Genomic DNA, 71,843 nt, shown 5'->3' with positions numbered 1-71,843 from the left:
GCCGTGACATTTGTTGCCACTGAAAAAACTTTCGGCAATGACAAGAATGTCGCCACTGAAAGACACTTTTGGCAGCAACATTCTTGTCGCTGCTAAAAGACTTTTTAGTGGCGACAATTTGTCACCGCCAAAAGGGATGTTCAGCGGCGACTTTTTTGTCGCCGCTGAAAGTAATGCCTAAGAAGAATTGGCTTTACCAACGCCACATCATCACCGCCGGCCGCCACGTCATTGCCACATCACTCCTCCTCGCCACATCATCGTCCAAATATTTTCACCTTAAATGTGTCTTCGTCAAGGTTCGAACTCGTGACCACCTCCTTTCGTGTCCAATCTTCTTGCTGCTGAGCCAGATTGAATTTGTTTATTAATATTGTAAAATAAAATATATATTATTATATTACACTTTCAGCAACGACATTATAAAGTCACCGCTGAACTCAGACCTTCAGCAGCGACACTGATAGTCATCGCTGAAAGTCTACTTTCAGTGGCGACCATAGAATGTCGCTGCTGAAAGTGAACCCAATGATTCTCAAAGGTATACTTTCAACGGCGACAAAAAAAGTAAACTTTTAGCGGTGACAGAAAAAGTCACCGCTGAAAGTCTTAGTTTTAGCAGCGAACTTCCAGCGACAACAAAAAAAGTCGCCACCTGAAGTTGTCGCCTAAAGTCTTTTTTTTGTGTGTAGTGAACAAAGACGATAAGCTAACTTTCCTGCGCAGTGGCTCTGTTATGGTTGAGAGAGAGGACGAGGGGAAAGAAGGAAGGAGCCATTGATGATAAAGTATCTTCCTTATTGCCATTAGTGAACTCCAAAGAGCTTCCGTTTGAATCTCCACAAATCTTCAGGTCTGAAACTTTCTTTTCTCTCCTTTCTTACTTTTCTTGACAGATTGATTGTGTTTGGGAATAGAAAATCAAAAAATCATTTTTGCCTTTGTACTACAAAGCTTTTGTTTTTGGTCTAGGATTCACAAGTTAATTAATGGAAAAGCTGTGTTTTTTGTTGTTGTGTGTTAGTGATTTAAGTTGGGTTTGTAAGATAATCATGAGTGCTCTATTTTTGGGTATATTGTGGGTGGTTTTGCTCTATTTTGACATTAGTTTAGTGGCAGAGAAAGAAAAAGATGAAGGTTAGTGTGGGTAGAAACCCTTAGCACGAAATAGGATATTGTATTGTCAATCAGGTTGCGATAGTTGTCAATGTGTGCTGCGACAGTTGTCAATATAACTGCTTGACTTGTCAATAACAATTGCGTGATTCTTGATGCAGTTTTATATTACCAATGACGAGTACACCTGAAAAGCATCTATTTTTCTTTGTTCATATAGGGGGAAAGTTTATAAATAATGAAGAAGATGATATGAGATATGTGGGAGGTAGTGTAAGAACAACAAATATAAAGGAGGGAACAAGTTATGAAGAATTGAAGAAAATTATATCATCAATTGTTTGGGAAAAAAAGTAACTCATTTATTTTGAAATTCTTAAATGTGTTTGATAAAAAAACATTTATGGAGTTGGTAGATGATGATGAGGTAGAGCATTTGATGAAGTTTAATGAAAAAAGTGGTCATGTGTATGTAGAAGAGAATGGAAATAAGGACCATATAGAATCAACAAGGGATAATGCAATAGAGGACCAAGATGTGTAAGTTTAGTTTAACAAAATTGTTATTGTCATTTTTTAGTATGTCAGTTGTTACTGTCTTGCTACTAATTTGTCAATACATACACCCTGACTTGTCATTTCCTACAAGATTGATCAATTATTTGGAGGTGTCAAGGGATTATCTTTGTCTCCACCTATCTTATTTGATGAGATTGGAGAGCTACCATCAATTCCTTGTGCTATTGAAATGATCCCAACACCTATACCACAAGTGAATTTCACAAAATGGAAGGATTTGATTATTGGAGAAGGACAAATATTTCCAAATGCCACTGTCCTCCGAAAAATATTATACAAGTACAGCTTATCCCAGAAATTTTCATACCTTTTTATTAAGAATAATTAGCAAAAAATCACTATGAAGTGTAAGGTTGATGGTTGTCCATGGTATATGGGTGCATATTCAATGGAAGCACATCAAGATACTGAGTTTTTAACTATCAAAACATACAAAAGTGAACATATTCATCATGCAAAGAGTCCAAATCCCAGCAAAGAATATATTGAAGTCACTGTGGAAGATGCAAAGAGTCTGGACACACTGCCAAGACATGCAAGAACCCAAGTCCTAGTTGAGAACATATTGAAATATATTAAAGTCAGCTATTTTTTGTATATGGATGTGAAGGGAATATTTTGTAAATGGGTGTGAAGGGAATTTTTTGTAAATGGATACACACCAATAGTTAGTTTCGTAATTACATGCAACCCCTATGTTTTTTTTTTTGGATGGGTTGTAAAATAGGTATAGTTTCATGTATATGAAGGTGTCAATGAAAGTTGGTTATGAATTGGCATGTTAGATTCTACTGTCATTTTAGTTTTCATTACTTACACCCTGCATTGTCATTAAACCTGTTATGACTTGTCAATCATTGCAGTAGACTTGTTAATTAATTTTCTGATGTAAGTTGTCAACAATATGAATTCAAGTTACATAACTTGTTTTAGTATTATATAATATTTTCAATCACTCTGTCATATTATATTTTGATTATATTGTCATATATAATTATTATTAATGAAGTGTCAAAAATCACATTGTCCCTTATCAATGGTGGCACTATGACTTGTCAATTGTTGTACTGTCTCTTGTCAATTGTGACATTGTGACTTGTTAATAGTAGCACTGTGACTTGTCAATAATAGCACTGTCCCTTATTAGTAGTGGCACTATAACTTGTCAATGGTCACACTGTCCCTTATTAATGGTGGCACTGTCCCCTTATCAATGGCTGTACTATGACTTGTCAATGGTCGCACTATGACTTGTTAATGGAACATTGTGACTTGTTAATGAAGGCACTATCCCTTGTCAATTTAACATAAATTTGAGTAACACCTTCTTCTTAATAATTATATTTTAATGTAAATATTACTTAACATTATAAATAAATGACACCTTCAGTTGTAAAAATTTTGAATATCAATTATTAATATCCACACATCATTTGTTATGAAATTATTATATCACTTGTCATTAACTCTTGTTATATTACTTGTTATTTTGGATAACTCAGGTTGTTAATTTCTATGCTAGGTGTTGTTGATCTATACACACCTACTTGGCAATATCTCTGCACAGAGTAATATTGGTAACATAATCCTTATAATATTAATATTACATAAATTTGTCAATATCAATAAAGACATGAAACATATATTATTAAAAATGTTATAAAATCCTAAGAAATTGGTATTACAACATGTGATCACAAAGGTAATAATATTATAAACATAATTTAATTAGTTTGTTACAAAATGACCTGTTGACCATTAAGCTATTACGACTCATTGCTAACACCATTAGTTGCCAATCATCTTACAACACATATATCATGGTTTGACAAAACAAAAAATTAATTAACCACTCTGTCTCCTTTTCATTTCATTGAAGTTGCATTACAACATATTTAATCACAACATGCAAAACTAATATAATCATAAATGGCTCAAAATTAAATTTCAAAGAATTTTCATTCTTTTCTCCAAGCCTCATATTATATTCTCTTGTCCTTCTATGGTCTTTTGTCATGTTCTATAGCTTTTAGTTTCCCTTCAAACTGCAAGAATCACTGTAAAAAAAATTTAATATGTAAGTATCAAGTAATTCTTATTGTAAACCACACAAAAAAAGTAAGCAATAATAACTATGACAGCAGGCAATGACAACCAAAACAATAAGAAATAACAACTATGGTAGTAGGGAATGACAACTACAACAGCAGAAAATGACAATCATAACAGTAAAAATAACAACTATGGCAGTAGGGAATGACAACTAAGATAGGAGGCAATGGCAACCACGACAATAAGAAATAACAACTATGGTAGACAATGATAACCACGACAATAAGAAATAACAACTATGACAGTAGGGAATGCCAACAAAGATAGCAGGCAATGACAACCACGATAGTAAGAAATAACAACTATGACAGCAGGGAATGACAATAATGCTAGCAAGCAATGACAACCACGACAATAAGAAATAACAACTATGGCAGTAGGGAATGACAACTACGATAGTAGGCAATGACAACTATGACAATAAGAAATAACAACTATGACAGCAAGCAATGACAACTACGATAGTAGGCAATGAGAATCATGACAACAAGCAATGACAATTATAACAGCAGGCAATTACTATATACACAAACTTATTATTTAGCATAAATTTGTGGTTAATTAAAAGAAAGACTAAATCATAACATGAATATAATAGCAATCATTATATTAACCTAGCATTTTAGCTCAAAAAAGCTAATTCACAATAGTATTATCGATAGTAAATCCATATGTTTAGCCCATTATTTGTGCAAAAAATAAAGCTAAAAAAACAGTTAGGAATCATGTTAAACTCATGCAACATATCAACATGATAGCTATAGAATATTTGGACAAATTACTACTCAAAATTTGAGTCAAAAACCAAAACAAATTGTGATGTCTACCCAAGTGAATAGCTAGCTCCTTTGCAGACCCAAATAGCTTCCTTGTTACTTCACATGTACCCATTAGCATCAACGAATCTTTCACCAGAACAAAAGATCATTTCGACAACATTAAATTAATAGAGTAGAAAATTAAAACATGGGCAGGCAATTTTGTGTGTATTCAATATTCTAGACCAAAATCTACCATTTTTTAAAAGCAAAAAAGTGAAGATATTTCAAACATATATAGCTCTCCATATTTTGATACATACATACATACAGCTCTGGCAAAATCCGCATCCAACTTAGCTTACTAAAAATAGTGCAGTTGAAAGTGAAACAAACACAAAACAAATTCGATTATGATTATGATTGCATGGCACATAGTCCTATCATCTATCTTAGCTTATATCAAAATAAGAAAATAATTATCAAATTAATGTAGCCCACTGTTAAGAATACTGTCAAATAAAAGTGTAACATATCTAATCCAACTAAATTGCATGGTACATAATCTCTTGATCTATTGCCATTTATTTATTGTCCTGCAAAGTTGAAGAAATTTCTAGAGCATAATATCCATCATATTGAATATATTTAACTATTTCTTTTTAATCAAGATTTTCCTTTCTATATTTTAACAAACAACTTGAGTGCAAGAACATTTAGACAATAGCATTAAGCTTCAAAATCTTCATTCTCTTACCCCGATCCCTCCAATTCCTCTTCAAAACATTTTATCAAACACTTTATATGCATTCTAAAAAAAATAATATTCTAACTCCCCTAGCTTCACGCCCCCCTGATAAACCATGTCGTCGTTGAGAAAGAGGAACGGTGAAAATAAACTAGGAGCAGTGATAGAAGAGAAGAATGGAGGCTAACCACTGGAGGAGTCAGTTGAAGCTTAAAATATTTCCTTGCCTCTTTGCTATTGTGTTGGTCTAAGGAAGAAGAAACTGAGGGGGACATTAATCGAGAGAGAAGAGAAGATAGCGAACAATCATTGACATACTCACACCCGCAATAAGAAGAAGAATGAAATAGGAGTTGGATTGAGCATATAAATTTTTTTCTAGAAACTTTCTTCCTCTCATTGCTCTGCACATAGATAGAAAAGGGGAGAATGGTAGGGAAGGGGAAAACCTGATAAGATTTAGTGTTTCTATTAGCCAAGGGCAATAGAGTATTTTCATCTTTTCTGTAAATGCAATCAAGTCCCATTGGGACTTTTAATGCATTACTAAATTTGGTGGGACTTTTTTGTTATATTTTGTATTGTATGAGATCTCAGTGCAATTGTCCCAAAAAGTTATTTTTACACCTTACAAAATAATATTTTTACATATTTATCTTGTAAAATATAAAATTACTTAAACTAAGTTAAACAAAACAACCAACATGAGATTGGATTTGGTAGAAGGGATTAGTTCCTTATAACGTAACAAATTAAGTTTTGAATTTTTGCTAAAAGATTATGTGCCCATATTTAATATTTAATCATGCTTCGAATAGTATTATGTCTAATAAAAAAGATACTTGGCAAAAAAATTTAAAAAAAAAATCTATTTAAAGACTTTTGAAGAATATTGAAGACTGTTGAAAATAAATGAAGACTTTTCAAAATTTATATCAAATTGTTTATAATATTTATTAGATCAAATTTATATCAGTTTTTGTCCGTGCAATTAAATCTTTAAACATACTGAAACATATATTCAAATGGGATTCTTTTTAGACGTTTAACTGGAGCAAGTTTGGCCTGATATAATTGATTTTGATGGAGATGAAAATGAAAATAGGAATAAATTGGGGTTTAAAAACATGTTTAGTGCGAGTATAGAAATCTAATTTAATTTTTAATCAAAAATTTTTTTAAATGTGTAGGTACTAAAGTGCCCTCCAAAATTTAAATTTTTTTTAAAGAAAAAAACTCACCCGCTGCCGCCAAAATGGGGCGTTGGCTTCTCTCCAATAGGCTATTCTTTCCCGTCCGCTTCCTCTCTGCGACCCCATATACGACGCGGTTTTCACCGGTGGGAATTATATCAACTCGGCGGAGTAACAGACAATAACAGTGAACATTTCCTGAACAGGATTCACATTTTTATAAAATTAAAAAGAAAGGCAATTAAATGAATAAAAAAACCACACTAATAACGGTTTTTTTTCCGCCTCCAAGTAATAGCGAACTCATTTACTTTTATATTCTATAGTAACAATAATTAATCAAATATAATGAATGAATTTTTTAATAAATAATATATAACTATTGTTAATTATTTATATTTGTATTAATAGACTCAGCATTTCAGGTGTATCCTAAAATATTTTTTTGAGTAACATTCAATATCAACACTTGATATCCCAAAATAATTTTAGATATATTTTGGAGCTTAAAGTATTTTTTTAGAGCAATAATAAACAATCTTAAAAATATTGAGGGCGAATGAAAATACTTCTCGATGCATCCACGAGTTTTTATAAATAAGATTTTATTTTAAAATATTTTTCTAGTAGTACTCAATATTTTAGACCTAATAATTTTTCGTGCATCTAATATTTTTAATAGGTGTAGAAATGGATTAGATTTTAGTTAAATAGGTCCGAGCCTGAAACAAAAATATAAAACCTAAGTTTAGGCCTGAGCTTGTATGTTAAAGATCGTAGGTAGTACTGATTATCTTTCGTTGGTGAAGTCTGTATATCAAAGTATACTCTCTATCTATCTAACCTCTATACTTAGGATTGGAGGGAGTAAAACATTAGTGCCTCCAAGCATTTGATTCCGGATAGAGCTTTTTAATGTCAAAATAGACATTGCAATGGCTCATTTGAGCGCAGGAATGCGTGGCACATCCGATTAAATTACGATGAAGCCATTCTTAAATATTTTAGGATATTTTAATTAGGAAAAACCACTCAAAAAATACTTATTGAATTTCAAAATCTCAAATAAATAATTATTATAAAATCTCAATTTTTCAGGTCGGGAGGAGGCCAGAAAACACACAAAAACTCTTAAATCAAAGTAATACTATTCCAGTCTTAAATATAAGACCCCCTTACACATATTATAAAAAAAATTTATATTTAAGACCGGACCAGTAAATAGATGCAACTCCAGTTTTTGGGAATAGTAAGATCTGTTAAATAATTTAATATTTTTCTTAATGTTAATAAAATATATTGAAAATCATTTATAAATCGAAACATCTACCTCAACAGAAAGAGAGAGAAAGTGAGAAGGTGCAGAAGTTTCTCGAAGGGATCAAGAGAATTTTCAGAGAGAAAAGGAGTATCTTAACAAACTCTACCCTAACACTTAGAAGGGATTTCTCCACTCTTCTTTTTTTTCACTTTCTATTTTAATTATGAGATTGTAATTCAAAGGGTTCAAATTTATATTTTATAAACTTATAAATAAAATATTATTTTTTAGAAATAAATAAATAAAATTAGACTACTAAATTTTAGCCATAATAATTTAAAATAATAATAATAAATATTTTATAAAATTATTTTATACAATATGAAGTTCGTTAAAATTGTAATTTTAAAAATTTAGATGAGAAGTAAAAGGAAATGAAGAGAGAAAAAAGTGGAGAGACTCTTTTGCCAACACATCTACAGCCCAATGGTTATTTATTCTAATCTAGCTCTCCCAATTTCCATGTCTTCTTTCTCGTACGCGAGCTTTTCTTGACTCCCCTTTATTTTTTTTATGAGAAGAATTAAAGCCCATCACTACACACACATTTTCCTTTTTGGAAATGCACCTAATAACCCCCGCGCTGTTTGCCACTATTATTATTTTTTAAAAAAAAAATTTTTTTGTCGTGTATGATAAGCTGAGTCTTCGTCAACATGGTTTGAATGAGATAAAAAATCTAAAGCATCCTCATCACCTTGTCCAATATAAAGTTCACTAGTTTTTATTTTTATTTATTTTGCGTTTTTTTCTCACATTTCTTCAAAAGAGACTCCTGTATTTTCTTATCCCCGTGATCCACATTTCTCTTCTTGTTGGTTGCTTTTTCTTGACTGATGCTGTACATTTAATTAGCACCTACAAGAAATTTTTGTTTCTACAGGAAATTGTGAACATTAATTGCAATATAGAGAGTTGAAAAAGAATTAATTCAAAAAAAATGGAAATTTGTTCTCACTTTCAATCCCCTCCATGAATGGAGAATGATAGAGATACAGTGACAACGTACTTGACAAGTGTAAGCTGCTCCGTCTTTAACTTTTATTTCTCATTTTCATGAAACTTTCAATCCCCTTAATTAATTATTTATGATGTAATAGGTCGTCGCAAAATAAATTTGCGATGGATTATTTTTGTTAATTTTCCTTCTTCTTTTTTTTGGTTGTAGTTCCCTTCTATGCCCTTTCTCTACCCTTACCATTGCCGAATCCTCCTAGAAATATTTCGTGATACTTCTAGTTGGGAGGCTGAATAATAATTGTTCTTAAAATGTTAATCAATTATGATTGTCAAAATATGTAATTTAGATTTTAATTTTAGGTTAAAGTGCAAAGGCACAAATTTTTTTTGAACATATTTTTTTTGCTAGTTAAGAGTATATATCTTTTTATTAAAAGTAATCATATTTGAAACATCGTTCGGCACTAAGCACTAAATGTGAATACTTATCTAAATAGCTATTTAAACCTAAACACACATGCCTCATTTGGTACGAAGCATTAAAAATTAGGGATTGAGATTGTGATTGAGATTCAAAAGATATATTAAAAGAGTATTTAGTATAAAAAATTACTTATTACATGGGATTAGCCAAACCCATGTATGTAGAAATGAGAAATATCATGGGAGGCAATTGTATTCTCCAAGCCCACTCTATGGGTTTACCTAATCCTATATAACAAATAATTACTCATACTTATATCTCATTTTTAATACTTTGTAACAAATGGAACAACAGTGTAATGCTGCTCAAATTTAATAATTACAAGCAGTATCCAATTATATCTGGATATTATGCGCATGTGACATCTACCTCACTTTTCTTCCCACTGGATTGCCTAACGGGTTCAAATCTCTTCCCCCGTCACAACAACCAGAACGCCCGACAATCTTAATTACAGTGGGCGATCACACACACACACACACACATTTCATGATTGACGTACTGAGCACCTAAAATTATTCTAATCAAGCAATGCAGAAGGTTTCATTTTAGAAATCCCATTCTCATTGACTAGTGAGAAGGATCAAACTCATTTGGCAGAGCAACAACAAAAGAGTTTATTTGGTGGCAGGTGGTTACAACTTACAAGCTTACATAAAGAGTTAGTCCACCAATACGTGCCACAAGAGGCTGTGTAGATTGTGGGAACATTTGGTCTTTGCATGTGCGACATAGAAGTCAATGATTCATGTGGAAAGTTCTTAAATTAAAACTACTCAACCCCTAACTAAAACACTACTGTAGGATTATCACCTGCAGCTAAATATAGGGTTTAGATTTTGCAGTGATCCATGCAAATCCAGAGGCCTTTTTTTTTTTCTTTTGCCCCCGGCAGTTTCAATAATAAATGCCATTGTCGAACCCAAGCTCTTGTGGTTTCAGATATATCATAAAGCCACTAAGGCATGCCTCAGTTGGTGACATGACATTTTTTTCATCGTAAACATTTATTTCATCATAAACGATTCGTCTCGTTGAATAATTTACAAAAATCTCCAAGCATATATACTTACCTAGCGGAAAAACCAACTTTATTTTTGCAGGACGGATGACAAATCTGGTGTCGTTTAATTCTCCTACGATACCTGAAAGGGGAAAATTTACTAAAAATGATGACGAAAACCATGAAGGGAAAGCTAGTAGGAAGTAGAAGCTCACCTTATCCCCTTCTTTGTTATTGAGTTTTCTTTTATCAGCAACCTTGAACATTCCCAATGACTTCTTGGGTGGTTCATTAGGAGGAGAAGTAACCGCTCTTTGCTTCAGTGAAGTCCTTGGAGCATTCAAGGAAGGCATAGTAGAACTGAACCGGACGTTCTCCATGTTTGTTTGTCGTTTGTACGCATAAACTCCACAGCTAACTACAGGCATCTCTGGTGTTAACTTTATCACTTTTTTTCTCTTGCGGGGGATTAGACACAGGACTTCTATTTCCACATCATTCCAATCCAGTTCCAGAAAACTATCAAGCCTCTCCCACTCTTCTGGTTCAATAGCCATTTGTAGATCAAATAAAAAAGATGGCCTTGCCTAGTTCCATAATTTGCAGCATCTTGTCTCCTTTGTGTTTTATGACCATTGACGCTCACAGAAACATGGAGCAAGTGCTTTGAACTGGTGTTTGCTTTCCCCAACTCAAATGCAAAGGCAGCATGAGGGAAATTCCTACGAGCCTCAAAAGACAGTGTCCCTCCTTTACAGCATTCGTTGAACCAATCAGGAAATGTTGTTAATGGCATAGTGATGTTCAAGTGAGAAAACTCCTTTCTCTCCTGATGTACCAGAACAACAGAGGCCAAAGGTATTTTCAGATTCGAAAACAACATATAAAAGAATAAAAGGAGAATTCTCATTTTCATTCCTAACAGTAGGAGCATTTATAATTTAATCACTTACAAATATTTTCAAATAACTTAACCTTTTCAAAACTTCAATTTTATACCTAACAGAATGCTAACATGTTCTTAACGCTCACTGATAATGAGCTTCAGTGATGACTTGGGTTCATGAAATAGTTCATAACTGGCGACATCGAAGCAGAAAGGTTCAACTCAGCAATCTGTGGACCATTGCATTATTTTGTGGATAGATAAATGAGAAAAAGGGAAAAGGAAGGATTCTATGCGAAAAAGTTTTGTAATGTGAAATAATTGATCTGACTAGATAGTAGAAGGATTTCATGCAGAAAGGTTGCGGTCAATGGACAAGAAATGAATTAATGGTTTCTTTGACAAAGCAGAGAAATCCTTATCCCAAATGAAAAATACCTGCATCTGTCTGATAATTACACTAGCATTTGATTTGACTATTCTTCAAAATAGCAACAGAAAACAAGTATACAAAAGGGATGACAAAAAACTGAGACCATAGATGGATGGCCTAATGACTCTGTAGTTAATGATGTGCAATCCTCTGCCTCTATATTTGCCAATTTCCATGGCAACTCTGGTATGTCTCTAAGCCTCTTGCAGTTATACAGTACTAGTGTCTGCAGATTAGCACACTCTTTGATGCACTCAGGAAGGGAAACAAAATCACTCCCTGAAAGAATTAACTTTTACACATTCCAAAAACAATTTAAAGCCAGGTGAAGATCTTCATGAGTTAAACCACAATTTTCGAGATTTAATGTCTCCGGGTTTGCACAGCCAACAACAGGTTGGCTCTCTCGCATTAATTTCATTAAAGATTTTCTGCTCGAGGAGGTTGAATACCGCTTAGGTTAAACCAACCAAGGTTTTGCAATGTGAATAAGCCGCTTGGAAGCTCCCTAATACTTTTGTGGGAGCTTATAGCTAAAGATTCAAGTCTTGGAAGATTTCCAATGGAAAGTGGGAGCTCTTTAATAGCAGTGCCTTCAGCATAAATTGCCCTCAGTGCATTCATCTTTCCCACTATACATGGGAAGTAATCAAGACTCCTGCAATAACTGGGATGAAGCTTTCGAAGAGAAGCCATCTTGATTTCACGTGAAAAGCTTGTAAGATTGCTGCATTCACTAAGATCTAATTCAACAAGCTTAGACAAAGATCCCACCGAATCGTGAACTCTGATGAGACTGCGACACCTTGTAAGCATCAATCTTCTTAAATTTTGAAATTGAGATATAGCAGGCACTTGAGTTATGAATTTACAGCGTGAGAAATTCATATATGTCACACATTCAAACCTCTGCTAAAAATAAATAAATAAATAAATTATTTAATCGACAGTAAAGTTTCTGACGAAGAAAAATGACGTTAAAGTTTTGCAGATCCATGAAATAGATTCGAGATTTATATATGATATACAATAAATATATATAGAAGCAAAGTTGAAGTAGTTTATTCTTGAAGTAGTTATAAAGGGGGAAAAAATACCTTGAATGGCTCTTCCAGTCTAAAAAGACTACCAGATAATTTGATGTAAAGTAGTTTCTTAGGAGAAAAATCTGGTGGTAAAGTAGCGGAAGGATATGCTGCCCAATCAAGAAATCTTAAACTACTTGGAAAATACTTTGGGCTGGTTGAAAATTGTGAATTCCGAACCAAAGAATCCTAAGATTACTCATCGTCTGGCCATACTACTCCACTCCACTTCTTGTTGAGATGGATCAAGCATTATTCCTTCATTATTACTACCCTATAATGGAAGCCCAAGGTAAAACAGTTAGATATTGCAAAATAGCACAATAAATTTAATGCATATGACCATATGAAGAAACAAACAAGAATTAAATCCTTACGACATTTTCACGCAATACTTTAAGTACATCTTCATAATGCCATAATCTACTGCGTTTACAAGGATTTGATGGTGCCTTCTGCCTAACAATCTCTCTACCCATTTGTTGTCTTAGATTATGCATGCCCCAGTTACCATTATCAGCAACAGTTATCAGAGACTTGTCAACAAGAACTTCAACATAAAACCTTGCACCAAAATCGTAAGCTGCTAATTTTTCTTCAACAGATTCCAAATCCTCCTCTTTAAAGAAACGAGCAATATCTAGAAAAGAACCCTTAGCACCATCTTGTAAGCAACCGTAGCTTATCTCTAGTATGTCTAGAAGTGTTCTTTCCGGGATCCTCTCATATAGTCCTAATATAGACCTCCATTCCCTAAAGTTTAATGTGCCAAATTGGCGCCTATTAATCTTAAAGCCCGAGGAAGGCCCTTTGCATAACTTACCACAGATCTGGACATTTTTTCATAATCTTTTGGAGGCTGGCTCAAATGGAATGAATGCCAATAAAGAGTTCAAGAGAGTCGTGATCATCTAGCCTCTTCATTTCATATGTTTTCTCAACATTACACACAACTAGCAACTGCTTATTTCTTCTTGTTATAATGACCTTGCTTCCACAACCAAACCAATGACGCCCACTTGCTATTTTTTCCAACTGTTCAACCTCATCAACATCATCAAGAACCAATAGGACTCTTGTGAGAGAGTCTGTGTTTTATTCTAGATATTCCTTTATCAACACTGCCAAATCTTGTGTTCCTTTCCTCAAGAATCTCTGTTAGCAGCGTTTGCCGAAGATGAACGATGTCCTGGTATTTCTTTGACGCTTCTTTAACATTAAACAAAAAACATGCGCCTTCAAATTGGTAGAAGATTGAATTACACAAAGCCGATCTGCAAGGGTTGTTTTTTCAATTCCACCAGTTCCATAAATCCCCAGCATACAAATGCCATTATTAGAATGATCCAAAAGTGACTTCATCATTTCTATGCGAGGCTCAAGTCCAACCATGTACTCACGGCAATGCAAGCATTTAGGAGGTAACATGGCATATACGTCTTCAACAATCTTTTCAATAACCCCACATCCATATCTACAAAAGTATAGATTCCCTGGTTATTGTGGATATGATTGTTGCAAAATGCCATTTTCTACTTTTTTTTCCTCATTTATCATAACTCTTTCAAGTAAAATCTTATTTAATTCTTCAAAGATAACCTCAATCTCAATTAGCTCTCAATTTCATATCCCTTCACTATATAAAAGGATTTATATTTGAAATTAAAAGATTATGAGATACATGCGACCATAATAATAGTACCTTTTAAGTACAAAAAAAAAACCATCATGAAGGCCAAATATATAGTATATAAAAAACTACATTGTTCACTAGCAAAAAATAGAATATTTCATTCTTCTTGTACATAAGCCAATAAAAACAAAAAAACAAAAGAGTACTCGTTATGTCGTCAGATATGAATGTCCAATATACTTGAAAATTACAAAAATAAAAATATTTGTGAGCAACTGACGGTAAGAAAAGATAGTTTCCTCCCTCTTTGGCTTGACAATAGATAGTTAGATACTGTTTGTCTCCAGCACTTCACCCATTTAGTGATAATTATCTTAGCAAATTACTAAATAATAGGGAAAATTGCAAATAAAGACTGTGGAATATATAAAATCGCAATTTGGGTCCTTGAATTTATATAATTGCTGTCAGGGACCCGGTCCCAAATAAGAATTATGAAATGTTAGGTAAAAGACAAAAACGCCCTTCTGCTTTTTTGCAGTCCCTTGTCTACATGCCCTAACTTTATCTTTCTTCACTTTCCAAGTCGTCTCCCTCTTTCTTCACTCTCCGACTTGTCTCCCTCTTCTTGATGATGAACCATACAAATCTCTTGAAGAAATTGAGGCTAACACCATTAGAAATCTCCTTCCTGATGAAGATGGTCCATCTTCTGGTGTTTTTGATGACTCAAGTTTCAATAATTTATCAAAACTGGTGATAACCTGGAAGATTTTGATTTGTTTGGCAGTGGTGGAGGTATGGAGCTGGAAGGCGATGAACATCTAACTATAGGAAAAGGGGGCCAATGGTCCAGATAAAGATCCTAGTTGCTTCGGACGTTTTAAAGGGAAACTTTTTTTTGTTGAACATTCTTCTAGAACAATTTTTGTTAGAAACATTAACAACAATGTTGAAGATTCTGAGCTAAAGACTCTCTTTGAGGTGCTTTTTTATTGTTTTACGTTGATAGATGCTATGCTAGAATTCTTAGAAAGTATTTTAGACTTTGAATCTTATAAAAAGTCAATGCAATTTCTTGTTTGTTTTGACAGTAATATGGTGATGTCTGAACCAAGTTTGATAAGTTGTTGAAAATAACAAATTGACAAGTTCTGATACCCACTTCACGACAAGTTCAATAATGTGAATAACAAGTTTAGGAAGGTAAATAACAACTTCTGATAAGCAATTCATAGAAATTCGAGTTTCTGTGTTAAGATGATAGCATTTTTATATTTCTTTAGCAGATGACAAGTTCTGATACACAATTCATGACAAGTTCAGTAAGGCGAATGACAAGTTTAGTAAAGCGAATGACAACTTCTGATAAGCAATTCATAGAAATTTGAGTTTCTGTGTTAAAATGACAGGTTCTCATTAGGTTTTCATACTTTTCTGTTAAAATGATTGGATTTTCACATTATTTATCAAATGACAGGTTTACAATAGAAAATGACAAGTTTCCATAAGATTTTCATACATTTTCATACTGTTTTTGGCTGGAATTGCAATTTGCAAATTTCTGACAGCAACAACTTCTGATAAATATGAAATGACAAGTTTATAATGAAAAATGACAAGTTAAGTATGGCAAATGACAAGTTCCCATAATGTTTTCATACATTTTCATACTTTTTCTGTTGGAATTATAATTTGCACATTTCTAATAGCACCCACTTTTGATAAACACGAAATAACAAGTTCATAATGGAAAATAACAAGTTAAGTATGGCAAATGACAAGTTTTCATAATGTTTTCATACTTTTTCTGCTAGGATCACAATTTGCACATTGCTGATAGCAACCACTTTTGATAAACAGTAAATGACAAGTCTACAATAGCGAATGACAAGTTAAGTATGTAAAATGACAAGTTCTCATAACGTTTCCATACAATTGTAAATTTTTCTGTTAAAATAACAATGTGCAGATTTCTGACAACAAACACTTCTGATAAACAGTAAATTACTAGCCCATAATAGCGAATGATAAGTTAAGTATGTAAAATGATAAGTTCCCATCACGTTTTCATACAATTGTAAATTTTTTTGCTGAAATAACAATGTGTAGATTTCTGACAGTAACCACTTCTGATTAACATCTTTTATCATCAATTTCACCTCTCATTTCCTCCTAATGTATAAAACTATAGCACCAGAACTCTCATAAGCCCCTCAAGAAGCATGCTCATATCAACACCAGCGGCAAATGCACTATGATGATCATATCCACTCACAAGTGCATCCTCAACCATGAAATCCCAAATGTAAATTGTCATATCATATGAACAAGAAACCATCAAATTCTACATATAAGGTGAGAACTTTATTCATTTAGCACTGTATTTAAGGCTCGTTTGTTTCTCACATCCCACACCTTGATCGATTTATCCACCGAAATATAATCATCATACTTGATTTCCACAATTTAGAGCTTTTTTGCAATTATCAGAAGTTGGTGCTGTCAGAAATGTACAAATTGTAATTCCAGCAGAAAAAGTATGAAAATGTATGAAAACGTTATGGGAACTTGTCATTTGTCATACTTAACTTGTCATTTTTCATTGTGAACTTGTCATTTCGTGTTTATCAGAAGTGGTTGTTGTCAGAAATGTACAAACTGTATTTCTAGGAAAAAAAAGTATGAAAATCTTGTGGAAACTTGTCATTTTCTATTGTGAACCTGTCATTTTCATAAATCAATGTGGAAATTCAGTCATTTTAACAGAAAAAGTATGAAAACCTAATGGGAACCTGTCATTTTAACAGAGAAACTCAAATTTCTATGATTTGCTTATCAGAAGTTGTATTCGCCTTACTAAACTTGTCATTCGCCTTACTGAACTTGTCATGAATTGTGTATCAGAACTTGTCATCTGCTAAAGAAATCTAAAAATGCTATCATTTTAACACAGAAACTCGAATTTCTATGAATTGCTTATCAGAAGTTGTTATTTTCCTTCCTAAACTTGTTATTCGTATTACTGAACTTGTCGTGAATTGGGTATCAGAACTTGTCAACTTGTTATTTTCAACAACTTATCAAACTTGTTATTTTCAATTATGAACAGAAGCTGAAAATTAAAATAGAAATGAAGAATAAAAATCCAGATTTGTTGGGCGTTGTCTGAGCACCAAGCAATCATCGCACACTTGCCGTCGTCGCTGCAACCATCTTCGACTTCAACGCAAGAACCGGTGACAAACTGGAACCCAATTCCCTGCTGAAGCTAGGCTTCAACAATATCCAACGGGAGTCTTGTTGAGCTTAATTATTATTTCCCTTGGCATCCTTCTTCTAAGTCCTGTTATTCACTTGCTTTGGGAGAAGGAACAAAGAAGATGACAGAGGGAAAAGAGAGAATGAGAAGTTGGGAGAGATGGGGTTAAGGACAAGGAAGTGGGACTGGAGAAGAGGGAGAAGGAAGGGGAATGAGATGAGGAGGAGGAAAAAGAAGCACAGAGAGAAGGATCGAGGGGAAGAAAAGGAAAGAGAAGGAGATGATAAGATGAAAAAAAGACAAGGAGAAGCAGAAGGGTATTTTTGACTTTTAATCAACATTTCATAATTCCTATTTGGGACCAGGTCTCTGACAGCAATTATATAAATTCAAGGACCCAAATTGTGATTTTATATATTCCACGGTTTTTATTTGCAATTTTCCCAAAATAGAACATAAGTAAAAAAAAAATCAATAAAAATTTGCAGTTAAGATTTCAATTAAAAATCTTTATGTCAAAATATCTGAAACTTGAGCATTATTAAAACCAAAATGTTGAAGCCCCAAGTTTACAGAGATCCAAGAATAATAGTCGCCGATCAAAATTTCATAAATCTTCAAAAGCGTGTCATATCATCCGCAACCACTAGTTATTAAGCAAGAATTTGGATATTTCATTGGCAGAAGGCAATTAGAAACAACTATAAAGGAGCCTACCCATCTCACAAAAGCCATGCTGATGGCAAACTAGCAGCTTCAGACAAAGCAGATCTCCATTTTCGCACTTTCTTTAAGTCATCTCTGAACCTATCTTCCAGAGCAGCCATGGCATCTCCAAAGCTGTTACTCTGATATTGAACATCCATCGGATTCACATTGTAAAATACGGGCATAACCAGTTGGTTCTTCTCCTTCTTACACCGAATGATGTGGGCGAGTTCATCGAGGCACCATGTGGAAGTTGCATAATTCCTAGAGAACACAATAATCGCGATTCTGGATTTCTCAATGGCCATAAGAAGCGTAGGTGAGATCCGCTCCCCTTTCCCAAGCTTCTTGTCGTCAATGAAGGCGTTGATTCCCTTCCGACGCAGAGCATCGTAGAGATGAACAGTGAAGGAGTGGCGAGTATCTTCGCCTCTGACACTGAGGAAAACGTCATATCTGTACTTGGATTTGCCGGCGAAGACAGCCGATGATGGTGCTGCCATTCGAATGGCCGTGGCTGCAACAATCACAGAATGCTAGCGAGTTATTGGGATTTGAATACTCAAACCTGGAAGAGAAATTTACACAAAAACGATGAATCAGCAAAGGCAGAGCAAGCCTTTGATGGTTTCCGTTTTTTGCTCAGGCAGGTGGGGAGAGCGTGATTTTTTTTTTTGGGACGCCCATGAGTGGAGGGATTGCAGCGTTGGATTTTCAGTTTGGAAAAAACTTGCCAACCTTGCAATTGCATCTTTGGAATTTTGCGTGATCTATTTAATTATCTGGGAAGTATTTAAAGTCATACCTACCGTTGGAATTCGAGTTTCCAGCGCGCCAGTAGGCGAGTTCATGAAATTGAAAAGAATCTTTCATGAAGCTTTCTACTCGGGTACCAAAGAAAATAATTTAATTCATGTTATTTCTCTAATTTATTAATTAATTTTTTCTAATTAATTTATTAATTGACATACTATCTCTTGTTCTTAATATAAGAGTTAAATAAATAATTTAGATAAATTAAAAAAAATTGGTTAAGCAAGTTAATTATAACAAATATGTGTTGATTTCCTTAAACTATGCTATTTTCTATCTTTAATGGAAAACCTTTACAATCAATACAATAAGAATATTTTAGAGAAAAAGTTATAAATTTTAGAAGACAAAATGAATTAAGATCTTATATTTAAAATTAAATACAATCTTTCAATTAGCTTTTATATTAATAAGCGGAAGTAGTATAATCTTATGCTATAGTATAAAAATATTTCAAATAAATCATGTCAATTTTGTTAGAATTGATTAATTTAGTTACCTTTGTTAATTAAGCAAGCATTATGTGATTGGAGGAATATTCATGATTGGATACTATTTTCTCTAAAAAATTATTTTTGCAGGTAGCGAAGGAAACTTGATTTTAGAATGAAAGGCAAGGAAAATTAGTTTTGGGCATGACAACCCCGGTTCACGCTCATTTTACTGCTAAGAAATGAGAACTAAGTTATTAAATATGTCTTAAATTGATAAAATATTTTAAATTTATTCTTATTAAAAAAATTTCTCTTTATATTTACAAAGTATTCTCACATTTATTCTTTTCTCTTATTCCAACAAAAATTAAGAATAAAATTAAAAAATTGTCCCTTCAAATGACTTATATTTACTACTCCCTCCGTTCCTTATTATAAGAGACATTTGATGCTTATGGCATGTTCCTATATATAAGAGATACTTAAAAGTTGTCTCTACTTTTTTGTGTTGATTTTCTATTTTATCCATATTTATTGTCTCCAACTCACACTCTCTCTCCCTTCCACTTCTCTTTCTTTTAATAATTTAATTGCTCTCTCTCATGCTCTCTCTCCTTATTAATGAATTTTTGGGAAGAAATTATACTTTTTATATATTGATTGTTCTTAACTAATTTTAACTGTTTTTTTTATCAATGTAAGTCGGTTATTCGTCTCTTATAATAAGGAACGGAGGGAGTACCAAATAATAAATAAAGGAGCGTTAAACACCAACAAGTGTTGGGGGAAGGAGTAATTGGCTGACATTCGATTTCCAAAGAATTAAAGTGCAATTATGCCTCTAATCTTTTCAATGATGCAATTTTGACTCTTTTTTTTTTGGGGAAATCACAAATAAAGACCCTCGAATTAGCAAAATCACTCTATAGTCACCTGAATATGCCAAATTACCATGAGGGACCTGGTCTCAAATTGTAATTATGAAATCAGGCTAAAAAGACAAAAGTGCCCTTATTCTCTTTCTTCCATCACCCCATCTCTTTCTCTTTCCTTCTTTTCTTTCCCTCTGTCTTCGTCATTCTCTCCCTCTTCATCTCCCTCCCTCTCTTCTTCCTTCTATTCCTCTCCCTCTCAAAAACATTCATCTCCTACCTATGCATTCATCAATATGATTAAGGTTGTAGCCATTCCCACCAATCTTTATTACAAAAAAAATGGTGACCCATCATTAATGCTAGTTGATGACTTTCGACTTTCATTTCCAGAGATGTTTTTGATATAGTGTTGTTCGATTGTCAAGAATACTGTCTTCTTTTTGTTTACTTGTACGTCAGGGAATCGATAATTTCCTCATTTGATTAGAGTTGCTGGTTGCTGTCAAAACACCTCTGGTTTTTTGTTATTTGACTTACTATTGTTGTAATTTTACTTAGTAGTGTTGTAACCACAGATTGGTTAGTTTGATCACAATAACATGGCATGACAATCTAAAAATGTTGGTATTTTGTTTATGGGCAGAGCAATATTAACATTTAGTATTTATAGTTGTAAATGGTATTAATATAGATCCATTTAATGTTCTGAAATTCATGACAAACCTCCTCACTAACTTATAATTTCACTTACCACAGTTGTTATTTGGCTTTCCACTCTTGTCAATTGATTTTCACAACTTGTCATCCGCCTTACTTAACTTGTCATAAATTACATATCAGAACTTGTTATCTGCTAAAGAAATATGAAAATTCTGTCATTTGAAAAGAGAAAATTAAATTTTTATGAATTGCTTATCATAAGTTGTCATTTTTCTTACTAAATTTGTCATTCGTCTTACTGAACTTGTCATTTGCCAAGGATGTTTAGTAAGGTATATGACAACTTCTGATAAGCAACTCATAGGAATTTAAGATTCTACGTTAAAATGACAATTTGTACAATTCCTTTGCAAATGACAAGTTTAATAAGACGAATGACAACTTCTGATAAGCATTTCATATGAATTTAATTTTCTCTTTTCAAGTGACAATTTCTAGATTTATTTAGCAGATGACAAGTTCTGATAAGCAATTTATGACAAGTTTAGTTAGGCAAATAACAATTTTAGTAAGGTAAATGACAACTTCTAATAAGCATTTTATACAAATTTAATTTTTTTGTTCAAATGATAGAATTTTTAGATTTTTTTAGTAGATGACAAGTTCAATAAGGCAAATGATAGAATTTTTGTGTTTTTGTCGTTGTATTTCTGTCACCACGTTTCTAATTAAGTGGACAACATTAAATAGCTCTATATTGTTACAATATAGAAATGATTAACAAAAAATGTTAACATTCCTCTGTACAATATAAAAAGACTCTAATTATCAGATTGTCATATGTTTCTATCATTGCATTGTTGTCATAATAGTTAAAAGTCTGCATTAACAACACTAGCATGCAAAATTACAACAATAGTGATTATTACATTCCCTCCAATATATTTAACTTCTCCTTCATCACTTGCTTCAAAATGTCCGCCAATGTGGATGTAATGTAACAAATTCTGTTTCTGTTACTGCATTTCTATCATCACAACAATGGTGATCGTTACATTCCCTTCAACACGTTTACTTCCAGATTTCTTTGGCGAGTGACAAGTTGAGTAAGACGAATGACAAGTATAGTAAGACGAATGACAACTTCTGATAAGCAATTCATAAAAATTAATTTTCTCTTTTCCAATGACAACATTTTCAGATTTCTTTAGCAGTGACAAGTTCTGATATGTAATTTATGACAAGTTGAGTAAGACGAATGACAAGTTATGAAAATTAATTGACAAGAGTAGAAAGCCAAATAATAACTGTGGTAAGTGAAATTATAAGTCAATGAGGAGGTCTGTCATGAATTTCAGAACATTAAATGGATCTACATTGATACCATTTACAACTATAAATACTAAATGTTAACATTGCTCTGCCCATAAACAAAATACCGACATTTTTAGATTGTCACGCCATGTTATTGTGATCAAACTAACCAATCTGTAGTTACAACACTACTAAGTAAAATTACAACAATAGTAAGTCAAATAACAAAAAACCAGAGGTGTTTTGACAGCAACCAGCAACTCTAAATCAAATGAGAAGATTATCGATTCCCTGATACAAGTAAACAAAAAGAAGACAGTATTCAACTAGATCATCTTCAAAATCTTTAAAATATTCAAACCAGCGAACCCTGTAGCTTCTATCAACAGCTTAAAGAACTCAGCCTTCTTCTTCTTTGCTAACAGAGAAAACGATCCATAAGGTTGATCGCCATTGTTCAACAAAAAGTTCGTAATCACTCCTTGTTTCAGAATTGCAGAAAATCGTCCCAAATCTTCCATTCCTCCGTCACCGACCACCTTCCTCTCTTCTCCCTGCTGATATCCTACGCAAGGAGTTCGAAAGCCCTCTTTGCCCCTCATGAGACCATTCGCCATGGAGGAGACCCAACGCAGATGCTGCTTCGACCCAAGGAAGAAAGAGAAAGAAGAAGAGAGGGAGAGGAAGTCCGAGGAGAAGGAAAGAAGAGGTCTCTCACTAATGTCTGCCTTCGTTATTGAATCTGAGTAATTGAAGGGTATTTTAGTCTTTTAGGTGTGATTTGCTAATTGCAATTTGAGACCGGGTCCCTCATGGTAATTTGACTTATTCAGGTGACCATAGAGTGATTTTGCTAATTCGAGGGTCTTTATTTGTGATTTCCTCTTTTTTTGTTGTACAATCTTACTCCGAAGATCAAGATTAAAATTGCATCTTAACCCATTCCCAAAAAACACACTTGCAGGTGGAAGAACCAACCTATGTGACGAGCTCTGTCTGGTGAAGAGTCACCCTATCTCAGAATGTCTAGGAAGAGAAGAGGCGTGCAGAGGGAAGCTGAAGTTTTAGAAATTCAAGAAAGAGTATTTACAAAAATTATAGAGAGCTAATAGTAAAGAAATCTCCAAAAATGCTTGCCCCTTGGATAGAGCGTCTTGTACCACGAACGAAAAACTTGGTGTCGTTTTCTTCTCCTACGATACATACAAGGCAGACAAAATTAATAATAAGCCAAAACCTCGAAATAAATAAACGACAACTTGCAGAAGAAAATAGAGGCTCACTTGGTCCCTTTCTTGGTGTTATCGAGTTTTCCTTTATCTGTAGCCTTAAAATGTCTCAAGAGCTTCTTCGCTGGTTCATTAAGAGGGGAACTTATGACTTTTCGTTTCAGTGAAGTTCTTGAAGCATTATTCATGAAAGCCCTGGGAGACACAAAACGAATATTCTCCATGCTTGTTTGCTGCTTATCAACATAAACTCCACTCTTAATTATGGAGATATTTGGCGAGTCACACATCACTTGTATATCCACATAATTCCAACCCAATTCTAGAAACTTACTAAGCTCCTCCAACTCTTCTTCATCAAAATAATTCTGGAGTAAATCAAATGAAATCACTTGACCTTGCTTACCAAAGAAAACCAACGCATCACATTCTCTACTTTGACCAAGAGCATAAGGAACATCGTGATTTGTCCATGACATTTTACGGTCATTAATTCTGATAAAAACTTGGAAGGTGAGACGACTCCTTTTTGCCTTAGCTTTGCCCGATTCAATTGCAATGACAAGAGCAGGGAAATTTTTCCCACGAACACCAAGAGACAATGTGTCTCCTTCACAGCAATAGTCGAACCAATCAGGAAATGTTGTTGCTGGCATAGTAAAGAAGGTTTTTGCCTGATTTATCGAAATACCAAACAGGACAGGCTTTTTCAGATTCGAGAATATCATATAAAATAATGCTTGAAATTTATGTTATTCATAGATAAGACATAACAAGGGGTATCCGGCAAAAAAAAAAATCAAGGGATAAAGTAACATTTGGCACCCTAATGTTGTTTTTGTGGTGCATCCTACACGTTTGATGTTATTTTCTAGTTGCATCCGATATCCTAATTTTATTTATGAATTAGGGTGTTAGATGCACCCAAAAAAAACAGGGATTAGTGTGCTGGAAACACACAAAAAAAAAAAAATAATAACATCAAGGTGCTAGATGCATCATAAATATGAGTTAGGTGTTAAATGCAACTTGAAAATAATATTAGGGTGTTGGATGCCGAAATATTATTAACCCACACTAATAAGAAGCTCTAATTATGACATGATTTCTAGTCGTTCATACCTGCAAAAGCTTTAAAATCCAACATGACAAATGAATATTATCAAAATAAAGGAAAATCAGAAAAACCTGAAACCATAAACGGCTTATTGACTCGGTTGTTAATGCTGTGCAATTCTCTGCCTTTATGTGGCGCAACCCCGATGGCAACTCTGGTATGTCTCTTAGTCTCTTACAATTATTTATTTCAAGCATCATTAGATCATCGCACTCTTTAATGCACTCAGGAAGTGATGCAAAATGATTTCCTGATAGATCCAAGTCTTGCAGATTCTGAAAACATTTCAGAGTATGGTAAACATCTTCATCCAATAGGCCGCAGTTTCCGAGATCCAAGCACTCTAGGTTAGTGCAACTGACAAATGGTTGGCTCTCTTGCAGTAGTTTCTTCAAAGATTTTCTACCATGAGATCGAAGGCCTCCCAGCATAAGTAAGCTAAGATTTTGTAGCGTGAATAAGCTATTTGGAAGCTCTTTCATAGCGCTACCATCTGCAAAAATACTTCCAAGTGCATCCGTATTTCCAACTATATTTGGGAAGTAGTCAAGACTCTTGCAATCAGTAAGAACGAGCATCTCAAGAGATGGCATGTTGATTTCACTTGGAAAGCTTTTAAGTTGGGTACATTTACCAACGTCTAATTTGATTAGCTTGCAAAGAAATCCCACTGAATCATGAACTTTGATCAAATTGCGACATTCGCGAAAGCTTAATGTTTTTAAGTTTTGAAAATGAGACATATCAGGTACTTCTGTTATAAATTCACACCGCGAGAAATTCATATGTGTCACATATTCAAACTTCTGCAAAAGAAAACCAACATTATTTAATTAATAACAGTTGTCAAGAAATATATTATCTTTTGAACAGAATATTCTAGCCTCCCTTTGATTTGTCTAATCTTATTCGTACTGAATCTTTAACAAATCTCCTTTGGATCGTGAAATAGTTGATGATTCTATAGAAGATAATAAAAAATTCAATGAGAGTTAAAAGTAATTTATTCTCGAATTCTTAGAAGAACATTATGGCTCAAGAAATTTGATCATCGAAAAAAGAGTGAATAAAGTACCTGGAATGGCGCTTCAAATCTGAAAAGACTTCTACATAACTTGAAGCAAACTAGTTTTGGAGGAGAAAAATCCGGCGGTAAAGTCATAGAAGGATATCCCTCCCAATCAAGCAATATCAAACTATTGGGAAGATACTTGGGACTTGTTAAGAATTGGGTATTTCGAACAATGAGAATACGAAGATTATCCATCTTCTCAAAGGCTAAACCATTCCACTTCACTTCTTCTTGTTCAGGTGGATCAAGTATTATTCCTTCAATATCATTTTCTCCCTACAAGTTCCAAAAAGTAATATAGTTAGATATTTGCCAAATTTGCACAGTTTATTGTATATAAGGAAATGGATAAATTTTCAATGCTTACTAAATCTTTACGCAGCACATTAAGAACATCTTTGTAATACCATAACCTGCTACGTCTACCAGGATTTGAGGGTGCCTCTTGCTCAACAATCTTTTTACCCATTTGTTGTATTAGATCATGCATCAGCAAGAGACCATTATCAGCAATAGTTATCAAAGATTTATCAACAAGAACCTCAATATAAAACCTTGTCCCATAGTAACAAGCTCCTAGTATTTCTTCAACCAATTCCAATGTCTCCGTTTTAAAGAAACAAGCAATGTCCAAGAAAACACGCTTAGCATCATCTTGTAAGCAATCATAGCTTACTTTCAATATCTCATATATTGTTGTTCTTGAGATTTTATAATATTGTGTCAATGTATATCTCCATTCCTCTAAGTCTTTGTGTGCCAAATTGGAGCCTATCAACTTTAAAGCCAAAGGAAGGCCACGTACATAATGTGTAATACCAATGGACATACTTTTGTATACTTTTGGAGGTTGGCTCTTTCGAAATGCATGACAACAAAAAAGCTCAAGAGAGTAACGCTCATTTAACTCCTTCATTTCATATGTCTTTGTAATATTGCATGCAATTAGTAATTGCTTGTTTCTTGTTGTTATAATGATCTTGCTTCCACCACCAAACCAATCACATCCTCCTGCAAGTTGTTCTAACTGTTCAACTTCTTCAACGTCATCAAGAACCAATAGAATCTTTTTGCGAGAGAGCCTATGTTTTATTTTTGATATTCCTTCGTCAACACTACAAAACTTAATCTTGTTTTCATCTAGAATTTCTGATAGTAGTGTTCGTTGAAGGCTAACAACACCTTGATATTTCTTTGATATTTCTCGAACATCAAACAAAAAACAAGCACCTTCAAAATTGTAGAAGACTGAATTATAGACAGCTTTTGCTAGGGTTGTTTTGCCAATCCCACCAATTCCATAAATTCCCAACATACAAACTCTATTTTCATCACTTTCATCCAAAAGTGACATCACTTCTTCTATACAAGGCTCAAGTCCGACGATGTAATCAACGTTATGGTAGCGCTTAGGAGGTAGCCTAGCATATGCATCTTCAACGATACTTTCAATAAATCCATCTTGGTATCTACAAAAGGAAAAGTTAATTTGTTTACTATGAAGATAATTATCCCACATATTATTCTGTTTATATTTCTATGATCTTTTAGCTCTCTATGATTTTAATCCCTTCACTCTATATGTCTAATTTTTTTTTATATTATAAGTATTTTTTATTTGAATTATATCATTTAAGTAAATCTAAGAGTAATAATGCAAAAACAAAAAAGCCAAATTATAGAACTATTTAAACTTCTAAATTGAAAATAAAAATTTTGAATATTAAACACAATTCATAATTATCATAGAACCTTTGAACTGCAAAAGCAAAAGCCACATATCAAAATTTCAAACGTTTTCAATAGCGTGCTAAGAGAGTGAGCCTTTAAGCAACAGTAAGATTGCTATCATGTGACTTGAAAGTCAAGGGTTTAAATCCTGAAAATAACCTCTCCCCTTGTGAGGGTAAGACTATGTACATCTATCCCTCCCCAGACCCCCAACCACTAATTAATTGTTTCAAAATTTGCTCAGTAGATGGCTTTCAGAAAAAAGTATAAGAAAACAAACCCATCTTTCAAAAGCCATGCTGATGACAAGCTAGCAGCTTCAAACAAAGCAGATCTCCATTTTCTAACTTTCTCCGTGTCATCTCTGAATCTTTCTCCAAGAACAGCCATGGCTTCCTCAAAGCTGTTTCTCTGATACTGAACATCCATCGGATCTACCTTGTAAAAGATGGGCATAACCAGCTGGTTCTTTTCCTCCTTACACCAAACGATGTGAGCAAGTTCCTCCAGGCACCAAGTGGAAGTAGCATAGTTCTTAGAGAACACAATAATGGAAATCCTGGATCTCTCAATGGCCTTAAGAAGCGAAGGTGAGATCTTTTCCCCTTTCCCAAGCTTCTTGTCATCAATGAAGGCGTTGATTCCCTTACGGTGCAAAGCATCGTAGAGAGGTACAGTGAAGATGTGGCGAGTATCTTCACCTCTGAAACTCAGGAAAACATCATATCGATACTTAGCTTCGCTGGTGAAGCTATGGGATGATGGTGAAGCCACTTGAATCGCCATGGCTGCAATAATCGCAGACTTGAAGTTAGGTGTTGAGATTTGAAAACTCAAACGAGAGAGAAACTTACATAGTTAACGTGGATTGTGCTTTCATATAAATATATATATTTATTAAATGGATCCAAATGGGAAGACGTTGGTACCTTGTTTTTGTTTGACTTTTGTATTTCTTGAAGCAACTGTTGACCCAAAAAAATAATGATGGTGCAGATGATGGATACTTTTTTTCCGGTCTTCTTCCAGTTTGTTTTTGTTTTATTTTCATTCATCTTGAGGACTCAGTAATCCGCGGCGGACCAAGTTGCATAGTGTGTGAGGCCGTATTCCTGGAAAAAAAGAAATATATTATGTGTGTGTTACAATAAGTGCTTGTAATATTTATCATAAATAATTTTCTAAACAAAAATTCAATAATTATCTCACCCGTTAATCGTGAAAATGGATTGGTCGGACAATATTAAAACAAAAATTCAAATTCAATATTTAATTCTCATTTTTCATTTTCATTGTTTATCAAGTTTTGTTTTACGAAGATCTGGTCCCGCAAGCTCTAGTGATCACTGCGAAATAAATGGACCCACAGCTCTCCCTGGCATCTTGATTAATGGTGTTCTTGTATTATTAAACTTAAACAGTGAAGATAAATAGCTACGCTATGGTATTATGCAATATAGGTCCATATAAATATCTGAAGAATAATTCATGAGATCAAAAGCAGCGGATGATAGATTGACTTGATGAATTTATCATAATTTTGTGAGAATATATTGAAAAGAAATGAATAAGTTTGAACCACAAAGGAAAAAATAAAGATGTGGGTACCGGATGGAGTAATCCAAAAAAAAAATAAAGATGGAAAGAAAATAATAAGCCAGCACTATTAACTGCCTTTTCTTTTTCTTTTTCTTACCGGAACAATATTAACTGCTTAACAGCTTCATACTGCTATAGGTATCATTATGACGTGGATTTCCATATATAAAAGGATATTTAGAATTTTACCCACGAAATCACAGTCTCTAAAATCGACTTTTTCTTGGGAGTCTTTTATTATATGTATTATGAAAATATGTAAGTTAATTTTCTTCATCTTATTGTCAAACTCAATTTGTTTGAAAGGTTATAAAAGACTATATATATATTTTATATACTTGTATATGAATGAGACCCCACCGTCTTTTTTTAGATCTCTTTTTTTGCTCTTATCATCATGTTGCTCATTTTTTTCCCTTTAGCTTTTATAATAATACATACTACTATATCTTGTTCTTAATATAAGAGCTAATTAACTAATTTGGATAGATTAACGAAATTAGTTAAGTTAGTTATTTGCAATAAATAGGTGTTATCTTTCCTAAAATATCCTTATTAATAAAGTGTTATTTGATTAAATATTTAATATATACAAATACTACAAGAACTACCTTAAAAAAATAGATAAATATGAGAGACAAAATGAATTGGGATCTTATATTTAGTACCCAATAAAAAGTTAAATTAGCTTTTATATTAAAGACCAAAGGTAGTATAAATTAAGATAACGTTTAAAAATACATAATGTTGCTCAATTTTTTTAATAAAATATGTTTATAAATAATTTTTAAAAAATTTGTTGCTAAAATTTCAATTGCAAATTGAAACTTACATATAGCTTAAATTGATATTTTGAGACCTAATTATATTTTTTTCTAATTAATTTTAGTTTTTGCGTCTATTCCCAGGTTATTTGTCTTTTTGGAACCGATACTTTCAATTATTGAACATATCAAAGTGAAATTCGTAGAACATAAAATATGCTTTACCGCAGGTGTTTTTTTCTTTTTTTGTTTTTCCTGAAAACACAAGGAAAAAGCCACATTGCTTTATTTGGTTATGTCGCAAGGACCTATCAATGGGATCAGGTCTAGCAAAAAAATCTAATCCCTGGTAACATGGTAAACTAAAGTTTGAATTCTTATTGGGATAAGTACCTATATTTAGTGCCTGATAATATCTTAAATAAAGTTACATTCGATAAGAGGATACCTGTGTCTTGAAAAAAGAGGCAAAAAGAAACGACAGCACGATGAGCAGCTCCAAGATAATTACCATTAATTAAATTCTTTACGAATAATAAAAGCAAGAGGCAAGATCGATATTAAAACAGTATGAGTATCTCTTAAAGTAATTTTATCCATATAAAATATGTTTTGTGTAGCATAAAAAAATTGAAAAATAAATCAGCCATATTATTTAGGGAAAACTATCTTGAGAATACACATACTTTTTCTCAATTTTTAATTTGGCACTTATATGGTTTTTTTAATTAAATCTTTAACTTGATTAAAAAAAAGTTTGGGTACATGTAAAATAAGTTTCCCTATTATTTATAGTTCGTGAAGTAGTTTTTAATTTATATTCGGTAAAATTTGTTATAAAATTTGTATACTTTACTAACATGTAATCCCTATAATAAAACACACTTTCGATTCTTTGTTATAAGGCACACTTTGAAACGAATAGATGACTCCTAGTATTATTAATCATCTTGTAAAATATTATTTACATTTTATCCCTATTTTTGCATACAAAAAATTTCCCTATTTAATATTCAATTCAAATTTTCTATAGCTTCTCAATACATGATTTCTAATTTTAAATAAGGATAAATGTGAAATTTTTAGTCATTGTCAAACAAAATTAATAATTTAACTACTTCTTTTTTTTTTTAAATTTCGGTGTGATGTTTAAAATGTTTTATAACGATGATGGGATGGAATATTTAATTTTAATTTTCCCACATCAGTGTGGAGGATGGGACAAAATTAAATCGATGCATATATTATTCCTTTTGCATGTCTCAGTTACGTCAATCCAGTCAGCTAGAGAATCATATTCCAATTATTACAATGCTTTTCCAAATTTTGGAAGCGAAACAATGATCAACGTATGAAGACGGAGAAGAGAATATTTTTGAAGTACCTGTGAAGAGGTAATTGCTTGAAAGGCTACGTATAATCTGAAATTGCATTGCCAATGTGCTTGAGCTAGCATGAGGGAAAATTATATCTTCCCCTCCCTGGATAAGTAGAAAAAAGTGAGAGGGAAAGAAAATTGGAGAGAAAATAATACGCGCGAGTCACATATTTTTCTCTTCAACTGTTTCTCTTGTGAAATGTGGAGATTTCAAAGGAAAAAACCTCTCCTTTCAAAAAGCTCTCATTAATTGGTTTTTTTATTGTCCTTCTCCCATCAATTTTGGGAAAGACGTCAATATCATGTTACATATTTTCAATTGTTGAATTATTTTGAATTATTTAAAATCAATGTACAAAAAATAATTTTGAAAACAAACAAAAAATTGGTTAAAATAATTATGAATTAAGAGTAAGATTAAACACTCAAACATATCTATATTTAATTTACAAGTTTTTCACATACATGTAATTCAACAGCAAGGATGCTGGTTGAGTTGAACTATTGCACGCAAAAGATGCTCCACTCCTGGTTTTTTTTTTTAAAAAAAAGAAAACAAAATGCTTAACTGCTTCAAATTTATGGGTGTGCTTCGATATTAATTCAAGTCCACTTAAACATAAAGTTAAAGTGTATTCAGTGGCTGAAGTATTATATTAGCTGCATTCAGCACTTTGACGTATTCTGTGTGCATCCATTATCATGAAGCCTTTTTTTTTTTTTTTTTTTGTCTTGGTGCTGGATGCACCAAAAAGATTGGAGGGTGCCTCTTGCTTAACAATCTCTCTAGCCATTTGTTGTATTAGATCATGCATGTGCAAGCGACCATTATCAGCAACACTTATTAGAGATTTATCAACAAGAACTTCAATATAAAACCTTGGCCCGTAATTACAAGCTCCTAGTATGTCTTCAACATATTCCAAATTCTCCTCTTTAAAGAAAAAAGCAATGTCCAGAAAAATACGCTTAGCACCCTCTTGTAAGCAATCACAGCTTATTTTCAATATCTCATGTATTGTTCTTCCAGTGATTTGGTTATATTGTTGTAGTGTATATCTCCATTCCGCTAATTTTCTACGTCTCAAATTGGAGCCTATCAATTTTAAGGCCAAAGGAAGGCCACGTACATAATCTGTAACACCAATTGACATACTTTTGTAGCTTTTTGGAGGGTGGCTCATTCGAAAGGCATGCCAACAAAACAGTTTAAGAGAGTCATGCTCATTCAGCTCTTTCATTTCATATGTTTTTTTAAGATCGTGTGCAACTAGCAATTGCTTGTTTCTTGTTGTTATGATGATCTTGCTTCCACAAACAAACCAATCAGCCCCTCCTGCAAGTTGTTCTAACTGTTCAACTTCTTCAACGTCATCAAGAATCAACAAAATCTTTTTGTGAGAGAGTCTATGCTTTATTTTTGATATTCCTTCATCAACACTACCAAACTTCATCTTCTTTTCCTCAAGAACTTCTGATAGAAGTGTTTGTTGAAGGCGGACAACACCCTGATATTTCTTTGACGCTTCTCTGACATCAAATAAAAAACAAGCACCTTCAAAATAGAAGAAGATTGAGTTATAGATGGCTTTTGCAAGGGTTGTTTTGCCAATTCCACCAGCTCCATGAATCCCCAACATAGAAACACTATTATCAGACTCATCCAAAAGTGACATGACTTCTTCTATACAAGGCTCAAGTCCAACGATGTAATCAACGTCATGGAAGCGTTTAGGAGGTAGCCTAGCGTATGCATCTTCAGCAATACCTTCAATAAATCCACCTTCGTCGTATCTACAAAAGCGAAAATTTTTACTATGAAGATGATTTTCGTAACATGTTCTGTTTTATATATTTGTACTCTATTATCATATTTTTTTTCAATACAGTTATGTTTGGATTCTTTGAAGAGATTATCAATATTAATTGGCTCTCCAAGATTTTAATACTTTCACTGTATGTGTCTAGGATTTATTTGAATCCTTTATATACAAGGTGCATATTTGAAGTTTATTTTTAGCGGTTTCACTTTGATCCCTTAATTTTATATAAGTATATCTTCAATCATTTTATCCTGACACTGTAAACCAAAAAATAATGACATTGAAATTTCAATTTGAAATATTGACAAACTATTGTCAAATGTGGCATATTAAGTTTAATTTTTAAAATAACAATAATTGTTATAAAAACATGTGGAGTTTTAAGAGAATGAAAAAATACTTCTACAATGAAGAAACTAAGCTAAAACATTGTATAAAACTAGAGGAACAAATGTGCACTTCACATCATTTAAGTAACCAAAAGTAATCATGCAAAAACAAAAATACCTTAATAATTATTGTTACGAAGCTGTACTTGTTACAAACTATAAAAAGAATATGTCTAATTTATTAAGATCGCAAATTTATATTGTAATCTTATATGAATATCCATGATAGTATTTTACTCTAAAGTAGTATTAAAAGTGAAAACTGGGTTCAAAAACTTATTAAAGAAAAAGGGTATGCGTAACTGTCAACGTATTGTTATTATGTTTTATTTTATTGGTAAAAATTGGAGTAAATTTAGAGTAAACATTAGATTAAACGTTTATTTATTAAATTTAAATTCAGCATTTATTTTAAGAATCAAAAGTTAAAACTTTATAATAATCCTCATAAGAACAATACTGTGAAAACTACATGTTTAATTTCTTGCACCTTTCATTGGACTGCAAAAGCGATAGTCACAAGTCAAAATTTCAAACATCTTCAATAGCGTGCTAACCACTAAGAAAATAATACAAGAAAACATACCCATCTTCTTCGAAAAGCCATGCTGGTGATAAGCTAGCAGCTTCAAACAAAGCAGATCTCCATTTGCGCACTTTCTCCAAGTCATCTCTGAACCTATCTTCAAGAGCAGCCATGGCTTCCTGAAAGCTATTTTTCTGATACTGAACATCCAACGGATCCACCTTGTAAAAGATGGGCATAACCAGCTGGTTCTTCTGCTTCTGACACCAAATGATATGGGCGAGTTCCTCTAGGCACCATGTGGAAGTAGCATAGTTCCTAGAGAACACAATGAAGGAAATTCTCGATCTCTCAATGGCTCTAAGAAGCGTAGGTGAGATCTCTTCCCCTTTGCCAAGTTTCCTGTCGTCAATGAAGGCATTGATTCCCTTACATCGCAAAGCATTGTAGAAAGGCACAGTGAAGGTGCGGCGAGTATCTTCACCTCTAAAACTCAGAAAAACATCATATCTATACTTGGTTTTGTTATTGGAGCCAAAGGATGATGTTGTTTCAACTTGAGTCGCCATAATTAAGCTGCCTGCTATGTCCAATTTAATCTTGAGTAAGCGCAGAAGAACTTAGGGAAATGTAAGCAAATTAGTTCCAGTTTAATGTTGTCTTTTTAGGAATCCAGTGTTGGCCGGCGTCAATGTTGAAAACGTTTGAAAATAATACTGTAGAAGATGCCCCACTCTGGTTTCTTTGTACGTAAAGATGCCTTAATGCTTTCCAACCCAAAAAAGAAAAAGAAAGAAAGATGCCTTAGTGCTTTATTTGAAATTGATCGATAGGACCATTCTAGCCATAAAATCAAGGAAAAACTGAGATAAATCCCTCGTTACAAATTAATTGGCAAATAGCCCCTAAGATGATTCATTACACGAGGGAAGATTAGTTCCACGTAAAAGAAGATAAGTTACACAAAGATAAAATAGTTTGCACAAAATATTATTTGGATATAGCGGATTAGTTTGTACATAGGGAAGATGATTTACACATAAAAGAATTTCATTTGTACACATGGAAATTGAGTTGCACATTGCACACACAAAAATTATTACACACAAGAAAAGATAAGTTCTATACAAAGAAAGTTAAGTTGCACACAACAAAAATTAATTGGCACACAGTCCTTAGATTCTATTTGCCAATTAATTTTTCAATAAGAGATTCATTTTAATTTTTTTTAAAATAAAATTTAAAAAATTCCCATAGGACCGTCACCATTGAGATTTGAGGGGCTAAAGAATAAACACAATCGAAAATTTTTTATGAATAATATAAGTTATAGCTAATTGTGTTTTTCATTCTTTTTGTGGAGCTTTCTTGAATGCCTGTGGCAGGAGAAAAACCTAAGACGATAAATGAATTAGTTTTACCTTGTGTATTTGAAATTTGTTTTCCCTATTACATTTTGTATGTGGAAATATGTTGACGACCATAAGTTATTATAAAAAAATTAACAAAATCTCATCGTAATGAATTTTATAATTATATATCTTACAAAGCAATAAACGTATAAATATTTGCTTTTTCTAGTGGAAAGAGGCGCGTGCTTTTAAAGAATAAGAGAAATATTTGCCATATTCATAAAATTAAGCGCAGTGTTTTTAAATGATGATTGCCATAATAATAAATATTACCAGAAGAAGGAGAGAAGTCCCTTTTTCCATACCAAATGGGAAGTAAAAATTATTAATACATTACTTTCATAATCTTTCAACAAATAATTTTGGTTTGCGCGTTGCGTGCGTGTCTTTTGGATCCGGTACTGTCAATTATTGAACTTGTCAAAGTTAATAAGATGCACCGTACGTTAAAGATGCTTCACTCCTGGTTTGCAAAAACACAAACAAATGCCTTATCGCTTTATTTGATATCCTTAGGGGAGGCTTTTTGACCTAGATACTATAAACAGTAAACGAGAATACTTAAATGCTACGCTTTAAAAAATGCTCCGCCTGAACGATTTCTTTCACTGCTTTCTGTTTGCGTGGCTTTAATTGGTGGAAGGGAGGATGAATGATAGCTGGGCCCACATGATTTGTAAGCAAAACAAACTCGGCAACTTATTCTCTCCCTCTCGTGCTATCTCTCTCATTCATTTTTCAATCAGCCTTTGTGTTAAATTAATTAAATAATACTCATTCACTTCAAAATATAAGCATCAAATTTTTAAAAGGATTTAATTTTTTATGCGCTATAATTTGAAATTATCTACTCATGCACTCTTAATTCATTATATGTTTTTCTCATTTTGTTTATTTTTTCTCTCTCTGTTTTTTTTTCACTTACCCGTTTTAAAGTGATTTGGAGACATTCTAAATTTGCACCCAAAAAATTTTAATTTATAATTTTCTCATTAATAAATTTATTTTTAAAGAAAGAGTTAATTTTAAGATTATCTTTATTTTAAATTTTGTATATATTAAAATAAAAAATTATTTAAAACACAAAAATTTTTAAATTAAATTTATACCATCCAAAGTCAATTATTTGAATGGTCCAAATTAAATTAAAGTGAACATCGAACCTCATCTTTGTTCTCGTAGAAAATAAATGTTTTGGTCCCTCAGACGGTAAAACGATCCAAATTTTCATTAAATTATAAAGATTAATGTTTTAAATAAAAAAAATTAAGAGATTAAAACTTATAATTTAAAATTTGAGAGACTAAAACTAAAATTAAAACAAATTTAAAAGACTAAAATTTATATTAACTCATAACTTATGCTTATAAGTCATTTAACTCTATTATATATCTATCAATAATCCCGACTTTATTTGATGATATGACATCTTTCATGTCAATTTAAATCTACTCAGAGCTAGACATATTTACCAATGATACGTGCAAATTATAGCTAGACGTGAAGCAAGCCACTAAAAATAGGAGAAACAGATCTCTCTCTGTTCTTTTTTTGGCCAACAGATCTCTCAGTTATATAATAGCTGGGAGAAATGAAAAGACGGAATGTACAATACAGAAGCAAAGGCATCGCATTCTTCCACATCCAATGCTTTATTGCATCTCATAGTTAGGTCAATTCGAAAGAAAAAGCCATACCCTTTATAAAAAAATTTATAAAACATCATCATTAAATCTCAAAAAAAACAAAGAGAGCAAAAGCCAGCTGGCTGTGCCATTTTTATATGGGGTAACGATATAAAATTTTATTTGGATGAGATTACTATTTTTTTACACTTCCGAGAGGATATTGAGTCAAAAAAAATTTTTAATACCCCCAAGCCTTCATGAATATTTTTAGAACAAAAATGATTCTTAACCCATAAAGTTTTATGATTTTCGAAAGAAGTTGAAAAGATATATACATTTCTACTCCGCCTTCAATTTTGATGTTTTGAAACAGTTTTTAAAAAACTACGGTAAAGGGGGAAAAAAATCTGCGACGTCAAATATTTTAATCTTTATAAAACTGTACAAAACAAAGCTGACGGTCTAAACATCAATCATTCCCTAAATTGCAGTGCATAAGTTAAAATAACTGTAACCAAATGTAAAGTTTTATATGTAGCAGTAGCATATGTGTTGCTTTCTTTTCGTTCACTCTTATTTGTGGGCCCCTTTCATGATTAGCAAATTGTTTTACAATGATTCGAATCCCATTTGACATGACAATCACACTACTTTAGTTATTGTTTTATAATGAATATAACAACTCAATGCAAGTATGTTTTTATGTGTTTTATTTTTAAAATATTAGTTAATTATAAATTTACATAAAAAAATGAAACACATGACTAATGTGATAGGAGAATTTAACATAATAGATATACAAAATTTGACCTAAGTATATTTTTTTTAAAAATAAAATATCTCTATTCTTAATAACTTCTCAAAAAATAAAAATTGAAGATATATAATGATACTTCTATAGCAGTTGTCATTAAACAAATTGAACACAAGATATACCATAATATTTACATCGCAAACATATTACTTATATAACCACTTCTATATATATATATATATATATATGATAAATGAAATTAATCATCACATCGGAATTAACAATCATACAGAATTCCTCTTACCAAAAAAAAAACAATCATACAGAATTCCTTTCTATTAACTAACAATTTCCTACAAATTGTAATATTTTGATGCCTAAGAATACAAAGCTCTGCAAAGATGCTTAGACAAAGGAAAAACAATCTTTGTCTTCAACTGTGAATGAAAAATCTGGTGAGGTTTAGTTTTCCTACAATAATACATGAAAGGCGAGAACATCAACAATAATCATAAACCACGAAATGACAGTCAATAAGAGGAAGTAGGGGCTCACCTTGTCCTCTTTCTCGTATTATTAATCTTTTCTTGGAACCTTCTTAGATGCTTGTTGGATGGTTCGTTAGGATGAGAAGCTACGGCTCTTCGTTTCAGTGAAGTTCTTGAAGTTTTCATGGAAATCAGATCAGAAGACTTGAACTGTACATTCTCCATGTTCGTTTGTTGCTTATCGACATAAATACCACAGTTAATTATGGACACATCTGGTGAGTGACGTGTGATTTCTATGTCCACATCATTCCATTTATCCAATCCCAAAAACCTATTAAACCCCTCCAACTCTTCTTCCCTAAAATGACGTAGCAGATCAAAGAAAAATACATGATGTGGATAAAATAAGGTAAATAAAACTTCGCCCTTTTTCCTTGCAGCACGATTATATATCATCCACGGCATTTTATAACGACCATCGACGCTCATAAAAGCTTTCACTGAGTACACACGCCTTGTGTTTATTACTTTCCCCATCTCGTATGCAACAAGGACACGTGGGAAATTTCCGCGAACACGAAAAGACAATTTCCCTCCTTTACAGCAATAATCTAACCAGTCAGGAAATGTTGTTGCCGGCAGAAGCATTGCCACCATAAAGACCACCTCTTTTGCCTGGCTTAACAAAACATCAGCGACCAAAGGCATTTACTGATGTGAAAATAAAAAATAAGAGAATATATACACACATAATGAGAGAATACTTTAGGTAATTTAACACTTGCGAGACTGTTCACTAATAACTATCTTACCAGTCACACTCATAGCAAAAGAAAAAAGGGGAAAAAAAAAATAGAAGCATGAGAAATACCTGAGACCATAAACGGCCTATCGACTCCGCAGTTAATGATGTGCAGTACTCTGCGCTTATGTCCCACAACGTTGATGGCAGCTCCGGTATATCTCTTAGCCTCTTGCAGTTACTCAGATCTAGAGTCCCCAAATAAGCACACTCTTTAATGCACTCAGGAAGTGACACAAAATCATTCTGCGACAGTTCCAAGTCTTCCACGTTTTGAAAACGTTTCAGAATACGGTGAAGATCTTCATCCAATAGCCCACAACCACTGAGATTCAACCTTTCTATGTTTTCACAGCTAATAACTGGTTGGCTCTGTAGCATCACTTTCTTCAAAGATTCTCCACCTAGAGGATGAATATCTTCCAAGTGAAGATGCCCAAGATTTGGCAATGTCAATAAGCTACTTGGAAGCTCCCTAAGACTTGTGCAGGATTTTAAATCTAAATGATACAGCTCTGGAAGATTTCCAATTGAAGGTGGGAGCTCTTTAATAGCAGTCCTTACTGCAGAAACCATGGTTAGTTTTTCCATCTTTCCTACTATGCGTGGGAAGTAGTCAAGACTCTCGCGAAAATCGAGGTAAAGGCGTCCAAGAGATGCCATGTTGATTTCATGTGGAAAGGTTGTAAGTATTCGGCATTCACTAACATCTAACCTTTCGAGCTTACAGAGAGATCCCACCGAATCATGAACTTTGGTCAGATTGTGACACTTACTGAAGATCAATGTTTTCAAATTTTGAAATTCAGACATATCAGGTACTTCAGTAATGAATTCACACTTTGAGAAATTCAAATATGTCACGTATTCAAACCTCTGCAAAATAAAATCTTGTAAGTATTTGGATAAAGCCTATTGTTCTATTTTCTCTGTAAAATGTTCCGATCACGATAGATTAATATAAAACGCTAGAGAAAATGAAAACTAGATCCTGTTAAGTCATTAATTTTAGGGAAAACCATATTGGAGGTACCTATACTTTTTTTCAATTTTCAATTTGGTACCTATGTGTTTTTTGTTCTTAACTAAATCTTTATTTTTCCTCTATTAACATCATTAATCCTTATGTAGAGACTAAAAATATCAATAGAACAAAGTTATAAGAGCTAATGTTGTTAAAAAGATAAAATTAAATGTTTAATTAAAGGGAAAAAAACACATAGGTACCAAATTAAAAATTGAGAGAAAGTATAAGTACCTTTAATATGGTTTTCCCTTAATTTTAATTTATAGCATTACTTGTGATATCCACCAGGTAACCCACTTGTGAAAACCAACTAAACTACCTAGGAACGGGGTTAACTTTGGACCATCGAAAATGCATAGCTTCAGTTGTGAATTCCAAGTAACTCATTTGTAATGATGCATACAATTCATAAGAGCAATTTTGTCAACACGGTTGTTTTTAATTCCAAATAAAGACCGTCATTCTCCGTCGAAGTTTCAATAATTGGAGGTTTGCAATTGAAATTCATGGCTAGAAAAGATCTTCAATTGTCAGTTTCTCGAAAACTTAATTAATACCATATTAATATAATCGCTTTTATAATCATGTTCATTTATAGAAATGGATGTACGTATATGCACATGCCTTTTGTGGTAGAAAGACAAATATATATGTTTTAAAAGAATATATATAAGATAAAAGTATACATTTAGTCCTTTAACTTTATGCAAGTTTCAATTTGGTCTCTTAATTTTAAAAGGTATCTTTTTAGTTTTTTAACCTTAACATAATTAGTCTCAAATGATGATATTTCGTGTCAATCATTGTCCCTTTAAAAGAAGTATACTAAATATGTCAACATTAGAGATGTTTAGTCAATATTAAAAATCTCAATATCAGCCTTTTTGTTCCTTAATAAAATTAACAGTATTAGAGTTGGAGGGCAGAAAATAAAATTTATAAAATTAAAGAATCAAAATAAAATATTATGTAGAGTTAAAGGACTAGAGATGTACTTTTGCCTATAAGAGAAATAAAAACATTTGAGAAAATAAATAAAAAATACAAGGAGATCTGTGCGAATTTTTACAAAAAATAGAAGAAACTTAAATTATAGTTGATCCTTGTTTCTCGGCTGAAAATTATAGCTAAAGATATTAGACCAAAGAATAACGAAATGGGGTGGGGGTGGAGTACCTTGAATGGCTTTTCTAATCTGAGAGGCTTCCATATAACTTCAAGCAGATTAGTTTCGAAGGTGAAAATTCCGGTGGTAAAGTGGTTGAAGGAAATCCTTTCCAATCTAGTAATCTTAAACTATCTGGAAAATATTTAGGACTTGCTAAAAACAGAATTGCTAAAAACAGAGTATTTCGAATGATGAGAATCTTGAGATTATTCATCTTCTCAAAAGCTATACCGTCCCACACCACTTCTTCTTGATATGGTGGATCAAGTATTATTCCTTCAATATTATCGCTTCCCTGTAATGCAAGTTTGAAGAAGTGACATTGTTAGATATTGCCAAATTAGCAAAATAAATTTGATGCATATGACAATATACATGTACGATTTTATAATATAAATACAAGCAAATAGAAAAGAGTCTTACTAAGTTTTCACGTAGTACTTTAAGAACATCTTTATAATACCATAATCTACTGCATTGACCAGGATTTGATGGTGCCTCTTGTCTAACAATCTCTTTCGCCATTTGTTGTATTAGATCATGCATGTACAGGCGATTGTTAACTTCATCAATAGTTATCAAGGATTTATCAACAAGAATTTCGATGTAAAACCTTGCCCCATCATCACAGGCTTCTAGTACGTCTTCAATGAATTCTAATGTCTTCCTTTTAAAGAAACAAGCAATGTCTAGGAAAACACGCTTAGCACCATCTTGTAAGCAATCATAGCTTATCTTGAGAACCTCATGGATAGTTCTTTCAGGGATTCTTTTATACTTCTCCAACATAGATCTCCATTCCTCTAAGGTTTTATATGCCAAATTGGAACCTACTAATTTCAAGGCTAGAGGAACGCCATGTACATATCTTACAACATGATTGCACATATGTGTATAGTCACTTGCAGGTTGTATCATGCGAAAGGCATGCCGACAAAAGAGTTCAAGAGAGTAAAGATGATTTAGCTCCTTCATTTCATATGCTTTCTCAACATTTCGTGCAATTAGCAATTGCTTATTTCTTGTTGTTATAATGACTTTGCTTCCACAACCAAACCACTCACAGCCGCCTGCAAGTTGTTCTAACTGTTCAAACTCATCAACATCGTCAAGAACCAATAACACCTTTTTGTTAGAGAGTCTATGTTTAATTATAGATTTCCCTTAGTCAACACTGCAAAACTTCATCTTCTTTTCCTCAAGAATTTCTGATAGAAGCGTTTGTTGAAGGCGAACAACACCCTGATACTTCTTTGATACTTCTCTGACATCAAACAAAAAACAAGAACCTTCAAAATGATAGAAGATTGAATAATAGAGAGCTTTTGCAAGGGTTGTTTTGCCAATTCCGCCAGTTCCATGAATTCCCAACACGCAGACGCCTTTGTCAGATTTATTTATAAGTGAGATCACTTCTTCTATCCGAGGCTCAAGTCCAACGAGGTAATCAACGTTATGGAAGCGTTTAGGTGGCAGCATAGAATATGCATGTTCCACGATCCTTTCAATAAATCCAGATTCACATCTGCAAAAGAGCATATTTCCTTTTCACTATGAAGATTATTTATCTGCGCATAATGTCTTCTGCTGTATTTCTTTTCTTTTTAATACATAGTTATCAATAAAATATTGTTTCAATTCTTAAAAAAAGAAAATTAAAGTAGAGAGAAAGAGAAGTGAATAATCATGTAATTCCAACATCAATAAGGTCTCTGAATTTTGTAATCCCATCTCTATCTAAAAGTCTTTCAGTTCCAATTGTAAAACTATGAAATATTTTCTGCTCAAATGACACCGTTTAAGTAAATCCAAAAGACTCAGGCTGAAAGATGTAAATTCCAAAGAATAAAACAAAGTCCAAAATTAAACTTTAAATACCCATAATAAAAACTCTTGAGAGCCAAGTATGCAGAGATTGACCTTTGTGTGCTATATTGTCTGCAACTATTAAGTACTAACAAAGAATTAATAAATTTCATCAGCGGAAGGCACTAATGGTGCAAACAAACCTACCCGTCCTTGAAAAGCCATGCTGATGATAAACTAGCAGCTTCGAACAAAGCAGAACGCCATTCGCACACTTTCCCTAAGTCATCTCTATACCTATCTTCAAGAGCAGCCATGGCTTCTTCAAAGCTATTTCTCTCATATTGAACATCCAACAAATCCACTTTGTAAAATATGGGCATAACCAATTGATTCTTCTGTTTCTTGCACCAGATGATGTGGGCGAGTTCCTCTAGGCACCATGTGGAAGTAGCATAGTTTGTAGAGAAGACAATAATGGAAATCCTTGATCTCTCAATGGCTTTGATAAATGCAGGTGCGATTCGTTCCCCTTTCCCAAGCTTCTTGTCATCAATGAAGGCGTTGATCCCCTTACGTCGTAGAGAATTGTAAAGAGGCACAGTGAAGGCGTGGCGAGTATCTTCACCTCTGAAACTCAGGAAAACATCATATCTATACTTAGTTTTGCTGGTGAAGCTAAGGGATGATGGTGAAGCCACTTGAATCGCCATACATATGGCTGCAACAATCGCAGTGGTGAAGCTATGTTCTGAGGTCTGAAACTAAGGTCTTGATCGTTCAAGATGGTAGGAAATTCGTTGGAAGGTTCAGGGCCATCAATTTCATTGGGTTGTTGACTTGTTATGATCTCTGAATGGCGCAGAGGATGTTGCCTTGTTTTTGTTTGACCCTTTTTTTAACTTTTATAATGGTGCGGCAGACGATGGATCTTTTTTTTTCCTAGTTTGTTTTATCACAGTATTTGATGTTTTGTACTACTATATATTTTGGATTAGAATACACTCGAGTTTTACAAAAGCATAAATAATAAAGTGTACGTAGGTAAAGTTTTAGAATAAGGGAAAATTGTTGGGGGAAAATAAGAACAAGGGGAAAATTATTTTGCAAATACATATATTTTCTCATAATTTTTAATTTAATACCTGTATGTTTTTCTCTCTTAATTGAATTCTTTAATTTTACTTTAGGGGCTAACTGTACTAAGAGATCAAAGTTACCAGGATAACGGTGGGAGCAAAGTTAGAGGATAACTAAGAGGGGGGAAAATGCATAGGTACCAAATAAAAAATTAAGGAAAAATAACTCTAAAATAGTTTTTCTTCGACTTTTTTTTTTTTAACTATAACTTACACCTCCATCATCCCCATCAAACCCTCCAATCAATGGTTAAAACTCACAATCCCATACTTGTGCCAATTGGATTACAAAAGTTTCAGAATTATTGATTGACTGCTAATGGAAACTTCAAAGTGTTGTTTGTCATATATGATTGTCGGAGCCTTGGTCTGTTATTGAAACCATATCGAAGGGTCTGATCCGCTGGCCTGTTATTTTTTCCACTCGACTCTATCTCATTCTTTTTACCTGCTTTTAATAATTCTGTTTCACCTCTCTAAAATGGGATTTATCATTTATTCGCAAAAATCAATGTAACGATAGGCTTCAATGGATTTCATTTTAGAATTTCTACATATTCATTCACATTGGTGGCTTTTTTAATTTCATTTTTACATGAAATACTTAATATCGATCCTTAACAGCAAATACCAGTAAAAGAATCAAAATAAGTAGCTACGCTATGGTTGAAGAATAATATACAGGAGATCCTTAACTTCTACAGAAAGGGCTTTTAGAGTTCTGCGCATAAAATCACATAATCTGCAAAATCAATTATTTCATGAGAGTTTTCTATTATTAATGCATAACCTTCAAGGGTTATATATTATGTGATTATGTAAGCTAACTCTCATTGTGTTATTGTAATTCTTACGTTGTTTAAAGGCCAATAAATAAAAGTTATTGACTACATAGTTATACTTGGTTTTGCTCCTTGAATCGCCATGGGTGGGATACAAGTGCCAGTGCAAGCTGCTTGCTATATATATAATGGGATTTAATCGTGAAAGCAGAGCCACAACTTCGGGAAATGTTGTTCATAAGCAAATTATGAAATAAAATTATCTAATGCATTCGCCAAATGCCCTTAAATTCAGGTCCTTATTCAGTGCTCTTCACAATGATAAGCCACCATGTGCTCATTGCTGTAATGCGATTCAAACTATCCAAACTCTGACATAGATGATTTAGATTTAAAATTTTTAATGTGCACTTTTTTTAATGACAAATTTAGTCTTTTAAACAATTGTTAGTTATAAGATTATCTTTATTTTGAATTCTGTATCTATTAAAACAAAAAATTAATTAAAATATATACAAATTTAAATTCAATCTGGACCATTCAAAATAAATTTGGATGGTTTAAATTAAGATGAACATGGAATGTGCTTTTGTCCGTTGGATTCGATACCCTCAATTATTGAACATTATCAAAAGTTAAGATGCAATGTACGTGAAAGATGCTTCACTCCTGCTTTGAAAAAAGCACAAACAAATGCTCAACTGCTTTATTTGATACTGGAAATGACTGACACAATGAGGTGCTCAAAGATTATTCACGACTATTAATTAATTTTTTTATGAATAATGTTGTAAAGTGAGAGCCAAGCCCAAAAATGGAGGGAGAGAACAAATACACAAGCAAGAGTGAATGAAACAATATTTTAACTCAGGTTATGACTCAAATTTATGAGTCTTTCTACTTTATTATGTATCTGTTATTAAGCCTAATTTTATCTCAAAGTAAAATTTTCCACATCAACTCAATTGTATTCACATCAACAAATGATGCAAACAAGTTATATCCAAGAGTAAAAAGACATGCCACTGAAAAAGGAGAGACAAATCTCATAGTGTCCTGATTGGAACAGGACAAAAGCAGGATAAGATAAAATAAAAGTCGGAACGGGATGGGACGGGCGTGGGACAGTCTCGTCTCTCCCCTCCTTGGATATATATGCTTCTTTTTTTTTTTTTACTTTTGTTATAGATATTTTTGTTTATCTATTCCATCAATACAAAAAAATATAAATATTAAGTTTAAAGAAGTAAATACAAGTCACGTACTTGAATACGTTTTTTTACTTTGATGTTTATAAAAACAAAAAAAATGTTTTTTAAAATTTAAATTATACAAACTTCAATCAATACGATGCAATAATACACTTTTGTCAACATATGTTTAGACTTAATTGGAATCAAGGATAATGGCCTCCACATGTAAATAGATCCATAGGCATGCCTGATGACATTTTAATTAATGGAGTTCTTGCATCGAACTTGAACAGTGATGATAAATAGCTATGGTGGTATATGTAAATATCAGAAGATTAATTTATGGGATTAAAAGAAGTGGATGATAGATCGACTTGATGAGTTTATCATAATTTTGGAAGAATATAATGAAAAGAAAAGAATAAGTTGGACCAAAAAAGTTTGAACCGAAAAAGAAAGAAAGGAATAAGCCAGCAATATTAACTGCTTAATAGCTTCGTATACATACTGCTAAAAATATCCTTATAACGCGGATGTCCATATATAAAAGGATCTTTAGAATTTTACCCATGAAATCACATAGCCTCTAAAATCGATTGTTTCTTGGAGTATTTTATATATATATATATATATATATATATATATAACGCAAATATGTAAGTTAATTTTCTTCATGTTATTGTGACTCTCAAGTCGTTTAATTTGAAAGTTTATGGATAGAAGCTATGCATTTCTTTTTTGCTCTTATCATGTATTTTTGTTTAGTTTATTTGTAAAGATATTTTAGGAAAGATAATATATATTTATTATAAATAACTAACTTAACTAATTTTCTTAATCTATTTAAATTAGTTAACTAACTCTCATATTAAGGATTAGAAGTAGTATATACTATAAACTAAGTTGGTATTGTAAATAATTTTTTAAAAAATAATTTTCAAATATCAGTTCAAACCCTTAAAAATAAGAATCCCAATTGCAAATTGAAATTTACACATGATTTAAATTGATATTTTGAGACCTAATTATATTTTGTTCTAATTAATTTTAGTTTGTGCGTTTAATCCCAGTTATTTGTCTTTTTGGATCCGATACTTTCAATTATTGAACATATCAAAGTGAAAATGCTTAGTACCTAGAAAAATGCTCCGCCGATGGTTTTTTCCCAAAAACACAAAGAAAACACCGCACTACTACATTTGATTATGTCGAAAGGACCGACACGATGAGCGGCTCCAAGATAATAACCATTGATTAAATTCTTCACGAATAATAAGAGGGACGATCGATATTAAAACATTATCTCTTAAAATAATTTTTCCACATATAACATTCTTTAGCATTTAAAAAAATTGGCTGCTAAAAAAAGCATTAAAAAAATTGAAAAATAAATCAGCCATATTATTTTGGGAAAATTATCTGGAAGATACCTATACTTTGTCTCAATTTTTAATTTGGTATCTATATATTTTTTCCTGTTAATTAAATCTTTAACTTTCTTCTTGTGTTGGCGCAACCCCTGTACGAAAGCTAGATGTGTTAATAGAACAAACAGTGCTAATAGAGCAAAAATTAAATGATTTAATTGAAAAAAAACATGTGGCAAATTAAAATTGATAGAAAGTATAGGTATCTCTAAAATAATTTTCCCTATTATTTATGGTTTGTGAAATAGTATTTAATCTATATTCGGTAAAATGTGTTATAAAATTTGTATATTTTACTAACACATGATCCTTATAAAAAAAACACACACTTTCTATCCGTTAGTACAAGGTACATTTTGAAACGAATGGATGATTCTTAAAATCATAAACCATCACGTAAGATATTAATTACATTTTATCCCCATTTTTGTATACAAAAAAAATTCCCCATTAAATGTTCAATTAAATTTTTCTATAGCTTCTCAATATGTGACTTCTAATTTTAAATAAGCACGAATGTCAAATTTTTACTCGTCAAACAAAATTAATAATTTAACTACTCTTTTTTTAGGATACATTAGATCCTTTATTTTCATACAAGGTTTCAAATTAGTCCTTTAACTTTAAAAAAGTAAATTTTTAATTCTTTAATCATAAAATCGTTGGTCTTAAATAATGATTTTTTATAACAATCATAGTTGTTTTGAAAATCAAACTTAATGTGTTAGCATTTGAGAATGTTTTATTAATATTCAAGATCTTAATATCATCATTATTTTGTTTAATGGTTTTAGGATTAATGGATTAAAAATATAGTTTTTAAAATTAAGGAACTAAATTAAAACCTCTTGTAAAATTAAAAGATTAAAAGTATATTCTAACCTTTTTTTTTAAATTTTGGTGGGATGTTAAAAACTTTTTATTGTGATGATGGGATAGAATATTTTATTTTAATTTTCCCTAATCACTGGATGGGACAAATTTAAATCGACGAATATATTATTCGTTTTTGCATCTCTCAGTTATGTCAATCCAAAAAAACAAGGCGGTCTCGGTATCCGTCATATGGCCCTTCATAATAGAGCATTCATGATGAAGGTAGGGTGGGGATTAATGAAACAACCAGACTCTCTCTGGGCTAGAGTTATACGCAGCAAGTACTCGTGTGGAAATGAGTTGATTCCACGAATAGAAAGATCACGGCCAGGGTCACGTCTTTGGTTGGGTATCAAAAATAACTTCAACAAGGTACTCGAGGAAACAGAACGATGCAGAGATAGGACAGGTGTAGATACCGTACGGTGGAAGCCTGAAAAACACGGACACTTCACACTAAAGTCAGCATACAACGTGCTGAAAGGAGAGGCTGAGGCTCTCGATCCAATCTGGAATAAAATTTGGAAGATGAATGTGCCGCAGAAATGTAAGTCCTTCCTCTGGTTGGTTTGCCATGGAAAGCTACTTACTAATAGGGAAAGGGTGAAACGCTGCTTGAGCACAACGACCACCTGCGTTTGGTGTGGGCATGAGGACGAGGATATTCTGCATGCGTTACGTGACTGTCCGGAGATGCAGAGTGTATGGCGTTCCCTGGTTAAACCACAAGTTGCTGATAGATTTTTTGATTGCGATCTGAGGAGCTGGGTCATGATGAATCTAAGAACAGGAGTGGGTAACGATGACGACCATTGGAAAGAGAGATATGGAATGTATTGTTGGCAGATCTGGTATCGCAGAAACTCTCGCATCTTTGAGAACAGTACCTCCTCTGCTCAAGCAACTTTAGATAGAGCTCTCGCCATCTTACACTCTTTTATGGCAGCTAAAACTCAGTTGCAAAATGTGAATATCAAGGGAGTGATGAGAAGGAATATTGAAGTAGATAGCTGCGAAGAGAGTCAGGGATGGGTTAGTGTGCAAGTAGATGGTGCAGCTACAATGGATGCATCCAAGGCAAGTTGTGGAGGGGTGGTTCGTGACGAAGAAGGGACAATGAAGGAGGCTTACATGTTCCATATCGGACGTGGAGATGCCTTGCATGCATAACTCTGGGCCATTTTACTGGGTCTGAGACGAGTTTGGGATAGGGGGTACAAACAGGTGAAGCTCTGGAGTGACTGTACGGAGGCCATCGAGTTGGTTAGAAGGGGAGACGGCGCCTTGCACGAAGACTGGACTCTCATCAATGAGTGTCATAATATGCTGGATAGAGATTGGAAGGTTGAGCTTATGTATTGTAAACGTGATGATAATGTTGTTGCTGATAGCTTAGCAAAACGCGGCCTCTCGAGCCCCCAAGGTCTGCATGTCCTTCCACTGGATGCGGTCTCCCAAGCTATAGAGATGCCCGACACTTAGTCTTTTGTTTTTTTCTTGTTTAGTTTCTTTTATCGCCTTCTCTTGATATAAAAAAAAAAAAAATCTGCTAGCTAATCATATTCCAATTATTACAATGCATTTCTAAATTTTCGAAGCGAATCAACGATCAATGTAAATTAAAAGAAAGAAGGAAAGGATAATATCTTTGAGGTACCTTTGAAGACATAATTGCTTGAAAGGATACATATAATCTGAAATTGTATTACCTCTACTTGCTTGAGCTAACACGAGGGAAAATTATACTCCTTCAATCCTAAATATAAGATCCATTTTGTAGTATAAATTACACTACAAAATAGGTTTTATATTTAGGATCGGACAAGTATCTTCCCCTCCTTGGATATGTAGAAAAAAGCAAGAAGGAGAGAAAATAATTTGTGCGACTCATACTTTTCTCTTCAACTGTTTCTCTTGTAAAATATGGAGATTTTAAAGGGAAAAAACTTTCCTTTCAAGAAATTCTCATTACTCTTTTATTCTCCTTCTCCCATCAATTTTGGAAACCACGTGTATATCATGTTATATATTTTCAATTTTTGAATTAATTATTTTAGATTTTTTAAAATCAATGCATAAAAAATAATTTTTAAAACAAATAAAAAATTGGATAATTATAAATTAAGCTTAAGATTAAAATATGAACCAAAAAATTATCCCTCTACCTTATATTTAAGAATGCATAGTTTGTTATTAAACACTCAAAGGTATCCATCTCTTATTATAAGTAATATAGGACTCCATTATGTAGATCAAAAAGTTAGTTAAAGATAGTAAATATGCAAAAATTAGAAGTTTTTCCTCTAAAATACCCTTATTTATGGGGGAAAGAGAGTATAAAAAAGAGAATAAAAAATTATTATAATAAAGAGAATTATGAAAGAGAGAGAATGTGTGATGGAAAGAGATGATAATTTAGTAAATGAGACAATAAATATATTAAATATTAAAATAAGTAATTAATAGGGAAAAAATAGAAAATTTGCTATAAAAATTTAAGACAACTTGCAACTGTTGCTTATATTTAGAAAAAAAAAAACAGAGAGATGATAGTTGTTGTTTAAAACAAGGACAAAGGGAGTAGCAAATATGCCGGTTGAGTTACAATTATTGTACGCAAAAGATGCTCCACTTCTGGTTTTTTTTTTTTGGAAAAAAACAAACAAAATGCTTAACTGCTTTATTTGATCATGACCGTCACAATGAGAGGCTCAAAGGTAATTCATGAATATTAATTAATTTGTTTTAATAATGTCAGGAACGGAGAGCGAAGCCTAAAGTTTATAAAATCATTATTCTACTTTATTATATATCCATTATATAGGAAGCCCAATTTTGACTGTTCGGCTAAAATCTAGCTCTAATAACACTTATTAGTGATGGATGGAAATATAATGGGAAGCATATATAAGAGAACACATGGGGTAATGAGAAGTGAATGAAAATATCCTTTAACTTGAAATCTTAAGGTTTAAATTTATGGGTGCTTCCATATTAACTCAAGTCCACCTAAACATATTAACAGCAAATGATAAAAACAAAATATAGCTAGAAGTGAAAAGACACGCCACCCAAAAAGGAGAGACAGATCTCATGGTTATAGCTGGGAGAAGTGAAAAGACTAAACATATATACAGAGAAAAAAAACTCTGATAATATATTATTCCATTTTACATTTCATTTCCCACTCAAAGGGCATCGCATTCTTCCACATCTCATAGTTACGCCAATTCCAAATAAAAAGACATACCAGTTTGGCTTAGCCATTTCTACAAGGGGATCCCATATATATGTGCAATATAATAATATAATAATATGTTACATCATATATCTTGTTATATAAATTACCATGGCATGAAATTTGAAAGATACGCTATTTCGTTTATGAATTCTCTAACAACCCGTGCTCTGCACATAATTTGAAATGAGCTAGACACGTTATTAATAATCTACATATAGTATAGCTTACTATCAATATATATATATATATATATATATCACTGAAAGTTAGGCTGGAGGACTAAAAAAATATACTATTTCCGGTTTTTAATAAAAGAGCTAGTTAAAAGGTTAGATTAGTTTTAAATATAAGATTTCAATCAACTTTGTCTCTCATATCTTTTCTCATTATCGATCTCACCCACTATATTGATGTTTACTTCTGTTCTCTTCCATATATATCGGATGATCATGATTGTGCAGCAGCAAAGAGTTTGAAAAGCAGTTTTGGTTTTAGTTTTAATTATAAATATGATTTTCTCTAAAGTCTTTTCTCATAATTTTCTCTTTAATAATTATATAAGTTTGTAAAGGTTTGAACAAATTGATAACTATTTTATTATGTGCACAAACCTTTAAAAAAAAAAAAGTCATCCCAAAAGATTAGTTTGTGGGAGATCGGAAGGGGGGTGGCAACTTTCTTGGTGGCTCCGCCGCATGGTGCTGATCACTTGATCTCCTATTGGTCAGCTCTTTTATGGGTAGCCTTTGTCAAAATCATTAGGTGTCATCATCCAAAATCTAGCCTATCAGGTAGAAGGGCTCCTTAAACATATAAATATTACTTTATTTGTCAGGGTGCCCAACATAAAACTCAGCAAATTTAAGCAACGTAACACTACCAAGTTTCTAGAACACATGACATTGAGAAATGAAACATCAGATATAATTATTTATGTAGATATGATTATTTATGTACAGTACTATTTTTCCGTCGTAAGCATAAATTACCAATACACAATGACATTGAGATCAACAATCATGATTCAGAACAAAAAAACAAATCATTTGTTAATTAACAGGGCACCAATTGCAATATTGAGATCTAATAGTAAAGAAATAACAATAGGGCCCATTGGACAAGACATCTTGTCCCACGAAACTTGGTATCGTTTTCTTCTCCTACAATACATGGAAGGGAAACAATATTAATAATAAGCACAAAATTGAAATGACAATTAGTAGAAGAAATAGAAGATCACTTTAATTTGACGCTTTGTTATTGAGTTTTCTTTTATTAGCAGCCTTGAAATGTCTCAAGAGCTTCTTGGCTGATTCATTATGAGGAGAAGCTATGGTTTTTTGTTTCAGTGAAGTCCTTGAAGCATGCATGAAAACCGTAGGAGCCATGAAGCGAATATTCTCCATGCTTATTTGCTGCTTATCCACATAAACTCCACACTTCATTATGGAAATATCTGAGCTACACATAACTTGTATGTCAACATCATTCCAATCCAATTCTAGAAACTTATTAAGCCCCTTCATTTCTTCTTCAAGAAAATTCTGAAGTACATCGAATAAGAACACATGACCTTGCTTACCAAAAAAGAGAAACACACGACCTTCTTTACTTGTATCAGGCTCACAAGGAACATCACTTTCTATCCATGACATTTTATGACCATTGATTCTCATAAAAACATGGAAGGGAAGCCTCTTTCTTGTCTTTGTTTTCCCTGATTCAATTGCAACGACAAGACGAGGGAAAGTTTTCCCATGAACACGAAGAGACAATGTGCCTCCTTTACAGCAATAATCGAACCAATTAGGAAAACTTGTTGCCGGCATGCCAATTCCTTTACAGAAGAAGATTTTTGCCTGATTTATCAAAACAGTAGAGACCAAAGGTGTTTTCAGATTTGAGAACTACACATAAAAGAATACTTCCAATTTACTCATCTGGTCCTTAATTTTAAAACTGTTTAGTTAACTGAGAATATTAAGAAAGCTCAATAAATTACTTAATTCTAAAAAAATTGACATGATATCTATTACTATATAACATTAGATTGTATATCGGTTTATAATTTACACAAATAAGTTTTAGAAAATTGATAATATGAGAGATAAAATAGATTAAGTCTTACATTAAGGGCTAGATCTAAATCCCTAACTAGTTCCTACATTCACGATTGGAAGAGAGTAGTACGTTTTTTATAATTATAGATATCAAATAACTTAATCTCCTATCTTTCTAAATGTCTTTAGATGGAAAAAAATTATTAAACATCACAAAATGCTGAAACGTTCTAATTATGACATGATTTCTAGAAGTTTATCCCTGTCATAGCTATAAAGCCCAACAAGACAAATGAAAATTATCAAAGACATGAGAAAAACCTGAGACCATGTTATGAGTCCCAAATTGGGGAATCTGACAAGTGTTGTAGGGTTGATAAGTTCAAGAAGCTCTCCCTCCCAATAGGCTAGCTTTTTTTTATTGGGCTCTTCTCTTGGGCTTATGCTCATCACATTGGTACTTCTGTTGAGAGTTGGCCAACCGGAAAGGACTACCTGCAGAAGGTTCTGACTAGTAAGAAGACCGAGTGAAGTGCCGTAGAGTGGAGCCACCGGGATCGTTGGCTCTCAAAAGGGGCACTCTGTTATGAGTCCCACATTAGGGAATCTCATAAATGTTGTAGGGTTTATAAGTTCAAGGTGCTCTCCCTCCTAACAGGCTAGTCTTATAGGATTGGGCTCTCCCTTTGGGCTTATGCTCATCACATTTCTGTTATGAGTCCCACATTGGAGAATCTCACAAGTGTCAAGGGTTTATAAGTTCAAGAGGCTCTCCCTCCCAATAAACTAGTCTTTTGGGATTGGGCTCTCCCCTTGAGCCTATACTCATCACATTGGTGCTTTCATTAAGAGTTGGCCAATCGGAAAGGGCTACCTGCGGAGGGTTCTGATCAGTAAGAAGACCGAGTGAAGTGTTGTAGAGTGGAGCCTCAGGGCACATCGACACTTGAGAGGGGTGCACTGTTATGATTCCCACATTGGGGAATCTCACAAGTATTGTGGGTTTATAAGTTCAAGAGGCTCTTCCCTCCAATAGGCTAGTCTTTTGAGATTAGGCTCTCCCTTTGGGCTTATGCTCATCACATTGGTGCTTTCATTGAGAGTTGGCCAACCAGAAAAGGCTACCTGCAAAGGGTTCTAACCAGTAAGAAGACCAAGTGAAGTACTGTAGAGTGGAGCCACAGGGGACGTCGGCTCTCGAGAGGGGTGCTCTGTTATGAGTCCCACATTGGGGAATCTCACAAGCATTGTAGGGTCTATAAGTTCAAGGGGCTCTCCCTTCTAATAGGCTAGTCTTTTGGGATTGCACTCTCCCTTTAGCTTTATGCTCATCACATTGGTGCTTTCATTAAGAGTTGGCCAACCGAAAAGGGCTACCTGCGGAAGGTTCTGAATGGTGGGAACGCCGAGTGAAGTGCCGTAGAGTGGAGCCGTTGGGGACATCGGCTCTCGAGAGGGGTGCTCTATTATGAGTCCCACATTAGGGAATCTTACAAGTGTTATGGGGTTTATAAGTTCAAGAGGCTCTCCCTCCTAATAGGCTAGTCTTTTGGGATTGGGCTCTCCCTTTGGGCTTGTGCTCATCACATTTCTATTATGAGTCCCATATTAGAGAATCTCACAAGTGTTGTGGTTTTATAAGTTCAAGAGGCTCTTCCTCCTAATAGGCTAGTCTTTTGGGATTGGGCTCTCCCCTTGGGCTTATACTCATCACATTGGTGCTTTCATTGAAAGTTGGCCAACCGAAAAGGGCTACCTACTGAGGTTTCTGACCGGTAAGAAGACCGAGTGAAGTGCTGTAGAGTGAGGCCACCGGGGACGTCGGCTCTTGAGAGTGGTACTCTGGTATGAGTCCCACATTAGGGAATCTCACAAGTGTTGTGGGTTATAAGTCTAAGAGGCTCTTCCTCCCAATAGATTAGTCTTTTGGGATTAGACTCTCCCTTTGGGCTTATGTTCATCACATTGGTGCTTTCGTTGAGAGTTGGCCAACCGGTAAGGGCTACCTGCGAAGGGTTCTGACTAGTAAGAAGACCGAGTGAAGTGCCGTAGAATGGAGCCGTTGAGGACGTCAGCTCTCGAGAAGGGTGATCTGTTATGAGTCCCACATCAGGGAATGTCACAAGTGTTGTGAGGTTTATAAGTTTAAGGGGATCTCCCTCCTAATAGGCTAGTCTTTTGGGATTGGGCTCCCCCTTTGGGCTTATACTCATCACATTGGTGCGTTTATTAAGAGTTGGCCAACCGGAAAAGGCTACCTGTAGAGGGTTTTGATTGGTAAGAAGACCGAGTGAAGTGCCATAGAGTGGAGCCGCCGAAGATGTCGGCTCTTGAGAGGGTTGCTCTGTTATGAGTCCTACATTGGGGAATCTCACAAGTATTGTGGAGTTTATAAGTTCAAGAGGCTCTCCCTCCTAATAGACTAGTCTTTTGAGATTGGGCTTTATCTTTGGGCTTATGCTCATCACATTTAGTCTTTTGGAATTGGGCTCTCCCCTTGGGCTTATGCTCATCACATTGGTGCTTTCATTGAGAGTTGGCCAACTAGAAAGGGCTACCTGCGGAGGGTTTTGACTGGTAAGAAGACCGAGTGAAGTGCCGTAGAATAGAGCCATCGGGAATGTCAGCTCTCGAGAGGGGTGCTCTATTATAAGTCCCACATTGGGGAATCTCACAAGTATCGTGGGGTTTATAAGTTCAAGAGACTCTCCCTCCTAATAGGCTAGTCTTTTGAGATTGGACTCTCCCTTTGGGCTTATGCTGATCACATTTCTGTTATAGGTCCCACATTGGAGAATCTCACAAGTGTTGTGGGTTTATAAGTTCAAGAGGCTCTCCTTCCCAATAGGCTAGTCTTTTGGGATTAGACTCTCTCCTTGGGCTTATACTCATCACATTGGTGCTTTTATTGAGAGTTGGCCAACAGGAAAGGGCTAGGGGGTTCTGACCGGTAAGAAGACCGAGTGAAGTGCCATAGAGCGAGAAAGGTGCTCTATTATGAGTCCCACATTAGGAAATCTCACAAGTGTTATGGGGTTTATAAGTTCAAGGAGTTCTCCCTTTTAATGGGCTAGTCTTTTGGGATTGGACTCTCCCTTTGGATTTATGCTCATCACATTGGTGCTTTCTTTGAGAGTTGGCCAACCGAAAAAGGCTACTTGCGGAGGGTTCTGACTCATAAGAAGACTGAGTGAAGTGCTGTAGAGTGAAGCTGCTGGGGACGTCGACTCTTAAGAGGGGTGCTCTATTATGAGTCCCACATTGGAGAATCTCACAAGTGTTATGGGGTTTATAAGTTCAAAAGGTTCTCTCTCCCAATAGGCTAGTCTTTTGGGATTGGGCTCTCCTTTTGGGCTTATGCTCATCACATTTAGTCTTTTGGGATTAGGCTCTCCCCTTAGGCTTATGCTCATTACATTGGTGCTTTTATTGAGAATTGGCCAACCGGAAAGGGCCACCTACGAAGAGTTCTGACTAGTAAGAAGACCGAGTGAAGTGCCGTAGAGTGGAGCTGCCGGGGACGTCGGCTCTTGAGAGGGGTGCTCTGTTATGAGTCCCACATTGGGGAATCTCACGAGTGTTGTAGGATTTATGAGTTCAAGGGGCTCTCCCTCCCAATAGGCTAGTCTTTTGGGATTGGGCTCTCTCCCGTGGCTTATGCTCATCACAGACCACATATGGCCTAACGACTCAGTTGTTAATGATGTGCAATTCTCTGCCCTTATGTCATGCAACCCCCATGGCAGCACTGTTATGTCTTTTAGCCTCTTGCAGTTATATATTTCTAGTACCCTCAAATTACCACACTCTTTGATACCCTTAGGAAGTGACACGAAATTATTTCTTGATAGATCCAAGTGCTGCACATTCTAAAACATCTTCATCCAATAGGCCACAGTTTCCAAGTTCCAAGAACTCAATGTTTGTGCAACTAACCAATGGTTGGCTCTCTTGCATTAATTTCTTCCACCACGAGGTTGAATGCCTCCCAACGCAAGTGTGCTAAGATTTTGCAACATCAATAAACTGTTTGGAAGCTCCCTAAGACTTTTGCAGGAGCTTATAAACAAAGTTCCAAGCCGTGAAAGATTTCCAATGGAAGGTGGGAGCTCTTTGATAGCAGTCCCATCTGCAAAAATACTGTTAAGTGCGTCCATCTTTCTAACTATATGTGGGAAGTAGTTAAGACTCTTGCAGTCAGAAAGAATGAGATCTTCAAGAGATGGCATGTTGATTTCACATGGAAAGCTTTTAAGTTTGGTGCATTCACCAACATCTAATAATATTAGCTTACGAAGAGATCCCGCAGAATCATGGACTTTGATCAGATTGCGACATTCACGAAAGCTTAATGTTTTTAAATTTTGAACATGAGACATATCCGGTACTTCTCTTAAGAGTTCACATTTCGAGAAATTCATATATGTGACGCATTCAAACTTCTGCCAAAAAAAAAAAAAGATTATTTAATTAATAGCGACTATCAATAAAATATTATATTTTGAACAGAATATTTTAGCCTCCCTTTGGTTTATCTAATCTTGCATTGAATCTCTGAAAAATCCGAAATAGGTGAGAAAGCATACAGATAATTAAAAAAAAAATACAAAAGTTATTTATTCTTTATTCTGAGGAGAACATTATGGCTCAAGCAATTAGATCAAAGAAAAAAGATAGAAAGAAGTAAACAAAATGAGTGAAAAAAGTACCTGGAATGCCTCTTCCATCTTGAAAAGACTTCCATATACCTTGAAGCAAACTAGTTTTGGAGGAGAAAAATCCAATGGTAACGTCATAGAAGGATAGCCCCTCCAATCAAGTAATCTCAAACTATTGGGAAGATATTTAGGACTTGTTAAAAGTTGGGTATTTCTAACAATGAGAATTCGAAGATTATTCATCTTCTCAAAGGCCAAACCATTCCACATCACTTCTTCTTGTTTAGGTGGATCAAGTATTATTCCTTCAATATCATTTCCTCCCTATAATACGAGTTCAAAAAAGTGACATTGTTAGATAATTTGTCAAATTTGTACAATTTAATGTATGTAAGGAACTAGATAACTTTTTTCTCTAACTAAATTATTTTCCAGCACATTAAGCACATCTTTGTAATACCATAACCTGCTACGTTCACGAAGATTGGAGGGTGCCTCTTGCTCAACAATCTCTCTAGCCATTTGTTGTATTAAATCATGCATGTGCAAGCGACCATTATCAGCAACGGTTATTAGAGATTTATCAACAAGAACTTCAATATAAAACCTTGTCCCATAATAACAAGCTCCTAGTATGTCTTCAACATATTCCAAATTCTTCTCTTTAAAGAAACAAGCAATGTCCAGAAAAATACGCTTAGCACCATCTTGTAAGCAATCATAGCTTATTTTCAGTATCTCATGTATTTTTCTTCCAGTGATTTGATTATACTGTTGTAGTGTATATCTCCGTTCCGTTAAGTTTCCATTTCTCAAAGTGGAGCCTATCAATTTTACAGCCAAAGGAAGGCCACGTAGATAACTTGTAACACCAATGGACATACTTCTGTAGCTTTCTGGAGGGTGGCTCATTGGAAAGGCATGCCAAGAAAACAGTCCAAGAGAATATTGCTCTTCAGCTCTTTCATTTCGTTTTTTTTTAAATATTGTGTGCAACTAGCAATTGCTTGTTTCTTTTTATAATGATCTTGCTTCCACAACCAAACCAATCACACCCCCCCCCCCCGCAAGTTGTTCTAACTTTTAACTGTTCAACTTCTTCAACGTCATCAAGAATCAACAAAATCTTTTTGCAAGAGAGTCTATGCTTTATTTTTGATATTCCTTCATCAACACTACCGAACTTCATCTTCTTTTCCTCAAGAACTTCTGGTAGAAGTGTTTGTTGAAGGCGGACAACACCCTGATATTTCTTTGACGCTTCTCTGACATCAAATAAAAAACAAGCACCTTCAAAATAGCAGAAGATTGAGTTATAGATGGCTTTTGGTTGGAAGGAGGGGATGGGAGGGGAGACAAATTTTTGTCCTTTTCCATCCCTTCCCCAGTCCCCTCCAAAAGTGGGGTTTTTTTGGAGGGGAAGAAATAATTCAACACGTCCCAACTAATGTGTCCTTACCTTTTTTTTTTTTTTTAATATGTATCAGTTCTTTCTTTCCTATCCCTTCCCGAACTGTTAGCAAATTATGAAAAAAAAAAAAAAATATCTTATGCATTCACCAGATCATGAAGTTTTTTCAGATTGCCATAGTCATAAAAGCACAAGGCCTCTAAATTCTAGCTGCCATAATAATAAATAGGGTTAATATCATTTGTTAGTCTTTATAGTCTGATGGAATTTTGGTTTTGGTTCCTGTAGACTCAAATCATTGATTGTATAGGGACTAAAACTAATGATTTGAAACTATAGGGACCAAAACTAAAATTTGATCAAAACATAAGGACCAACAATGGTATTAGTTCTAATATATCTTCCTTTCTCTATTCTTTTTTAATAAGAGACAAATGTGGAAAAGAGCATGTTTCTTTTTATAAAAGACATTTAGATGTTGTCTCAATTTTTTTTTTTTGATTTCTCATTTTACGCCGTTTAAATTACTCATATTACTAATTATTGTATTTAATTCGTACACATTCTCTCTCTTCCGCATAAACGAGGGTATTTTTTGAGAAAAAAGTTAAATTTTTTACATAGGTATTATCTTTAACTAATTTTAACCAACACTTGGAACAACTTGATTAGATTTATTTTCTTTTATGAAAAAAAAAAGGAACAGAGAGTACCAAATGGGATATATGCAGTTGAACAGAAGAAAGCTAGGCACTAGTTTAATTTTAGTTTGCGCGTTGCGTGCATATCTTTTGGATCCAATACTTTCAATCATTGAAAGTATCAAAGTTAGGATGCACTCCCGTTTTAAAAAAGCATAAACGAACGCCTAGCTGCTTTATTTGATACTGAAATGATTGACACAATTAGAGGCCCAAAAATTATTAATGACTATTAATTAATTTTCTTTGAAGAGTGTTGGGAAAAGAGAGTGAAGTCTAAAAATGGAGGGAAATAACAGATGGACAAGGAAGGATGAATAACACTATATTTAAACTCAAAACCTTATTATCACTTAAATTTATGGGTCTTTCTATTTTATTATATATATTACTAGGCCTAATTTTATCCAAAATGTAAAATTTTCCACATCAACTCAATTGTACTCACATTAACAAATGATACAAACAAGTTATAGCTAGAAGTGAAAAGACATGTCACTCAAAAAGGAGAGACAGCTCATAGTTACAGCTAGGAGAAATGTAAGGACTAAACATATACAATGCAGGAAAAAATGCTCTAATAATATATTATTCCCTTTTGCATTTCATTTCCCACCCAAAAGGCATCGCATACTTCGACATAGCTCATAGGCATGTCCATTTCAAATAAAAAGATATACCCTTTATGATCACTTCAAAATAAAAAGGAGAAAAACCAGCTGGTGTGCCATTTTTATAAGGGGAATCCCATGATGTGTTTGGATTAGATTAGAGAATAGATTTTGAATAAAATTGTTTAATAATTATAATTTTGAGAATATATTTGGTTGTAATAGATTTATAAAATTGATTTGCAAGATTCTGAGTATAATTTTTTTAAAAAAATAGAATTTGAAAGGTCAAAACTATGGTTTTTTTAAGAAAAATATCCAAACACTCCTTGATTATGTGTGGTTGGTGGATGGTCTCATAATTGATTTTTAAAATCATGGTTTAGGCCTAAAATTGATTTTCTACTTAGAATCCCATTTGTTTGGTTCTTATCGACATAAGCTCCACCCTTAATTATGGAAATATCTAGTAACTTTTACACATAACTTATATTTCCACATTATTCCAATTCAAATCCAAAAGGGAAAATCTCATCAAAAAAACTTGGGACATACAAAATCCCAAATGAGGAAGTCCTAAAAAAATGTGTTCTTATTTCTTTGTCAAGTATGGTCAAAACCTATTAAAGTATATGAAACAAGACCGATTCGAGATTTAATATTTTTATGGTTCTTTTTGTGATATTTCTCCACTCCAAACCCTTATCAAGTCCCTCCAACTAGTCCTATGAAAAATCACTTGGTAGATTACCGAGAAACAATGCGTGACCTTGTATACTAGAAAACCCCCCCCCCCCCCCCCCCCCGGGGAAAAAAAAGGGAACATCATTTTGCACTCGTGGCATTTTATTGCCAAGCATGGATGCTTATGAAAGCTTTGACCCATTCAGAGGGCCAGCCTAATTTATTACAGCAGCAACCAAATTAACGCGTGTTAAGTTTCGAAAATAATAACAGAATAGGTAAAGAGAAAATCCATATCCATGTTTAGATTATTCTGTCAAAACTGTATTTTGAGAAAATTATTGTTCATCATAATTGCTGTGTTTTACTTATACATTTGACTATACTGATGATTTATGTTGTGTAAATTGAATCACAAAAAATTCTAACGAGCGCTTGCTTTCTTTTTTCATTCACTTTCTTTAATATATGCGTTCAGTTAGTTAATAGTAGACTCATCTCACTCATTTATTTTCTATTGCTTTATAAGGATCACATTTGACATGACTTATTTGAATTACTATCCTAGCAATATTCTATAAGCAATATTGCAAACATTTGGCAAATGTATCTAACTTTTTCTTTTTTAACATATATATATGAGATTTAATTTAATATTTCAATCTGGTCAATATTAATTCCTTCTTGTAACAATTCTTGCTATACTTTTAATTTATAAAATAGATAAAGACCATACATACTATAAAAAAAAAGAAGTTAAAATGCATCTAGCATCCAGAAATATTTTTTTTTGGATATTAGTGTTTTTAGCATCCTAAAGTATTTTTCAAATGCATCCAACACCCTGAAATATATTTTTTGTCTTGGTGTTTGATACACCAAAAAATATTTTAAAATGTTAGACGCACCTAAAACAATAATTTAAATTGCTTAATACTCCAAAAAATACTTTACAGTAATAGACGCATTTGAAAAAAAATACTTTAGAGTGTTAAATGCATCACATAATATTTTAAGGTGCCAGATACATCTTAACCCTATACTAAAATGGTCATTAAAACTTAAGAACTTTTCAAGGATATTTCAAATTCTTTTCATTTATTTTCTATTGCTTTATAAGGATCACATTTGACATGACTTATTTGAATTACTATCCTAGCAATATTCTATAAGCAATATTGCAAACATTTGGCAAATGTATCTAACTTTTTCTTTTTTAACATATATATATGAGATTTAATTTAATATTTCGATCTGGTCAATATTAATTCCTTCTTGTAACAATTCTTGCTATACTTTTAATTTATAAAATAGATAAAGACCATATATACTAAAAAAAAAAAAAGTTAAGATGCATCTAGCATCCAGAAATATTTTTTTTTGGATATTAGTGTTTTTAGCATCCTAAAGTATTTTTCAAATGCATCCAATACCCTGAAATATACTTTTTGTCTTGGTGTTTGATACACCAAAAAATATTTTAAAATGTTAGACGCATCTAAAAAAATATTTAAAATTGCTGAATACTCCAAAAAATACTTTACAGTAATAGACGCATTTGAAAAAAATACTTTAGAGTATTAAATGCATCACATAATATTTTAAGGTGCCAGATACATCTTAACCCTATACTAAAACGGTCATTAAAACTTAAGAACTTTTCAAGGATATTTCAAATTCTTTTCAATTCTTCCTCATCCAAAATTTTAAAATTTTTGAATTCAAATAAAAAACAAAAAATGGTTTTGTATTGTTCTAGTCAATTCTCAGAAAAAAAGAAATTGATATGAAATGTATAAAAAATATTTAATATAAAAATGTACGACATCATCACTAATATTTTCATTAAAATGTTCCTTAACATTTAACGCGTTTTTTTTTTTTTAATGAAAGGCGCTATGTTCATTTCAATAGCAATTTTTCCTTGTAAAAAAAGTAGATGCAAAGCAAAACCATTTTCTCAGTAAATCTTCAAATGCTACCTTCAGTCCTAAATGCAAGAGTTAGATAAAAGATTTACATTGATCCTAAATATAATATTTTAATTCATTTTATCCCCATAAATTTATAATTTTTTTTTACCTAAAACGTTCCTATTGATTGTACATATTAAGTGAACTCCCAATTAAGAGGTAGTTCTAACGCATATCATTAAATAAAATAATTTATAAGATACATTTATTACAAATAATTAATTTAACTAATTTACTTAATATCTATAAATTAGTTATGTGAATCGGTAGGTAGCGAGTAATAAGGCTTTTCAAATGATTCATAATATCTACATGCATATCATTAGATCGTAAGATTTTACCAAAAAAATTTACAACAAACCATATATCGTACCACATGTTCATTTTTGATAAATACTCAATGACACAAATCCATAATAGGGATATTAGATAACTTTTTTGGGGCCTGAGGCCGGTGCCTCACTGGCCCACGGCCCCAAAATCCCAACCCATAAACTCACGGACCCACACAAATCTGAAGTTTGAAATAAAATTTGAATTTTTCTGGCGAAAAAGGAAATGGAATTTTTCATGGGGGGATATGAAAAGTCTCACGAGGCTCTGTTTTTCTATTTACCAAAACAGGGGGATTGAAGAAATAATGCATAACTTTTCTTATATTTGTAACAAGAATATTAAGTAAATGCATCCTTGGTTAGGAAACAAAAATTATCATTACCACACATGGGAAATGTTTATCACTCAGAACTAACAGCATGTGCTTATGCGCAGGACACAAGGATTAGTTTCAAAAATTGTTCAAACTGTAGTAGAATTCAAGAATGTAGAGGTTGACCTGTCCCATTCGTCATAAAAACACATAACCAATTTAGAACGATAATCTAATTAACTAAAAACAAAAAACCAAGGGGAGAGAGAGAGAGAGAGAGAGACTACTCAGCTCATTGAAATTAATAATCATGTTTGGGGAAAACAATGTCCTTTTCTTTAATATTTGATAGCCAGTAATACAAGACTCCAGACATGCTTACCGGTAGGAAACACTCTTGTAACACGAATGAAAAGTTCGGCGTCGTCTAATTCTCCTACAGTACATGTAAGGCAAAAAACTTAGTGACAAACAAAAGCCTTGAAAATTGAAATAACAACTAGTAGAAAGTTGAGGCTGACCTTGTCCCTTTTTGAGTCATTTTGAGTTTTCTTTTATCAGCAGCCTTGAACTTTCTCAGGAACTTTGTTGGGTGGTTCATTAGGAGGAGGAGAAGTGGCTCTTCGTTTCAGTGAAGATGTTGGAGCCTTCATGGAAAGCCGAGAAGACTTGAACTGCAAATTGTCCATGTTTGTGTGTTGTTTATACACATAAATTCCACAGCTAACCACAGGCATATTTGGTGTTAAACATTTCACTTGCATTTCCACATCATTCCAATCCAATATCAGATACCTATCAAGCCTCTTCCACTCCGGTAGGTCAAAAGCCCATCTTAAATCAAAGAAGTACACATGACCTTGTGTACTCCCATAGTTTAAATCTTCTTTCCTTAGTATTTCATGACCATTGATGGTCACAGAAACATGGAAGAAGTGTCTCCCGCTCGCGTTTGCTTTCCCCAACTCACATGCAAGGGCTGCACGAGGGAAATTCCCACGAGCACGAAAAGACAATGCTCCTCCTTTACAACAATCGTCAAGCCAATCAGGAAATGTTGTTGCTGGCATACATATTCTGAAGAGATTGGTTTCATTCTTGACCTGATTTACCAAAAGAACAGAGACCAAAGGGGATTTCAGATTTGAAAAGAAAACAACAAATGAAAGAATGGAGGTAAAATTTTTATTTTCATTCTTAACAGAAGAGCACTTTCAAGTTAGGCATTCAAAAATTAACTAGTGACAAGTAAGCAAAAAAGTTCAACACAGTCGTGATGTTACCTAAACTAGTGACATGAATGCAATAAGATACACACAGCAATCAGTTAACCTGAACATTAAATTAGGAAAATTGATAGCAGAGAAGCTAGAACAACAATTTAAAAGAATTTTAAGGAAAGGATCTAAATATAATAGTAATAATGATAATAATAGAAGCTGCTGCAGCAACAGAGGGGCTGTGATGGGCATGGACTAATAAATCTGACTAGATACTAAAGGGAAAAAGTGACCAGAGGTCCAGAAATGAATTGATGATTGTACTGGGAAAACAGAGGGTGAAAAATGTATCTATATCCTAAATGAAAATTACCAATAGCTATCTTACTAGCTGCAAATGTATTTAATTTGATTCGTCTATCACATAACAAAGAAAGGGGGAACAGAAATGACATGAAACAAACCTGAGACCATAAATGACCAACTGATTTGGCAGTTAATGATGTGCAAAACTCTGCCTTTATGTCTCTTAGCTTTGATGGCAACTTCGGTATGTCTCTTAGCTTCTTGCAGTTATCCATTTCCAGTTTCAACAATTCAACACACTCATTGATGCACTCAGGAAGGGACACAAAATCATTGCCTGATAGAGTTAACTCTCGCAAATCCCGAAAAAAGTTCAGAACTAAGGCAAGATCTTCATCCAATAGACAACAGTTTTCAAGATTCAAGAACTTGATGTTTGCACAGCTAATAATTAGGAGGCTCTCTTGCGTTAATTTCATCAAAGATTTTCTGCTAGGAGTGTGACTGTCTCTCAACTCAAGCCACTTGAGATTTTGCAATGTGAATAAGCTGTTTGGAAGCTCCCTGAGACTTTTGCAAGAGCTTAAATTTAAACATTCGAGCTCAGTAAGATTTCCAATGGAATGTGGGAGCTCCTTAATAGAAGTGTCTTCAGCCCAAATATCGGTTAAGGCATCCATCTTTCCCACTATATGCGGGAAATAGTCAAGACCCTTACAACGGCTAAGATTAATATCTTCAAGAGATGGCAGGTTGATTTCATGTGGAAAGCTTGTAAGTTTGGTGCAGTCACTAACATCCAAGTGGACCAGCTTAGAGAGAGATCCCACTGAATGGTGCATCTTGATCAAGTTGCAACACTCTCTAAACAACAAGCTTTTTAAATTTGGGAATTGAGACATATCAGGCACCTCAGTTATGAATTGGCAATGTGAAACGTTCATGTGCGTCACGAATTCAGACCTCTGCCAAAAAAAAAAAAATAGATAATTAATCAACAGTAACTATTAACATATGAACAAGTTATAAAACAAAATGAGCTGTCCAATTTTGCAACCATATTAGATTCTCATAAATTAGAATAACACGTCACTTGATATTTCCCAAAAAAAAAAATAATAATAACAGCTAAAGAAATTTGACAAGAAAACAATTATAAAATCTTTTTTAAACAAGGTACCTTGAATGGCTCTTCCAGTCTGAATATGCTATTGCATAACCTCAAGGAAGTTAGTTTCTTGGGAGAAAAATCTGATGGTAAATTTGCAGAAGGATATCCCTCCCAATCAAGCAATCTTAAACTATTCGGTAAATATTTAGGGTTCGTTGAAAATTGTGTATTCCGAATCACAAGAATTCTAAGATTATTCATCTTCTCGAAGGCTATACCACTCCAAGTCACTTCTTCTTGTTGAGGGGGGTCAAGCATTATTCCTTCAATGTTACTGTTTCCCTATAATGCAGATCCACATAAGTAATATTATAGTGTTAGACATGGCCAAATAGCTTAATAAATTAAATCACATGACTGGCAGTAGACAAGATTTAGATACTTACTAAATTGTCACGAAGCAATTTAAGAACATCTTTATAGTACCATATTCTACTGCGTTTATCAGGATTTGATGGTGCCTCTTGCCTAACAATCTCTCTACCCATTTGTTGTATTAGATCATGCATGCCCAACTTACCATTATCAGAAATAGTTATAAGAGATTTTTCAACAAGCACCTCAAAATAAAACCTTCCAAAATCACAAGCTTCTACCATGTCTTCGATGTATACAAATGTCTTTGCCTTGAAGAAACAAGCAATATCTAGGAAAATACGCTTAGCATTATCTGGTAAGCAATCATAGCTCATCTTTAGGATCTCATGAGTTGTCCTTTCTGGGATCTTCTCATATTGTTCCAATGTAGACTTCCATTCTTCTAAGTTTCTATGTGCCAAATTGGAGCCTATTAATTTTAAAGCCAGAGGAAGGCCTTGTGCATATCTGCTCGCACAATTTGACATATCTTGATATCCTTTTGGAGGTTGGCTCAACTTGAAGGCATGCCAACAAAAGAGTTCAAGTGAGTCATGATCATTTAGCCCCATCATTTCATATGTCTTTTCAACATTACGTGCAATTAGCAATTGCTTATTTCTTGTTGTTATGATCACCTTGCTTCCACAACCAAACCAATCACACCCTCCTGCAAGTTGCTCTAGCCGATCAGGTTGATCGACATCATCAAGAACCAACAAAACTTTTTTGTGTGAGAGTCTGTGTCTTAGTATAGATATTCCTTCATCAACACTGCTAAACTTTATCCTCTTTTCCCCAAGAATCTCTGATAAAAGCGTCTGTTGAAGACGAACAATGCCCTCATTGCCATGATGTTTCATTGATGCTTCTCTAACATCAAACAAAAAACATGCACCTTCAAATTGGTAGAAGATTGTATTATACAAAGCTTTGGCAAGGGTTGTTTTGCCAATCCCACCAGTTCCATGAATCCCCAACATACAAACGCTACGATCACTTTCATCCAGAAGTGACATCACTTCTTCTAAACGAGGCTCAAGTCCAACCATGTAATCAATGTTATGGAATCGTTTAGGAGGCAGCCTAGAATATGCATCTTCAACAATCCTTTCAATAAACCCGAATTCATATCTACAAAAAGGAAATTTTCTACTTTTAAAATGACGATATTCATGCAAAATGGCTTCATTTTTTAAAAGAAAATTATATTGTAATGCTTTTAAGATGACATCAATATGCATCAATTTGCTCTCTTATTATCTTCATCCCTTGATTACATGAAAGCATTTTAAAAAATATACAATTTATATTGTAATGCTTTTAAGATGACATCAATATGCATCAAGTTGCTCTCTTATTATCTTCATCCTTTGATAGCATGAAAGTATTTTAAAAAACATACAATTTCTATTTAATATTTAATTTAAAAATATGTGCTGCTCGGCCAAATAGAAATAGACAAAAAAAATGTAAATCCAGAGGAGCTAAAGTATGCTTTTCAAATATTAAACTAATAACATATCATCATTAATGTCAATTATAAAATCTTACCAATCCCCACAAATACTGAAGCTTATCCATCATTCCTGTGATACAAAAGATAGCGTACTCCGAAAGCTAATTATTCTATATTCATGTATGAATGTCCACAATTATATTGTATTTCAAATTAAGCAGAATTATTATAAATATGAACTGGATTCAGACACCCTCACCCCAAAAAAAAGGTACACCTCTCAATGACAAGAGGTACTCTGTTTACTAACATATCTTCTACTCGATTTCTTAAAACCCAAGTTTACAAGGATTCATTCACATTTTCAAGTGCAACAGTAGAAGCTACCGATCAAAATTTCAAATATATTAAAGAGAGTACGTGTTGCATCGTCAGCAACCACTAATTAAGAATTGGAAAATTCTATCAGCATAACACTATAAAGAAAATAATAGAAAGAAACCTACCCATCTTTGAAAAGCCAAGCCGACGACAAACTAGCCGCTTCAGACAAAGCAGACCTCCATCTTTGCACTTTCTCCAAGTCATTTCTGAACCTATCTTCATGAGCAACCATGGCTTTCTCAAAACTATTCCTCTGATATTGGATATCTATCGGATCCACCTTGTAAAATATTGGCATAACCATCTGGTTCTTCTCCTTCTTACACCGAATGATGTGAGCAAGTTCCTCCAGACACCATGTGGAAGTAGCGTAGTTCATAGAAAACACAATAATCGAAATCCTAGATTTCTCTATGGCTTTAAGAAGCGTCGGTGAGATCCGTTCCCCTTTGCCAAGCTTCTTGTCATCAATGAAGGCGTTGATCCCCTTACGGTGCAGAGCATTGTAGAGAATGACAGTGAATGAATGGCGAGTATCTTCGCCTCTAAAACTCAGAAAAACATCATATCTATACTTTGGTTCCCGGGCGACGCCATGGGAGGATGGTGCTGAAACTTGAATCGCCATGGCTGCGATAACCCCCACAGATTGCTAGATATTGATATTTGATTCTGTAAGTAAAGTGGAATTTACAGGCAAAAGTTTAACTCCAGTTGGCTGTCTTTTGGAATCCAATGCTTTCAGCTTTCCCCTGTCGCCATGCCCATCAGGACGCCCGACTGCTTTTCACAATTAATAAAAAAAAAGGGGGGGACGCCTCATGGCTGGCTGGGTCCTTGACTTGAGAAGAAGACCCGTCACTGTCAACAAGAGTACGGATTCGGTATATTAGTAATTTACCTATACGTTTGGCGCGGGGAAATGAAGGGGAAGGTGAGGAACCGGAAAATTTAATGAACTCGACAAAAAAAAAGAAAAAAAGAGGGAAGTGGTGTTTTAAAATTTTGATAAAGAAAAAATATAAGATAAAAAAAACTTAATATAATTTTTAGTTTTTTAAGTTTGTACTCATTTTAAATTAAATCTGTCAAGTTTTAAATTATAAGATTTAGTCCTTCAAGAGACAAAATAGTCTAATTTTTACTAAATTATAACGACTAATGTTTTAAAAAAAAAAATTTAAGAGATCAAAATCTATGATTTAAAACTTGAAGGACTAAAACCAAAATAAAAACCAATTTTAAAAACAAGAAATTATATTAATCTAATAAAAATAATAAAAATTAATTAAAAAATTTTAACCCCCAAAATCACTGTTGTATGTCATCAATACTATGGAACCATTTAGGCAGTAGCGCAGTATATGCATGTTCCGCAACCCTTTCAATAAATCCAGATTGACATATGCAAAAGAGAAAATTTTCTTTTCACTATGAAGATTATTATGTAAAATGTTTTCTTTTGTATTTATCTATCTAAAAGTTTTCAAGTTCCAATTGTTAAACTATGAAATATTTTTTGCTCAAATGAGGGTCTAGTAAATCCGGAAAACTCAGGCTGAAAAATGCAAATTCAAAAGAATATGTAAAAGCAATAAAAAAATTATTATCAATGTTGAATACAAAACGTATACCAGCCTATACTATAATTATTATCTATAAAATGTGAATAATATAATTGATTGCATTTTTTGGCAAAAAAGAAAGTAATTGATTTTGTAGTCAATACGAATATCCGAAGTAGTATTGCATTCTAAAGTAGTAGAATTAGAATTAAGACGTTGGCAAACCCAAAAAAAAAAAAAAGAATTAGAATTAAGAGCCGGATTCAGAAATTTGGAAATTAAACAAGTTGTAACTACTCATAATAAATTTGGCAAAAAAAAAAGTGCTCATTATAAAATTACTCTTAAAGCCCGTAGTACGCAGAGATTGACTAATATAATCACCATTAATTAATTTTTATGAATAATATAAGTTACAGGTAATTTTGCTTTTCATATAATTGAAGAAATTTCGTGATGAGTTAATTTAAATTTAAAGTAATCTAAATTGATAATTGCTCTCATTTTTTAAGTAAAGCTTATCGAAGACCCAATTATTATATATTAGGTTGACATTTTGATCACCTAATAGTTGTCACTAGTTCTAATTAATTTTAGATTGTGCTTTTAATTCCAGTTATGTGTCTTTTTGGATCCAATACTTTCAATTATTGAACATATCAAGTGAAATGCTCACATTTAAAAAAAAAAAAAATGTCAGTACCTAAAAAATGCTTCCCCGCTGGTTTTGCTCCCAAAAAATTTCTGACTGACACGATGATCAGAGGCCCCAAGATAATAAGGATTAATTCAAGTGGACCTGGATCCTCTCAGTATTTCCTTTCTTTTTCTCTTCTGCAACCATCCCTTGCTGTTAGATTAAATAATAGATTGTTCAGATTTA

General features: G+C 33.5%; 7 protein-coding genes across 7 annotated transcripts; all 7 read right to left on the bottom strand.

The window, feature by feature from the left end:
* Nucleotides 1-18,295: 18,295 nt before the first annotated feature.
* Nucleotides 18,296-22,994, bottom strand: LOC114749427 (toll/interleukin-1 receptor-like protein). The gene is made up of 2 exons (XM_028937929.1): nt 22,739-22,994; nt 18,296-18,798 (listed from the first exon to the last, which is right to left on the bottom strand). Exons 1-2 carry the CDS (start codon nt 22,992-22,994, stop codon nt 18,296-18,298), a joined length of 759 nt encoding a protein of 252 aa, XP_028793762.1.
* A 662-nt stretch (nt 22,995-23,656) lies between these two features.
* On the bottom strand, nt 23,657-25,563 carry LOC114749426 (disease resistance protein TAO1-like). The gene is made up of 2 exons (XM_028937928.1): nt 24,795-25,563; nt 23,657-24,280 (listed from the first exon to the last, which is right to left on the bottom strand). The coding sequence occupies exons 1-2, from the start codon at nt 25,506-25,508 to the stop codon at nt 23,657-23,659; spliced, it is 1,338 nt and encodes a 445-aa protein (XP_028793761.1). The 5' UTR covers nt 25,509-25,563.
* An 82-nt stretch (nt 25,564-25,645) lies between these two features.
* LOC114749425 (TMV resistance protein N-like) lies at nt 25,646-28,353 on the bottom strand. The gene is made up of 4 exons (XM_028937927.1): nt 27,807-28,353; nt 26,163-27,264; nt 25,799-26,071; nt 25,646-25,684 (listed from the first exon to the last, which is right to left on the bottom strand). The coding sequence occupies exons 1-4, from the start codon at nt 28,310-28,312 to the stop codon at nt 25,646-25,648; spliced, it is 1,920 nt and encodes a 639-aa protein (XP_028793760.1). The 5' UTR covers nt 28,313-28,353.
* A 237-nt stretch (nt 28,354-28,590) lies between these two features.
* LOC114749424 (TMV resistance protein N-like) lies at nt 28,591-34,574 on the bottom strand. Its single transcript, XM_028937925.1, has 3 exons — nt 34,066-34,574; nt 32,035-33,061; nt 28,591-28,638 (listed from the first exon to the last, which is right to left on the bottom strand). Exons 1-3 carry the CDS (start codon nt 34,572-34,574, stop codon nt 28,591-28,593), a joined length of 1,584 nt encoding a protein of 527 aa, XP_028793758.1.
* Nucleotides 34,575-41,468: 6,894 nt separating this feature from the next.
* On the bottom strand, nt 41,469-42,076 carry LOC114749423 (TMV resistance protein N-like). Its single transcript, XM_028937924.1, has 2 exons — nt 41,751-42,076; nt 41,469-41,582 (listed from the first exon to the last, which is right to left on the bottom strand). The coding sequence occupies exons 1-2, from the start codon at nt 42,074-42,076 to the stop codon at nt 41,558-41,560; spliced, it is 351 nt and encodes a 116-aa protein (XP_028793757.1). The 3' UTR covers nt 41,469-41,557.
* A 15,691-nt stretch (nt 42,077-57,767) lies between these two features.
* On the bottom strand, nt 57,768-59,351 carry LOC114749421 (disease resistance-like protein DSC1). Its single transcript, XM_028937923.1, has 3 exons — nt 58,908-59,351; nt 58,521-58,793; nt 57,768-58,253 (listed from the first exon to the last, which is right to left on the bottom strand). Exons 1-3 carry the CDS (start codon nt 59,349-59,351, stop codon nt 57,768-57,770), a joined length of 1,203 nt encoding a protein of 400 aa, XP_028793756.1.
* Nucleotides 59,352-65,375: 6,024 nt separating this feature from the next.
* Nucleotides 65,376-70,136, bottom strand: LOC114749417 (TMV resistance protein N-like). The gene is made up of 6 exons (XM_028937920.1): nt 69,518-70,136; nt 67,582-68,686; nt 67,205-67,477; nt 66,183-66,989; nt 65,419-65,601; nt 65,376-65,384 (listed from the first exon to the last, which is right to left on the bottom strand). Exons 1-6 carry the CDS (start codon nt 70,021-70,023, stop codon nt 65,376-65,378), a joined length of 2,883 nt encoding a protein of 960 aa, XP_028793753.1. The 5' UTR covers nt 70,024-70,136.
* Nucleotides 70,137-71,843: the final 1,707 nt, after the last annotated feature.

The sequence above is a fragment of the Neltuma alba genome, unplaced genomic scaffold (assembly GCF_004799145.2).
Source record: "Neltuma alba isolate B1F8T4 unplaced genomic scaffold, ASM479914v2 tig00006042_pilon, whole genome shotgun sequence".
NCBI lineage: Eukaryota > Viridiplantae > Streptophyta > Magnoliopsida > Fabales > Fabaceae > Neltuma > Neltuma alba.
The sequence above is the reverse complement of the archived record's forward strand: the minus strand, read 5'-3'. Positions and strand labels throughout refer to the sequence as shown.

Bases quoted from the DNA above. Each gene is read 5' to 3' on its own strand.
- LOC114749427 (XM_028937929.1), bottom strand. From the start codon at position 22,994: ATGGCGAATGGTCTCATGAGGGGCAAAGAGGGCTTTCGAACTCCTTGC. The intron at 18,799-22,738 runs GTTTGAATATTT...TGATTGTTGCAG, and splicing joins AGAAGCTACAGGGTTCGCTG to CCACGGCCATTCGAATGGCA.
- LOC114749426 (XM_028937928.1), bottom strand. From the start codon at position 25,508: ATGAATTTCTCGCGGTGTGAATTTATAACAGAAGTACCTGATATGTCT. The intron at 24,281-24,794 runs GTTTTTCTGATT...TCGATAAATCAG, and splicing joins TAAGCCGTTTATGGTTTCAG to GCAAAAACCTTCTTTACTAT.
- LOC114749425 (XM_028937927.1), bottom strand. From the start codon at position 28,312: ATGGCGATTCAAGTGGCTTCACCATCATCCCATAGCTTCACCAGCGAA. The intron at 26,072-26,162 runs GTAAGCATTGAA...TGGAACTTGTAG, and splicing joins ATGTGCTGCGTAAAGATTTA to GGAGAAAATGATATTGAAGG. The intron at 25,685-25,798 runs GTACTTTATTCA...TATCTTCTATAG, and splicing joins GATTTGAAGCGCCATTCCAG to AATCATCAACTATTTCACGA.
- LOC114749424 (XM_028937925.1), bottom strand. From the start codon at position 34,574: ATGGCGACTCAAGTTGAAACAACATCATCCTTTGGCTCCAATAACAAA. The intron at 33,062-34,065 runs GTATGTTTTCTT...TCGCTTTTGTAG, and splicing joins TGGCTTTTCGAAGAAGATGG to ATACGACGAAGGTGGATTTA. The intron at 28,639-32,034 runs GCACCCTCCAAT...CTTTTTTTCCAG, and splicing joins GAGAGATTGTTAAGCAAGAG to GAATACGGCCTCACACACTA.
- LOC114749423 (XM_028937924.1), bottom strand. From the start codon at position 42,076: ATGTTGGAGAAGTATAAAAGAATCCCTGAAAGAACTATCCATGAGGTT. The intron at 41,583-41,750 runs GTATTATAAAGA...CTTGCATTACAG, and splicing joins GGTCAATGCAGTAGATTATG to GGAAGCGATAATATTGAAGG.
- LOC114749421 (XM_028937923.1), bottom strand. From the start codon at position 59,351: ATGTCCATTGGTGTTACAAGTTATCTACGTGGCCTTCCTTTGGCTGTA. The intron at 58,794-58,907 runs GTGCTGGAAAAT...CTCGTATTATAG, and splicing joins ATTACAAAGATGTGCTTAAT to GGAGGAAATGATATTGAAGG. The intron at 58,254-58,520 runs GTACTTTTTTCA...TTTTTTTGGCAG, and splicing joins AGATGGAAGAGGCATTCCAG to AAGTTTGAATGCGTCACATA.
- LOC114749417 (XM_028937920.1), bottom strand. From the start codon at position 70,023: ATGGCGATTCAAGTTTCAGCACCATCCTCCCATGGCGTCGCCCGGGAA. The intron at 67,478-67,581 runs GTAAGTATCTAA...TCTGCATTATAG, and splicing joins AATTGCTTCGTGACAATTTA to GGAAACAGTAACATTGAAGG. The intron at 66,990-67,204 runs GTACCTTGTTTA...TTTTTTTGGCAG, and splicing joins GACTGGAAGAGCCATTCAAG to AGGTCTGAATTCGTGACGCA.